Here is a 72089-nt window from a genome sequence, read left to right as displayed (position 1 = left end):
TCACCAAATCCCTAACCTCCAAATCCCATTTTCCACTTTAAATACACCCTAACTAGGTGGGAAAACAAATGGGGAAGCAAGATTATTGATAAAAAAATAAGCACAAGGGACTTACCTCAAGGAATCTCTCAAAAATACTCTCAAAAATTGCCCTAAACCGAGTTTGCTAAGTACAAAATGACAAAAATCACGAAGCCCTTCCGGTTTTAAACACTGCCCAGACATTTCTGCACCTGCGGAGCTTGGGCTCGCACCTGCGCGTGCGCTTGTGCGAAAAAATGAGCACTTCTGCGCAAACCACTTATTCCCCTCTGCCTCCGCACCTGCGATGAAGGGGCCGCACCTGCGGGTGCGCGCCTGCGGAATCCTGTCCACTTATGCGGTCTCACTTCGCACCTGCGAGCTTGTATCTGTGGGCAGCCTTGCGCAAGTGCGATTACACCAGAACCAGCCCACCACTAGAAAATCTTCCATGTCCAAAAATGATTTGATAACCATTCGAAACTCACCCGAGGCCCCTAGGACCTCAACCAAACATACCAACAAGTCATAAAATACCATACAAACTTAGTCAAACCTTTAAATCACATCAAACAACGCTTAAAACATGAATTACACCTCGATTCAAGCCTTATGAACTTGAAAGTTTCAAACTTCCACACCCGATGCCAAAACCTATCAAACCACGTCCGATTGACCTCAAATTTTGCACACAAGTCATATTCGACATTACGGACCTACTCCAACTTCCGGAATCAGAATCCGACCCCGATATCAAGAAGTCCACTACCCGTCAAACTTCCCAAAAATTTAACTTTTGCCATTTCAAGCCTAATTTAGCTACAGACCTCTAATTCACATTCTGGACACGCTCCTAAGTCTAAAATCACCCAACGGAGCTAACGGAACCGACGAAACTCCATTGCGGAGTCGTCTTCACACAGTTCTGACAACGGTCAAAATCCTAAGGCTTAAGCTTCTGTTGTAGGGACTAAGTGGCCCAATTCACTCCGAAACCACAACAACAACCTCCCGGCAATTCACATAAGCAGAAAAAGATACGGGGGAAGTAATTAATAGCGGATCGGGGCTAATACACTCAAAATGACTGGCCGGGTCGTTACATCATCCCCCTCTTAAAATAATCATTCGTCCTCGAACGAGTATAGAGACATACATGAAGTGGTGAAAAGATGAGGATAGAAGTTGCGCATATCATGCTCGGTCTCCCAGGTAGCCTCCTCGACCGGCTGACCCCTCCACTGAACCTTCACGGAAGCAATGTTCTTTGACCTCAGCTTTCGAATCTGCCTATCCAAAATAGCCACTGGCTCCTCAACATAAGATAGATCTTTATCCAACTGGACTGAGCTGAAATCCAACACATGAGACGTATTACCGTGATACTTCCGGAGCATAGAAACATGGAATATTAGATGGACCCCTACGATACTGGAGGTAAGGCAAACTCATAAGAAACCTCCCCAACACATCGCAACACCTCAAATGGGCCGATAAACCTTAGGCTCACCTTGCCCTTCTTTCCGAACCTCATAACGCCATTCATAGGTGAAACCCGGAGCAAGATCCGCTCTCCAACCATGAATGCAACATCGCAAGCCTTCCGGTCCGCATAACTCTTCTGTCTGGACTAGGCTGTGCGAAGTCGATCCTGAATCACCTTCACCTTATCCAGGGCATCCTGAACCAAGTCCGTATCCAATAATCTAGCCTCGTCCGGCTCGAACCAACCCACTGGAGACCGACCCCGCCTACCATACAGAGCCTCATACGGTTCCATCTGAATGCTCGACTGATAACTGTTGTTCTAGGCAAACTCCGCAAGTGGCAAGAACTGATCCCAAGCACCCCCAAAATCTATCACACAAGCGCGGAGCATATCCTCCGATATCTGAATAGTACGCTCTGAATGTCCGTCCATCTGAGGGTGAAATGTTGTGCTTAGCTCAACCCGAGTACCCAACTCCTACTGTACAGCCCTCCAGAATTGTGATGTAAACTGCGTACCCCGGTCAGAGGTGATAGATACTGGTACGCCATGAAGCCTGATAATCTCGCGGATATAAATTCGAGCCAACTGCTCAGAAGAATAGGTAGTCATCACAGGAATGAAATGAGCTGACTTGGTCAGCCTATCCACAATTATCCAAACGGCATCAAACTTCTGCTGAGTCCGTGGGAGTCCAACAACGAAATCCATAGTGATCCGCTCCCATTTCCTCTCTGAAATCTCTAACTTCTGAAGCAACCCACCTGGCCATTGATGTTCATACTTCACCTGCTGGCAATTTAGACAGCGAGCCACATACTCCACTATGTCTTTCTTTATCCTCCTCCACCAGTAATGCTGCCTCAAGTCCTGATACATCTTCGCGGCACCCGGATGAATGGAGTACCGCAAACTGTGAGCCTCCTGAAGAATCAACTCTCGCAAACCATTTACATTGAGCACGCATAACCTGCCCTGCATCCTCAATGAACCATCATCCCTAATAGTGACCTCCTTAGCATCACCGTGCTGGACCGTGTCCTGAAGGACAAGCAGATGTGGGTCATCATACTGACGCTCCCTGATACGATAATAAAGAGAAGACCGAGAGATCACACAAGCCAATACTCGACTTGGCTCAGAAATATCAAATCTAACAAACTATTTGGCTAAGGCCTGAACATCCCATGCCAATGGCCTCTCTACTGCTGGTAGATATGCTAAGCTCCCCAAACTCTCCGCCCGACGACTCAAGCATCAGCCACCATATTGACCTTCCCAGGATGGTACAAAATGGTGATATCATAATCCTTAAGAAACTCCAACCACCTCCGCTGACGCAAGTTAAGATCCTTCTATTTGAACAGATGTTGCAAACTCCGGTGATCGGTGTAAATCTCACAAGGAACACCGTACAAATAGTGCTGCCAAATCTTCAAGGCATGAACAATAGCTGCTTACTCAAGGTCATGGACAAGATAGTTCTTTTCATGCACCTTCTGTTGTCTGGGCGCGTAGGTAATCATCCTACCATCCTGCATCAACACCGCGCCGAGACCAATCTGTGATGCATCACAGTATACTGTATAAAACCCCAACCTGAAGGCAATATCAATACTGGAGATGTAGTCAAAGCTGTCTTGAGCTTTTGAAAGCTCTCCTCACACTCCTCTACCCACTTGAACGGAGCACCCTTCTGGGTCAGCCTGGTCATAGGTGCTGCAATGGATGAGAATCCCTCTACAAAACGGCTGTAATACCCCGCTAAACCAAGAAAACTCCGGATCTCCATAGCTGATGATGGTCTAGGCCAACTCTGCACTTCTTCCACTTTCTTCGGATCTGCCTGAATCCCATAACTCGATACTACATGACCCAAGAATGCCACTGAGTCTAGCCAAAACTCACACTTTGAGAATTTTGCATATAACCTCTTTTCTCTCAGGGTCTGAAGCACAGTCATCAAATTCTGCTCATGATCCTCCCGAGTCCGGGAGTACACCAGAATGTCATCAATAAACAAACGAGTCAAGATAAGGATGGAACACACTGTGCATCAAGTGAATAAAAGTTGTTGGAGTATTTGTCAGCCCAAAAGACATCACAAGGAACTCGTAGTGACCATACCGAGTCCTGAAGGACGTTTTCGGGATATCTGGCTCCCGAATCTTTGACTGATGATAGCCTGAACGTAAGTCAATCTTGGAAAACACTCTGGCACCCTTTAACTGATAAAATAAATCATTAATACGAGGCAATGGATACCTGTTCTTCATTGTAACTTTGTTTAGCTGGCGATAATCAATGCACATACGCATAGAGCCATCATTCTTCTTCACAAACAAGACAGGAGCACCCCAAGGTGACACACTGGGCCGAATGAATCCCTTATCAAGAAACTCTTGTAACTGCTCCTTAAACTGTTTCAACTTAGAAGGAGCCATACGATACGGAGGAATATAGATGGGTTGAGTGCCCGGAAATAAATCAATATCTCTATCGGGCGGCATGCCCGAAAGATCAGCTAGAAATATGTCAGGGAAATCCCTCACCACTGGGACTAACTCAACTGTAGGGGTATCAATACTGACATATCTCACATAAGCTAGATATGCATCACAGCCTTTCTCAACCATTCATTGAGATTTAAGAAATGAAATAACTCTGTTGGGAGTATACTCTAAGGTACCTCTCCACTCTAATCGCGGTAATCCTGGCATAGCCAGCATCACGATTTTAGCGTGACAATAAATAATAGCATAATGGGGGGACTACCAGTCCATGCCCAAGATAATATCAAAGTCTACCATGCTGAGTAATAATAAATCAGCTCTGGTCTCAAAACCACTAAGAGCAATCAAACACGACCGATACACGTTATCCACAATAAGAGAATCTTTCACATGAGTAGACACATAAATAGGGGGAACTCAAAGAATCCCGAGATATGCCCAAATACGGGGCAAAATAAGAGGACACATAGGAATAAGTGGAGCCTTGACCAAATAAGACCGATGCATCTCTATGACAGACCAGAACAATACCTGTAATGACAGAGTCGGAAGCAACTGCCTCTGTACGAGTAGGAAGAGCATAATATATGGCATGACCTCCCCCTCTATGGCAACCTCGACCTCCCCGACCTCCACCTCGAGCTGGCTGAGCAGGTGGGGCAGTAGCTGGTGCTGGAATCATAGCCTGAGGACCCGGTAGAGCACGCAGTGGCTGAGAAGTTTGTGGAGGTGCACCCCTCCTAAGTCTAAGGCAATCCCTCACCATATAGTGAGTGTCACCACACTCAAAACAAGCTCTCAGAGAGCGTGGCTAATGTTACTGGCCCGGGCCAGGTCTGCTGGACTGACCTCTAAAAGTACCCCATGCAGGAGGTGCACTAGATACTGGCGGTGCATAATAAGGCTCCTAGGGCCTAGAAGGGATTGGAATACCACTGGCGGCTGGAAGAGATAAATGAATGGGGTGACTCCCATAGCCCCTACCATGGCGAACTGCAGCTGGGGCACGAGTACCACTATAAGTGCCAGACTTTAGAGACCCCTTGGCCTCGCTCTCCTCTCTCTCCCGAGCAAGCATACGCTTCAATCTCCTAGCAATACTCACAACCTGCTGGTAAGAAATATCCATCTCCAACTCTCGGGCCATGCTAAGCCTGATACTAGGGTGGAGTCCATCAATAAACCGAAGAACCCTCTCTCGAACTGTGGCAACCAAGGCCGGTGCATGTCGGGCCAAATCACTGAAGAGAACTGCATACTCTGATATAGTCATAGCACCCTGGCGCAACTGCTCAAACTCTGCTCGCCATGCATCCCTAAGGATCTGAGAGACATACTCTCTCAAGAACATGTCCGAGAACTGAGTCCATGTAAGTGAAGTTGCCTCAGCTGGACTACCCAACTCATAAGCACGCCACCACTGATAGGCTGCTCCTCTAAGCTGGAATGTAGTAAAAGAAACCCCACTCAACTCTGCTACACCCATAGTATGAAGAATATGGTGACAATCCTCTAGAAAACCCTAGGCATCCTCTGACGCCCATCCACTGAAGGTAGGAGGGTGGTACTTCTTGTACCTCTCAAGTCTGAGTTGTTCCGCCTCAGAAACTACTGCCCTAACCTCAGGCTAAGCTGGAGCTACTGGCTACATCAATATAATCTCTGGAACCTGGTTGACTTGAACCTGCTACTCTGGAGTACCGGCAATGGGAGTCTGTGCTCCTCCCCAGCCTGAGATATGGCAGGAGCAAGTGGAATCAATCCAGCCTGAGCTAAGGTGCTGAACATGCTCAGAAACTGGGCTAGACTCTTCTAGAAGGCTGGTGCAGCAACAGGTACCTCAAGTGTCTGCCCTCTAGCTGGAGTTATTGGGGGCTCCACTGTAGCAACTCGTGCGAGTGCTCGGGCTGCACCGCGTGGATGTCCCTGGCCTCTATCCCGGCACCGGCCTCTCGCGACTCTAGTTGGGGGCGCGGGGTGCCTGGTCATTAGATCTGCTTGTACGTATCCTCACCATATGTGAGAGAATAGAATACAAAAGTTTAGAATTTTGAAGTCAACAATTTCGCATGACAAGGAATCAAAGAAGTGTAATTTTTCCTAACAGTTTCATAGTCTCCCGAAGATAAATAAAGACGTCTCTGTACCGATCTGCGAGACTCTACTAAACCTGCTTGTGACTCACGACACCTATAAACCTAGAGCTCTGATACCAACTTGTCACGACCCAAACTCCCTCTGTATAACGTCGTGATGGCACCTAGTCTCTACGACTAGGTAAGCCTAACAAATTGTGGAAAATACAAAACGAAAATAAAAACTTGGCAACTAACAGCAGTGGATAACTGAGTTACTAGTAACAATGCCGCTCGGCATGTACAATAACCAATACTCTATAAATACACAGTCTTCCCAAAACCCAGAACATCATAAGTCACAAGCTACAGAAGGAAACTAGAATCTCTATACACTAGAGTCTAACAAAAGAAGTACGAAAGGTAAATGACATAGGAGATAATAGAGGGGGACTCCGAGGTCTGCAGACGCGGCATATGTACCTTGAAGTCTCCGTACAACAGCAAGCACTCTCAGCTAATAGCGGGGCAGATAAGAAGTACCTGGATCTACACACAAAAACATGTACAAAAGAGTAACATGAGTACACCACAAAGGTACCCAGTAAGTGCCAAGCCTAACCTCAGTCGAGTAGTGACGAGGTCAGGTCAGGACCACTAGTAAATAATAAATAAGGCAAGAGAATATACAATATAATAAGAGACAAGAATTTAACAAAAGGAAACACAGCAAGGCAACAGTACAACACATAGGCGTAAACCGTAGGGGATCTCCTAAGATACCGTCTCGTAGTCCCAAAATGAATATACAGGGATCACTCCCGAAGTACCGCCTCATAGTCTCAAAAGTACATATACAGGGAGAACTCCCGAGGAACCGCCTCGTAGTCTCAAAAGTAAATATACAGGGAGAACTCCCGGGGTACCGCCTCATAGTCTCAAAAGTAAATATGCAGGGAGAACTCCCGAGGAACCGCCTCGTAGTCTCAAAAGTAAACACACAGCCCAACCGATAATTACAACAGTTAACAGCAAGATTTCTATAGTTATACTTATAAAGAACAAGGAAAAGCAAGAAATCAACTAGGCATGATTCACAGAGTTCAAATGAGCAGTTAAAGCACGTAGACATGCGATATTAGACTAAACAAGATAACTACACATATTGGAATAGATGAACTAAGAACGAAAACAGACTAATACTCATTTAAACGGTATAACTAATATTTAAGGAAAAACAGGTGGCTACTTAGTAAAATAAATCGTGTTTTACAACAAATAGCCCGTGTACGTACTCGTCACCTCACGTACATGGCGCTCACATATCACAACCGTACCAAATCCTAAGGGGATTTCCCCTACACAAGGTTAGGCAAGCCACTTACCTCGAACCAAGCTCAATCAATAGGTAACAATGCCTTTTCCATGAATATCCGTCTACAAATGGCCCAAATCTAGCCAAAATAATTACATATCATAAATACAACTATAATAGACTAATCTAATTAATGAAATCAAGACTTTAAAAAAAATCCCGAAATCCGTCCTAAAAAGTCGACTCGGGCCCACGTCTCAGAATCTGGTAAAAGTCACAAAATACGAACACCCACTCGATCACGAGTTCACCCATACCAAAATTACCAAAATCCGACACCAAATCGCTACTCAATTCCTCAAATCAACTCACCAAATCCCTAACCTCCAACTCTCATTTTTCACCTTAAATACACCCTAACTAGGTGGGAAAATAAATGGGGAAGCAAGATTATTGATCAAAAATAAGCACAAGGGAATTACCTCAAGAAATCTCTCGAAAATGCTCTCAAAAATCGCTCTAAACCGAGTTTGCAAAGTCCAAAATGACAAAAATCACGAAGCCCTTCCGGTTTAAACACTGCCCAGGTATTTCCGCACCTGCGGAGCCTAGGCTCGTACCTGCGCGTGCGCTTGTGCGGAAAAATGAGCGCTTCTGCGTAAACCACTTATTCCCCTCTGCCTCCGCACCTGCGATGAAGGGGCCGCACCTGCGGGTGCGCACCTGCGGAATCCTGTCCGCTTCTGCACTCTCACATCGCACCTGCGGGCAGTCTTGCGCAGGTGCGATTACACCAGAACCAGCCCAGCACCAGAAAATCTTCCAAGTCCAAAAATGATCCGATAACCATCCAAAACTCACCCGAGGACCCCGGGACCTCAATCAAACATACCAACAAGTCCTAAAACACCATACGAACTTAGTCGAGCCTTTAAATCACATCAAACAATGCTAAAACACGAATTACACCTCGATTCAAGCCTAATGAACTTCAAAGTTCCAAACTTCCACAACTGATGCCCAAACCTATCAAACCACGTCCGATTGACCTCAAATTTTTTACACAAGTCATATTCGACATTATGGACCTACTCAAACTTCCGGAATTGGAATCCGACCCCGATATAAAAAAGTCCACAACTGGTCAAACTTCCCAAAAATTCAACTTTCGTCATTTCAAGCCTAATTTAGCTACAGACCTCCAATTCACATTCCAAACACGCTCCTAAGTCCAACATTACCCAACGGAGCTAACGGAATCGACGAAACCCCATTCCGGAGTCGTCTTCACACAATTTCGACTACAGTCAAAATCCTAAGTCTTAATCCTCCATTTTAGGGACTAAGTGTCCTAATTCACTCCGAAACCACAACAACAACCTCTCGGCAAGTCACATAAGAAGAAAAAGATACGGGGGAAGCAGTTAATAGGGGATCAGGGATAATACACTCAAAGCAAATGGCCGGATCATTACAGTTACTTGACACACACTTCTTCCTTTAAATATCCATTGAGGAAGGCACTCTTGACATCCATCTTGTGAAGGGTGAATTCCATGTAAGCAGTAAAGGCTATGAGGAGTCTTATTGCTTCCAACCTTGCAACTGGAGCAAAGTATTCATCATAGTCTATGACCTTTTCTTGGCTATATCCTTGAACCATCAATCTTGCCTTGTTCTTTGTAACTGTTCCATCTTCATCAAGTTTGTTTCTGAAGACCCATTTTGTGCCAATTACTGATATGTCCTTGGGTCTTGGTACCAGATGCCAAACTTGACTCCTTTCAAATTGGTTGAGTTCATCTTGCATTGCATTTACCCAGTCTGCATCCTGCAAAGCCTCAGCAACAATTTTAGGTTCAATAAGAGATAAGAAGGCATCAAAAGCACAAAGAATTTTTTAATGAAAATCTAGTTTTGATTCAAGAGGTTGGATCAGTGATTATGTTCTCAATGAGATGAGAACTTTGATACTTGTAAGATTTTACAACCAACTGATTTCCCCATGATGTTCCTTCAATGCTTTGTTGCTGTGGAACAGGTTTATGGACAGGTTCCCTTGAGGTTTGAAAGTCATTTCCTCTTTGTTATATTCCCCCTGTCATGTTGCCCTGGGTGGATGAACATGTTCCATCACTTGTTCCTTCCTCTAGTGCAGCTTCAGTCTGGGCTATGGTTTCATTTGAGTTTCTTACCAGCCTAATTGCTTCATCATCATGTTCCTGCCTCTCAGAAAGAATGTTAGTTTCATCAAAAACCACATGAACACTTTCTTCTACACACATAGTTCTTTTGTTATAGACCTTATGAGCTTTGCTATGTGAAGAATATCCCAAGAATACTCCATCATCACTTCTGGGATCAAACTTACCTAGGCAGTCTTTACCATTGTTGTGCACAAAGCACTTGTATCCAAATGCCCTAAGATGGGATATGTTTGGTTTTCTCCCTTTAAGTAACTCATAGGGAGTCTTCTCTACAAGAGGTCTAGTCATGCACCTATTTATGATGCAGCATGCAGTATTTATAGCTTCTGCCCAGAAGCTATGGGGCAGTTTACTAGAAAGAAGCATACTCCTAGCCATATCTTCAAGTGTCCTATTCTTTCTTTCAACTATTCCATTTTGTTGTGGAGTCCTAGGCGCAGAAAAACTATGATCTATGCCATGCTCATCACAAAATTTAACAAATTTAGCATTTTTAAATTCAGTGTCATGATCAGACCTAATTGAGTCAAGTTGGTTACCTAGTTGTTTCTGAGTTTTTCTAACAAAAGAAGTAAACATATCAAATGCTTCATCTTTAGATATTAAAAACAATGTCCAAGTAAACCTAGAGTAATCATCAACAAGCACCATCACATATCTTTTACCACATCTGCTTAATGTTCTCATTGGACCACAGAGATCCATATGTACCAATTCCATCGTCCTGGTGGTGCTTACCACTTTCTTGCATTTAAAAGAGGATCTTACCTGCTTCCCACTTGCACAAGCCTCACAAACTTTGTCTTCCTTGAACTTGATGTTAGGCAACCCTATCACCAGGTCCTTGGAGACTAATGTGTTGAGTTGACTCAGACTTGCATGTCCAAGTCTCTTGTGCCAAAGGAGGGGATCATTGTCCAACACACTTAAGAAAATGAGTTTATTTTCTGAAAGTGTGGACAAATCTACAATATATATATTGTTCACTCTTTTTCCCTGCAAAACAATCTTGTCAGTGGTAAGATTAATCATAAAATATTTGGTAGAGGTGAATGCTACCAAGTTACCTCTATCACACAGTTGTGATATACTAATTAGACTGTATTTTAGGCCATCTATCAAGTAGACATTCTCAATAGAGTGAGAATCAGTCTTACCTACCTTTCCAACCCCAATGATCTCACATTTCTTCCCATTTCCAAAGGAGACATTACCTCCTTTGAGGTCCTCGAGTGAAAGGAACTTGTTTTTGCTTCCTGTCATGTGCTTTGAGCTGCCACTATCCATGTACCATATTTGGCTGCTCCCCTTCACTTGGACCTGCAAAAGAAAATCAAGGGTTAGTCTTAGGAACCCAAACTAGTTTGGGTCCCTTTCTATAGGCAAAAGGATAAATCACATTCTTTTTAGCCCAACTTGGCAACCTATTTTTCCCTTGAACAAAATTTTTGTTCTTTTGACTTGCCTTCTCTTTTGCAGTACATTTACTTTTATAGTGACCAGTGTTACCACAGTGTGTGCAAATCTTGTTCTCAGGGAGTGTGAGGTACTTGCTTTTGGGATCCCACTTAGGTGCAGAGTTCCCAAAGCCAAGTCATCTTCTATTGCTACTATGATGTTCTTGTAGCCATGAAAGTGCATCAGAGGACCAGTTCCATTTACATGTTCTATCAAGCTCATGTTTAGCCTTTGTTAAGTCCTCTTTCAAAACTCTTACATTTTCTTCCTTTTTGTATAGCTTATCTTTAACCTTCCTTAAGTCATCCTCTAGGTTGAGTTGTATATCACTTGCTATCTCTTTTCCTGTCCCTAACTTTAACTTTATATTTTCAGATCTAAGTTCTAAGACATTTGATTCAAATGCATGAACCTGGTTCTTTAATGCAGTATTTTCACTTATAGTCTCACAAACCCTAAGTTCCAGGTTCTTACACTTTGCTTTCAAAATCACACATTCCTTAGACAAATGTTCATTTTCATTGTTTACATCCTCAGATTCATCAATGAAATCTAGAAGTAATTCAGATAGCCTTTCTTTAGACAAAAATTTAATCTTGTCTTTGAGATGAATTGAACTTACCTCGGATTCCTCATCAGATTCTCTAATGGCCATAAGTGCTTGTTCATCTCCATCTTCATCATCTGAGCTTTCATCTGAGCTTTCTTCCCAAGCAGCAACCATAGCCTTTATTGATCCTTTGTTCTTCTTGGGTTGAACCTGTTCCTTCTTTCTATTTCTTCATTCAGCTCTTTCCTTCTTCCATTCAATTTCCCATTGAGGGCAGTTCTTGATGTGGTGATCAGTCTTACCACACTTATAGCATCCCTCATTGGTTTGCCTTTCAGGAACCTTTGATTTGTTGTAGCTTCCATTTCTTGAAGGACCCCTTACTCTCTTTAGGTACTTCTTGAAGTCCTTTGTGATCATAGCCATTTCATCATCTTCTAGATCAGAACCTTCAGTAATTCTGAGTGCCAGGCTCCTTTCCTTCTTGGGTACATCCATCTTCATGGTTTTCCTTCTAAGTTCATAAGCAGTGAGATTTCCAATTAGCTCATCCAATTTAAGAGTGGCAATGTTCTTTGATTCCTGAATGGCAGTGATTTTGCTCTCCTAAGTAACTGGCAGAACTCTTGTCAAAATTTTCTCAACTCTTCCTTCTTCAAGAATAATCCTTCCAAGAGACTTAAGTTCATTTGTCAGTGTGGTGAACCTTGTATACATCTCTTGGATGGTTTCCCTTTCCTTCATGGTGAAATTCTCATATTGAGAATATAGTAGCGTTCCTCTGGACCTCTTCACTTGAGGTGTTCCTTCATGGGCCACTTGCAAAGTGTCCCAAATTTTCTTAGCGGTGGTACAACTTTGAATTCTGTTGTACTCGTCTGGACCAAGTCCACACACAAGCCATTTTTTGGCCTTAACATTCTTTTCCCATTTCCTCAAGTCCTCAGCAGTGCAGTCAACTCTTATTTTTGGCACATCTACTCCTTCAGCATTTTTCTTCATGGTAGCTAGGGGACCATCAGTGACAATGTCCTATAGCTCATAGTCCTCTCCTATGATGTGGTCTCTCATTCTGTTTTTCCACCAGGAGTAGTACTGGCCGTTGAAGAGTGGTGGCCTAGCATTGGATTGTCCTTCCCAGTTTCCAGGTGGTGCACTCATCTTGATCTTCTCCTAAAGTATTAGCCTCTTCAAGGATAACCAGCTCTGATACCAATTGATATTTTATACTTCAATACCACACAAGAGTCGGGAGGGGGGGGGGGGAGATTTGTGTGGTGCTTGATTTTCGCGTGCACTGGATTATCGAAGGACATAGTTTTTCTATGCGTTTCTTACACTACAGTTGCGGAATAAATAATGCAAAAAGTAAAGAACACAAGGATTTTTACGTGAAATACACCCAACTCAAAAGGTGAAAAAACCATGACCTACTGCCCAGTAGGATTTTTTCTAAACACTTCACTATAACTCTGAGCCAACAACAAAGTTTACAAACTCTTGCAAACCCTAAGGATTACCTCTAACCCTTGTAGCAACCAGCTACAAGCTATTGCGACTGCTTCAAGTTAACTCTAACTTGAACAATACAACTAAAGTTTACAATATCTTGCAAACCTAAGGATTAACTCTAACCTTTATAGCAACACACCACATGTTGTTGCGACTACTTCAAGTTAACTCTAACTTGAATGATACAACTCGGGTACCTAGTAGAATTTGCTTCTTAGAAAGCTAAAAGGTACAACTCAAAATGCCTACTACACTTTGAACTAGAAATAAAGAAAGACACATAAAACTCTTTATGGAGATGGTTCCTCAATTTGGTTCGTGTAGCTTTAGGATCGCACTCTTAAATCTCACAGGAATTGCTCACAAAATGCCTTGCTATTTTGCTCTCAAATCGTGATTAACTTGAGTATGCGTACATCACCTATATATATATATATATATATATAGAGAGAGAGAGAGAGAGAGAGAGAGAGAGAGAGAAAGAGAGAGAGTTAGTAAATAAATATTAACTAGAAGTTTAATGCTTTACTCTTCCTTGGTGGAAGAGTTCTAGTTATCTTCAACTTCTAACTCTTTCCTTATCTTGGATAGAGTTCTCTTCAAGTAAGGAGTCCTGCTCCTTATCAAATATGCAACCTTTTCGTTCAGGGATTAGCAGAAATAACCACTTATACTTATCCCTTTCACGTGCATGTTTGTTGCTTGATTCTGCATGTCACATGTGTACATTGTCCATGGACCTGATTCATGCATGTGTTCCTTTGTCAATCATCAAAACCAAAACCGCTTAGGCCAACAGAAACAGACTACATAGAATTAGAATAATAAATATTTTGTAAAATAACATCAATTATGTAGATGCTAGAAAACCTGGGAATTAATCTTTGTTACGGAGAGGCAAACAGTGTTGCCAATGTATTAGTAAAGCATAGAGGCAGCATTGAAGTATTCGAAAGCTTAAAGAATTAAGAGCTCCCATCTTTTGATTTACCAGCTTTTGTCCATTACTATAAGAAACCTTTATTTCCCTAGAATTGTTAAGTTCTATAACGTCTAGTTTTTATTAATAACTAGTAAATCTATCCGCGCTTCGCGCGGTATAAAAATCATAAGTAAATTTATAATAATTTTGTTGTTGTAAATTAGTTTAGGTAGGAGGAGACCAAAAATTTCATGTATGTCTATACATACAAAACTAATTTCTATAAATAAATTAAGTAACAAATGTAAACATTTTCTTTAGAAATATGAGTTCAAATTAATGTTAGGTAATCAAGTTAAAAATTTAATAACTTAAGAAATCACAAGACCAAATTTAGCCTCGATTATGTAATTAGAAGACAACAAACTAAAATGATATAAAATGATAGCAGTGACTTACTTATCTATTATAAATTGTAATGATTTTTAACTTGTGGACATGCTTAATTTTAAAACGGGTTTGTCGAATATAATTAATTACAGGCGGTAGTCCAAATATCAAAATATATGCATTGTTTATGTATATATTAAGTACACTCTATGTATATTTATACTTAATATACAAAATATATATATTTGTCTGCTATTATTTTTTGGAGAGAGGAATATGAATAATTCCTCAGTTAAAATTCTAAATAAAAAAAGGAATACCACAATAAAGAATTTCACTATCAAATATACAAAGAAAAATATGAAAATACTTTCAATTCGTTGATTATGTAAAAAGAAATTGTCACCATTTAAGGAAAATACATAAACCAACTCTAAAGAATAAGAGCGGGCCACCCCTTTATTTCCCCGTCCGACAGGAAGGCTAAGGTTTCATTTTTAAAATAAATCTGTTATGGGTGTAAAGGGAGATATTCACTTTGTTGTTACATGAAAATATTCTTTCTTGAGAATAGAAATGAAATAAATCTAATCAAAGGAAGAGTACGCTATTATGTGTCCTAACAACTACCGAATTCTTACATTATATCTATTTTATTCTTGATTAACATTGTTATTTTTCTGAAATTTTGTGATAAAATGTTAAGCAACCAATTAAAAGGAAAAGAAAAGATTATACCATGACATCTAAGAAGCTAACGTAGTAAAAATCAAAGGAAAAAAGGTTCGCATAACACATTTTTTTGGTGCCACTCGCGTTCTCCCTTCACCTTGAGTTTGTAGTATCCCTTCTTTTTTCTGTCTCCTTCAATTTTAATGCAAGTTCTTTTGACCCTTTACTTATAAGAAGCAAATGATGGTAGAGATTTTTGGGTTGTCTTATAGGAGTTTACAATAAACAGTTATTTATTCATACAAATTAATGAATTATGATGACGTTTTGATCCCTCTAATAGGAGTACAAGAAACGTTTATTTCTTTAAGGGAGTATCCTTTTGGCTTTTTAACATGAATTGAATGAAAAGAGTGAAGGGAGAAAAATGAAATTACACCGCAAAACAGATGGATCGTCAGAAAGATAAAAGGGAAACCAATAACCAAATGGATAATTTGAGTTTAATGGGCAAATAAATACTCAAAATGGAGGTAAAAAGACCTCATAAGCCATAACTTCGTCCCATGTGACTGTTAATACGGCGTCGAGCAAAACGTTGTGACTGTTGGTCAAATAGGGAATTTATTACTTTAAACAAGTAGATTTCACCTCACAAACTTCTTTTTCTTTTTCTTTTTTCGTTTACCCTTCACCTGATTAAGATTTTTCTTTTTACTATCTCATCTACATTAGTGGCAGAGCAGCATAGACTTAAAGGTGGTCAATTGAATATTTATTGTTGGAAATTTATATCGTGTATAAATTTAAAAAAAAAATTATATACATATATAAAATTTTAAAACTCTTGAACGCTCTTAAAGAAATTCTTAAGACGTTATTTTGTTCATTTCCTGCCTACATTCCTCTAGCAACTTAATTTCAAAGACTAAAAATCCAACAACATAAATCTCTTTCTTTTTTATTAATTTTCCTATTTTTATCAACCAATCGGGGCGGATTCACATAATCGGGTATGGGTTCCTCGAAATCCAGTAATATTTGTCTCGATCCGGTATTTATCTTAAGCAATTTATTAAGTTATTAGGACTTAGATAGGATCTTAGTTTTAAGATGTGGTCTTGGTTTAGTGGTATGAAGAGCTCATGTGGAACTTAGGTTTCTCACTTCCTTGATTGATGCGAGTTCGAATCCGTTTAAGCACTTTTGACCTTTTCCGTTTGTTTTTATCACAACTTTACAAAACTCGGTCCTACTAGCTTTTTTTAAATAAAAAAAAAACAACATAATAAATGACTAAAGTCAAACTAAAGGTAATGTTTATATTTATATATTGTGTTTAAGTGATTCATTAGTTTTTAAATATATGCGGAGACACTGGAAGGGTGTTAGATCTTCGACAGAACTAAGTCTTCTCGCGGTTGAAGATCTAGGGCATCGATCCGAGATTGAATTAAATATCGCTCCTCATTCCTTAGCTCGATTATTATGGTATATTGACTTGAGGTTAGGAACCTATTGTTGGGCTATCTGGATATTTCGCCTCAGGCCCAAAACATAAAAACATAAGTGGCCCATAGCATTTATTTTGTATTAGTTGACATTTGTAATAGTTAGTCTGTTTTGTTTAGTTTAGCCAATTTTACTTCTGTACATATTGTAAAGACTGGTTAAATGCTTTGTATATAAGTGAAGGAGGCCCAAAGTGTAAAGGCTGGTCAGTGTTATTCACTCAGAACACTTTCTCTCCTCTCTCATGTTCTCTCGAACATTCCTCATGAAACCCTACCCAAATTTCGCAAATTCCAATTGATTTAGCATGTTAATATGGTATCAGAGCATGGATCCAGATTGATCTCGTGATTCTGAATCGTCCGATATTTTCCTCGATAGGTTTTGTGAAGGTTCTGTCTCTTAAGCTTGTTCGATGGGTTTCAAAAATCTCAATTTTTTGGTGGATTCTTCTGCTTTGCTGTGTATTCTCTCTATTTCTTCAAGAGTTTGGTTCAATTTTTCTGTTTCCGCTGCTGTTGATTCAATTTTGGAGCTAAGATTTTGGAGTATTTTTTGAAGTTAAGGTTTCGCGATTGGGGCTGATTTGTTTTTGAATTTTGATGAGATTGGTTACATCATTCCTTTCTCTCAAGCCTAAGTTTCTGTTTTGTTTGTTAATTGCTTAATCTGCTATTGAAATTGTGGTGTCTCTTGCTTTTATCATGGTAGCACTGGTACTGACTCTATCGATTCGCCTAGTCCTTTGTTACTGCATCCTTCTAATATACCTGGTATCTCTCTAGTTCACATGCTATTTTCTGGCTCTAGTTTTGGTAGGTGGAAGAGGAGTGTTATTGTATCCGTGTCTGCTAAGAATAAGATTGCGTTTGTTGATGGTTGACGAGCGCAAAACACAATATAAAATTATCGCTCGCTAGTCAAAGATAGTATAGTTTAATTATCGTCTCCACATAGATTGGATCTAAATAATGTTCGAAGAGTCTTCAGTTAATTACTATCCAGGAAAATTAACACTCGATTTGATGACTATTGCTATGATTACTACTAAAAATTAAGCAAGTGACAGTTGATCACAAAAGACAGCAGATGAGCAAGAAGAAATATCAATGAGAGAAATAAGGGTATTTGATTAGATATGTGCAAGATAATTGACTCGGGATCCAATTCTTGAGTTAATTCACTCTATAATACTGTTGATTCTCACGAATTCAACAGATAATCAGATTACACTTGAAGTTAATGTTCCTCTTTCGATTAAACGTTAATTTTAGTAATTAATCCAATTGAAGCACGGTAAATAATTGCAACAATAAAATGATGATTATGATCTAAAAGGTAACTTCTCACGGCTATTTCCCTATTTTCTAGTTCGATTAACAATTCAAGAGGCTCTTTCGATTACCTTTATGAATCACAAATTTAAACTAGAGCATAAGATGTAAAGCAATTCAATATAATGCTCCTCTTTCGATTAAGCAAAATAAGAACTAACTCCACAATACGAATTAAAACTCCATCAATTCATTCTAAACAATAATCAAGAATCAAATCCCTAATCAAGTTATCAAAACATCATATCTGTCATCACCCTAATGAAAATTACTCCATAACAATGGAGTAATATATCTCAAATAAGTTTAAGAACAAAGAAAATATCAAAGCTTCTGATTTTGATACAAACTCCCGTATGCACCGATTGTAGGTTGTATATTTGATGAATTCTTGAGTCTTCTTTCCTTTGTTGGTTTTCCAATCTTTCGTAGGTCAGAAGTCCCCTCAAAATCGTATTTTTTGGTTTATTTATACCATGTAGAAACAAGCCCGAGCGAACTACCCTTTCCTAGCCGAACTTGGAGATTACTCTGCCAAATTTGCACAGCCGCGACGTGCGCTGCGGCGCGCCATGCAGCGCGCTAGTGAGGATTTTCAGAGAGCTCGCATTTTTCTAGTCAAGCCATATTTGCACTGCCGCACGACGCCTCGCGGCGCCCCATGTTGCGCGGTAGTGGATTTTCCTCAGAGTGAATTCATGCGTTCACTTTTTGATACCCTAACTTGGTCCTCGACCCCCAAACATGAACTCGACCTAATTTCTTGGGCTTCTACTCAAACTTCAAAGCTCCAACTTGTTCGATTTCGCTCCAAATTACCTAAATAGCTCAGAATCATTTCCTACAAGGTATAAAACACGTAATAAGTATAATTCACTATCATTTAAGCTCAAACACACGTAAAATATAATAATTAGAGTGCAATACTACAGCTAAAATACGGGTTTCTAGCCTACCATCAACACCCCACACTTAGACTATTGCTCGTCCTTGAGCAATCAAACTGCACTTTACCTAGAGACGACCTTTTCATTAAATAACATCCCTAACACATCATGCCAAGAATGTTTAAAATAAACTAAGCACCCTATCATAACATCCTGACCTCAGGACTCGACTCAAAAGCACCACGTATTTTTCACAACTTGTTCACTTACTCTAACACAGAGGTCAAAGATTTTACCCTACCTTCACAAGTCATGTGCCCTCACACAAACAATAGAGAGTAGTTCCATATACAACAAAGTTCAAAAGCAGTTAGGACTCAAGATAGAAAGAATTCGCTAACTTTCAAAAATAAAATTCATGCGCCACAAAAGACATACCATATGCTTGCCCGTAGTGTAATACTCTACTAATTTAGCTCATTCAGTCAAGGATCAAGTATGACTTTAATTGGTTGTAATATAGGTTTCGGGTCGGGTAGGATATATTTGGATATAGTAACTATACCTCCCTAAGCACTTTAATACATATACATTAATAATACCACCCCACCCTTGTGTGGAACCAAACCCCAACCTTCACACATAATCGTATCAAGCTCCCAATTTTTTTAAGCACACACACGATGAGAACTAACACTAACAAGGAATCATTCTCTTTATACTATATACAAATACCAATATTTTTTTCTTTTTCTAGATTCTGATATTCTCTTCTTCTTTTTTTCTTTCGATTCCCTACAAGTGATTTTCAAAACATTTTTTCTCAACAGCGTACCTTCCCCTTTTCTATAGTTCCACTCAAAAATCCAACCATACCTTCACCTAGCTTTCACAAGCTCATAACAACTCAAGTGCTCAACAGAGGTCTATGGTTCAAACAGATAGTCAATTCAAATAAAGGGGTTAGGCTTGTAGTGTGGTTGCCAAAGAAATAGAATTACAAGCTCAAAGGGGCTAACTAAGATAAACATTAATTAGGTGGGCAAAAGCATATATTTAGCTCAACAAAGAAATGCCTATATCACTTTCTAGACTGAACAAGACTGCTATTTCGCTTTGCAAATATACAGGGCAAGTTCTAGACATCAACTGACATACACATAATATCAATGAAAACCTCACTCACACATTGGCACATAACTCACTCAGAATCAGATCTTTCCCGACTCTCTAGTCAAAGCAGTTAAGCAGAGTTACAATCAAGCAATTTAAGGCACTTATCTAATAGTCAAGAACTGAGCCTAGGCGTCATAACTAAGGCACTCACCACTCTCAAGGCATATGCAGTCAAGGGTAATTGCTTCAAATTAGCACTACGACTCAAGATTCTTTACTCCTATAAAAAAATAACTAACTATATCTGGTTCAAGTAAAACCTCTTGGAAAAGAACCGCGGCACAAAGAAAAACTAAGGGAGAATTACTACACTACCTAAGAAAGTAAAATAAAATACACTAAAATAAAACAAAGGACATGTTTTTGGATTTTCAAACTACTTTAATTTTTTTTTCTTTTTTTCTTGTTCGACTTCAAATCCCTTAAGAAGCCAGTTGACGAAATCCATCGCCGGGAAGAGTCAAAACTAAACAGTTAATTACTAACTATTACATTCTGATAGAATTCAGAGTTATGATTACAGACCATATATCTAAGAAAGAAAGAAAGAAATCAAACAAAACCAACTGGCAAATAGAAAACAAGTACAAATACAATCATCTAGGAGTACCCCATACTTGAGAAATGGTATTGTCCCCAATGCGAAATAGTAAAATAAGAGTGAAAAGGAAACTCCCTGAGGCCCATGGCCTACTCCTAATCGATACTCTCAAAAGTGCGCAAGTACTCTTCATCATCAGAGGGAACAAAGTTGGCATCCTCATCTGGTGGCATCTGTACTCCAGCGGTTAAGCCCAATCACTGTTGCGTGAACGCGGAGAGTGGATGGTCCTCCTGCAGCTCTGCCAAGTCAACCTCCCCCCGAGCAGTGCGGAGGCGTATATCAGCAAAACACAGTTGCAGTGTCTCCTCAACACGAACAAATCTCTATCTACATGAACAACAGCAATAGGAAAGTCTGTTACAACTGTGACATCAAAAGGCTTAAGAGGTCGCAAAATCGGAATCTGCCGATCATAATGGAACTCCTCCTCCACATGGGAGGTCCTCAGAAGCCACGTGATCATACTCGGGAAATATAGGTGGCGGGCACCAAGTGGTCGTACTCGAGAGATGTGCTCAAGCATAATCTTACCCATATCAAACTTCGTCCGAGTCGAAATAGCATAAATGAGACACACCTTCAACCGGGAGACATCAGTGTCGTTCTGGGTGGGCATGATCTTTGCATTAATCAAACGGAGAACGACTCTGGCGGGATGCTGGAAATGGAACTTCGTCATGTCCTTGTGGAACTCATTAGCATCTCGCGTCTATGTGAAAAAAGATCCTGCGCTACACAGCTGGCGTCTAATATCAGGATAAGGGGGCTGATGCGGCAACCTCAAAAACAACTTATGCGAATGCTCCGTGAATCCCATAATCTTATTTATTACCCGAGAAGAAAATGGGATCATCCTGCCTCGCACCTCCACTTCATACAATGCATCTAAATTGGCCTCAGGTTGCTAGTTAGCATAGAACTCCTTAACCATGTTCATACTCACCGACTCACCGGGACGGAACAAGCTTTCAAAACCCATGTATCTGATGTTGTTGTAAATCCCCGAGTATTTCCTGGCTAGCTTACCATCATCAATTGTGAATTCTGGGTCGGGACCCACCACCAGAACAAAGGTCCGGTACCACATCCTCGCATAAGCTGGCACAGCCCGAATGCCATACTTGCAGCCTGGCACTATATCTGCATCAGGATCAATACGCTCCTCTTCCTCCCTCACTAGGGCGGGGGAGGTGCCCGCCTACCTCTTCGATAGCTACTAGAGGCAACCTCTGAGGTACCTATGTTAGAACATTTGCTAGGACAGCGAGATATTGTACCTGCACAAGACGAACAACATTAGCCGCAACACTTCAAACATAAACAGGACCAAACGGGGTAACCACCCTACACTTATGTTATTGGCATGTTCACAAGTACAATATATGTCGGGGATTCAAACTACCCCATTGAAAGCATATCGCGAGTAATTAACAACCCCCCTGACCACCAACATAACCTTACAACATCATAATCACAGAGTACACTAGTGTAAAAGACAAAATTAAGAAGCTAAACTAGTAATTAAGAAAAGAAGCATAAGAAATTAGTCTAATCTATTACTACAAAATTTACGATATAATACAACAATATGCAGGTACTTAGCATGAATCGGTCACCCCATTTAGCACCTAGCAACACATTAGCACGGGGCGGTCAATCAATTAGCGCTCGAGGCTAACAAATTAAAGTTTCACAACATACGAACATGACCTCCCACCCCACAATTATCATCTCGCATCACATCCCACAAAGCACTTCCCTTCAAAATTAGCAACACTACACAATTTTTTGTCACTAAGGAATTTCAACAAACACCTTGTGGGTATATCTTTTACTTTCTTATTTTAAATCAAAGTGGGTTAGAATCACCATACAAACTCCCGTAATTACCCATAATCATAATAGCAATGAAAATCCATAATTTCATACAAGAATATTCGACCAAAATAAAAAAAAAATAGCTAAAAAATAAGCACAAAATAAAATACCTAGGGTTAGAGAACTTAAACTCAAATTACTAAATTCTACAATTAAATACTACAAGTAAGAGAAGGGGAACTTACCTTGAAATTGGAGTGGTAAAGGTGAGGAGTTGGAGTGGAAGGAAATTGAAGAAGAAGAGTGGCATTTTGGGTGAGAGAGAGAATAGTTGGGAGTAGTAAGGTGAAAGAATGGGAACAGAAGGAAGGGGGTCGGGGGTGTTAGAGTTCAGGTGTTTTTAAAAAAAATTATAATAATTATTTTTCCATAAATTAGTACTATCGTTTTGTTGGGTGTGGCGCCCCATGCGGCGTGGTAGTGGCATTTTTCAGAGAGTAGATTCTGTCAGACTTTGCTCGTTTAGCCTAGCGCAGTGCCCCATGCAGCACGGCAAGCCAATTTTCTCAGTCCCAATTTGTTTTCCCACTATTTTAGCCTACGGGTCGTACTTCGACTCTATTTTGCACTAAATTTGTGTTCGATTCATGCTCTTATCTGTTAAAACAATTACCAAAACTCCTAAACTCTAATAATCCTAAATTACCATTATCTAACTAGTCTACAAAAGCAATAAAGAGGGTTAGAAGTAGTTCTGAGTTATAGTCGTCAGCTTGACTCTGTCACTTAGGCTCACTTGATCACGATGCTGGAGGATTGCTTGTCAAATCCTCTAGCAAGGTATTGTTTCAAACTGTGCCCATTCACCTTAAAACTTTCATTCCCTTCTTCATCCTGTATTTCAATGGTGCCATACGGTGAGACGTGTTTCACCACATACGGACCTGTCCATCTTGATTGGAATTTTACGGGGAACAACCTAAGTCTACTATTATATAGTAAGACTCTGTCCCCTTCATGAAACTCTTTTGGCTTAATCAGACTATCATGCCACCTTTTTGTCTTTTCCTTAAAGATTCATGTATTTTCATATGCGTCCAGTCTAAACTCCTCCAATTCGTTCATCTGCGACAACCTATGTTTACCTGCAAGACTAAGATCAAGATTAAGCATCTTAATTGCACAATAAGCTTAATGTTCTATCTCAACAGGAAGATGACACAATTTTCCATATACTAATTTGAATTGTGAAATCCCTATGGTTGTTTTGAACGCAGTTTTATATGCCCATAATGCTTCATCCAACTTTGCAGGCCAATCCTTATGAGAAGCACTAACCGTCTTTTCAAGAATTCATTTAAGTTCATGATTAGCCACTTCAACTTTCCCACTAGTTTGGGCATGGTACGGGGTTCCTGTTTTGTGTGTGACCCCATACTTAGATAACAATGCAACGAACTATTTGTTCACGAAGTGCTACCCATTGTCACTGATAATCACTCGAGGTGTGCCAAAGCGGGTAAAGATGTTCTTCCGTAGGAACTCACACACCACCCGAGCATCATTGGTCCTAGTAGGAATTGCTTTGACCCATTTAGATATGTAGTCAATGGCAACTATGATATACTCATATGAATAAGATGATAGGAACGGACATGAAGTTAATGTCTCAAACGTCAAAAATTTCACATACTAAAATGGAGCTAAGTGGCATCTCATCCCTCTTGCTAATGTTACCTTCCCTTTGACACTTGTCACATGTAGCTACATTCGCCCGTGTGTCCTTGTACAAAGTAGGCCAATAGAAACTGGCTTCCATGACCTTTGCTGCAGTGCGGTTTCCACCATAGTGTCCTCTAGCTGCTTTATCATGGCAATGAGAAAGAATGCTTGACATCTCTCCTTCAGGCACACACCTTCGAATCACACCATCTGCACACTGGTTAAACAAGAAATGGTCATTCCAAAAATAACGTTTTCCTTACCTTGAAGCTTCCTTCTTTGATCACGAGAGAAGTCACGCGGTAGCCATTCACTAGCCAAAACGTTGGCTACATCAGCATACCAAGGCGGTCTTTCGGAGACCGCAGCAATGGAGAAAATCTACTCATCTGGGAATTCTTCTTTTACATCAACTGTTTTAACCGGAGGTCTCTCGAGTCGAGACAGATGATCCACGACTTGATTTCCTTTGCCCTTCCTATCCTTGATCTCCAAGTCAAACTCTTGGAGCAACAACACCCACTGCATCAAATGCTGCTTGGACCCCTTCTTACTCAACATGTATTTCAAGGCTAAGTGATCAGTGTGTACAATCACTTTACTCCCCACAAGGTATGATCTAAACTTATCAAAAGCAAAGACCACAGCAAAGAACTCTTTCTTAGTAGTGGCATAGTTCAGTTGAGCATCATTCAGCGTCCTGCTTACATAGTAGATGGGCCTAAACATTTTCTCTTTTCTTTGCCCTAGAACTGCTCCCACAACTACATCACTAGCATCACACATTATATCAAATGGCTGACTCCAATCAGGTGTCACCATAATAGGAGCACTCACAAGCTTTTCTTTTATCAATTCGAATGCTCTTAAGCACTCTATGTTGAAAACAAACTTGACATCTTTTGCTAGCAATGCAGTCAACAGCTTGGTAATGCTGGAAAAGTTTTTGATGAACCTCATATAGAACCCAGCATGTCTCAAGAAACTTTTTATGCTCTTCACAGAAGTTGGTGGAGGGAGCCTAGCAATTACGTCAACCTTAGCTCTATCAACTTCAATTCCATGGGCTGTTACTTTGTGGCCCAGGACAATTCCCTCCTTCACCATGAAGTGACACTTCTCCCAGTTAAGAACTAAGTGAGTGGCTTCACAACGTTCAAGCACGAGCTTCAAATTCATCAAGCAATCCTCAAAGTCATCACCAAAGTGGGTGAAATCATCCATGAACACCTCTAGACACTTCCCGTTTAAATCGGAGAATATAGACACCATGCACCTCTGAAAAGTGGCAGGTGCATTACACAACCCAAACGACATCCTTCTGTAAGCAAAAATACCTGACGGGCAAGTGAATGTGGTCTTCTCAACATCTTCTAGGGAAATTGGTATCTGATTGTAGCCTGAGTACCCATCCAGAAAGTAGTAGCATCCATGTCCAGCCACTTTCTCGAGCATTTGATCAATACAAGGGAGTGGGAAGCGGTCTTTCCTTGTTGCATCATTCAGCATTCTATAATCAATGCACATTTTCCACCCAGTGACTGTTCTTGTGGGGATCAACTCATTGTCTTTATTTTTCACCACTGTCATGCCTCCCTTCTTAGGTACAACTTGCACTAGACTAATCCACTGGCTATCAGAGATAGGAAAAATCACTCCCGCATCTAGCAATTTGATGATCTCCTTGTGCACTACCTCCTCCAAAATTTTGTTTAACTTGCGTTGGGGTTGTACCACTGGCTTGCTATTTTCTTTCAACAAAATTTTGTACATGCAAATGGCTGGAGTGATTCCTTGAATATTAACTATGCCCCAATCAATTGCCTTCTTATGTTTTTTCAACAGCTCCACCAGCTTTTTCTCATGTGTACCTGTCAAGTCAGCAGAAATAATCGCAAGAAAATTGTTAGTTTCAAGAAAAGCATATTTCAAGTGAGTGGGTAGGACTTTCAATTCCACATTAGGCTTAGAAGCATCCTCTTTTAGTTCCTCCTCATCAACCACTTGATCTTCAGTTTCAAGAGCTTCAACCTCTTTCTTTACTTCAGGATCTTCATCATCCATTGTGCTAGACTGAGCAATACACCTCTCTAGAGTATCCCCCACAAGCTAATCTGACTTATATTTTTCAGCCAATTCCCCAATGATATCTAGCTTGAAACACGAGTAGGCGGATGCCTCATCACTGGGGTATTTTATCATCCTCTTATCTGAAATACCACTTTTTTATTTCCCACTCTGAGCATAAGCTGCCCTTTATAGATATCAAGGATAATTCTACTTGTATATAAAAATGGACTCCCCAGAATTAGAGGCACCTCCTTTTTTATCTTCATATCCACCACAATAAAGTCTACAGGGAACACAAACTTGTCCGCCCGCACTAGAATATCTTCAATGATTCCCTCAGGTAGAATGGTGGTCTAATCAGCCAGTTGTAGGGATACTGGTATTGATTTGATCACTCCATGCTCACATTTCAGTTTCCTAAATACAGATAGGAGCATTAGATTTATAGACGCCCCAGAATCACAGAGGGCCTTGTCGAATTTTTCACTCCCCAACGAGCATGGTATGGTGAAGCTTCCTGGGTCCCCACACTTTTGGGAAATTTTGTTTTGCAATATGGCACTGCAGTGGGCATTTAGCTTGACCACTATTATTTCCTCTAATTTTCTCTTGCTAGACAGAATTTACTTCAAGAATTTTACATAAGCAGGCATCTGAGTGAGTACCTCTGTCAAGGGAATGTTCACATAATGTTTCTTGAGCATCTCCAAGAATCGCCCAAAATATTTGTCAAGTTTCCCCCGCTTCATCTTTTGAGGGAATGGTAGATCTGGCATGTGTCTACTTTCTTCAATCTCCTTTTGTACCCCACTACTCTGGCCTTTTTGTTATTCACTCTTTTTCTCAGCTGGTGTCTCAGTCTGCCTGTTAACCATCTCAGGTCTAGCCTTCACCACTGGGTCAGTCAATGCTTTGCCACTTCTCAGAGATACAACTTTGATTGTTTCGTTTGGGTTCTTTTCAGTGTCAGAGGGAAGAGTCCCAGGCACCCTCTCAGACAATAAATTTGTAATTTTTCCCATTTGTATTTCTAAATTCCGGATAGCCATGCCCTGAGTATCCAATTTTTCATCTGTTTTGTTGATGAATGCCTTCATGAGATCTTCCATATTTGACTGATTTGGCTGTGGTGGCTGGTATTGCTGCCTCTGCTGGTTCTGAAAACCTGGTGGTCCTTGACCCTAGGGTCTGAGATTATTTTGCTGCCATGAGTTCAAACTCCCATTAGGTGAACTTCACAAAGAATCTGGATGTCTTTGACCCATAGCATTATAGCTGTTCACGCCTTGGTAATTTCCTCTATTAAAGTTCCCCACTGCGTTGACTTCCTCAACTGATGCTTGACACTCATGTGTAGGATGTCCCAATCCACAAAAGTCGCATGCTGCTTGCGGCTCACTCTGTACCTTGGCCAATGTCAACTTCTTATCTCCTTGGCCATGTTGTCTAGATGGGCTTGCATGGATGTGTTAGAGTCCACCTGGTGAACCCAACTGATTTTCTCCTGTCATTACTTTCAGTCGACCATTGATTCGCATCCTCAGATAATTGATCAAGAATTAAGACAACCTCCTCCGGCATTTTCTTCATTAGTGGTCCTCCACATGCAGTATTCAGAGTTTGTCGCGAAGATGGTATCATCCCATTCCATAAATCCTGGATTTGCATCCACAAATCAATTCCATTATGCTGACACTTTCTGACTATCTCCTTAAATCTCTCCCATACTTCGAAAACCATTTCTGTCTCCTTCTGGCAAAAATTGTGAATTTTCCTTCTGAACTTCCCTGTTTTTACTGTTGAGAAGTACTTGTCAAGAAAATTCTTGGTCATATCTTCCCATGTCTTGATCGAACTTGTGGGTAAACTACGAAGCCATTGCTTCACATCATCTTTCAATGAAAAGGAGAATGCCCTTAAGTAGACTACATCCTTTGATTCTCCATTGTATTGGAAGGTGTTCATGATTTCTTCAAAATTCATCAAGTGAGTATTAGGATCTTCGCTCACCTTCCCTCTAAAAATTCAGTTGTTTTGGATAGTTTGAAGCAAGCCTTGCTTCAATTCGAAATTGTTTGCTGCTATGGGTGGAGGTCTGACACTTGACAGTCCTTGATTATAGACTGGCCTAGCATAGTCACCCATTGATCTTCCAGGCCTGGGTGCTGCATTCTCAAATTGGTCTTCAACCGAAGGTCGATTTAGATTGAATCTTCGACCCCCTTCATCGTTGACGGTCTCATCCGCAATTCTCCGTGCAACTTCTAGTTATGCTGCCTCTCTTGCAACTAAGTCTACTCCATCATTCTCTTCGTTTGCCATGGTATCTTGAGTCGAAGTTTGACCCAAGAATTTTTCTGTTACGTCTCTTTCAGTTGTCGTAGGTGTTTCTCCAACTCTGGTTCGTAGGGTATCACTTCCTTTGAAGGCGATCGAGTCATACACCAGATAAATCAAACATGTATCCTGCACCCAAGTGAGAATCTTGAATAACTAAAGTAAAGTTGGTTTCTGAATTAGTACTAAAAACTACTTTAAACACTATTGATTTTCAATCCCCGGCAACGACGCCAAAATTTGACGAGCACAAAACACAACACAAAATGATTGCTCGCTAGTCAAAGATAGTATAATTTAATTATCCTTCCACAGGGATTGGATCTAAACAGTGTTCGAAGAATCTTCAGTTGATTACTATCCAGGAAAATTAATACTTGATTTGATGACTATTTCTATGATTACTACTAAAAATTAAGCAAGTGACAGCTGATCATAAAAGACACTAGATGAGCAACGAAGAAATATCAATGAGAGAAATAAGGGTATTTGACTAGATATGTGCAAGATAATTGACTCAGGATCCAATTCTTGAGTTAATTCACTCTATAATACTGTTGATTCTCACGAATTCAACAGATAATCAGATTACACTTGAAGTTAATGTCCCTCTTTCGATTAAACGTTAATTTTAGTAATTAATCCAATTGAAGCACGACAAACAATTGCAACAATAAAATGATGATTAAGATCTAAATGGTAACTTCTCACGAATATTTTCCTATTTTCTAGTTCGATTAACAATTCAAGAGGCTCTTTCGATTACCTTTGTGAATCATGAATTTAAACTAGAGCATAAGATGTAAAGCAATTCAATATAATGCTCCTCTTTCGATTAAGCAAAATAAGAACTAATTCCACAATACGAATTAAAACTCCATCAATTCGTTCTAAACAATTATCAAGAATTAAATCCTTAATCAAGTTATCAAAACATCATATCTGTCATCACCCTAATGAAAATTACTCCATAACAATGGAGTAATACATCTCAAATAAGTTTAAGAATAAATAAAACATCAAAGCTTCTGATTTCGATACAAACTCCTGCATCGCACCGATTGCAGGTTGTATATTTGATGAGTTCTTGAGTCTTCTTGACTTTGTTGGTTTTCCAATCTTTCGTAGGTCAAAAGTCCCCTAAAAATCATATTTTTGGTGTATTTATACCATGTAGAAACAAGCTCGAGTGAAACTACCGTTTCCTAGCTAAACTTGAAGATTACTCTGCCAAATTTGCACAGTAGCGACGCGTGCCGCTGAGGATTTCTAGAGAGCTCGCATTTTTCTTCTCATGCCATATTTGCACTGTCACGCCTCGCGGTGCCCCATGCGGCGCGGTAGTGGCTTTTACTCAGAGTGAATTCATGCGTTCACTTTTTGATACCCAGACTTGGTCCTCGACCCTCGAAAATGATTCCGGCCTAATTTTTTGGGCTTCTACTCAGACTTCAAAATTCCAACTTATTCGATTTCAGTCCAAATTACCTAAATAGCTCAGAATCATTTTCTACAAGGCATAAAATATGTAATAAGTATAATTCACTATCATTTAAGGTCAAACACAAGTAAAATGCAATAATTAGAGTGCAATACTATGGCTAAAATACGGGTTTCTAGCCTACCATCAATGGTTCATGTCCTAAACCTGATGATAATTCACCTAATCTAAAATAATGGAATAGATGTAATAACATGGTCATATCCTAGTTAACGAGCTCGCTCTCGCCAGAAATAGCAGAGAGTGTTCAATATTCAGAAACAACTGAGAGCATTTGGGAGCAATTGAATAAACAATATGGAATAATAAATGGTACAAATAATTTTGAAATCAAGAAAGAGCTTGCCTCTACTGTGCAGGGAGCTCTTGACATTGCTTCCTATTTCAACAAGCTAAAAAAGTTGTGGGATGAACTGAGGGTAATGTGCAGCAAAAAGGTAAATGAATGTGTATGTCCTGTGAAAGCTGAACATTTGAGGGATGAAGAAGAGGATAGAGTTCATTAGTTCCTTATGGGTCTTAATAAGATATATGTTGGAGTCAGGAGTAATATTTTGATGATGCAACCATTGCGATCTCTTGACAGTACATATAACATACTACTCCAAGATGAAAAATAAAGACAAGCAAATCCTAATTCCCAGTTTAACTCTGAGTCAACCTCTTTCCAAGTGTCTGCCATCAATAATAAGGCCATCAATCCTCCTCCTCAGAGGCAGTATAATCAAAGTGTGAGTTTTGACCAGAACAAAGGTGGTATGATTAATCTATTTTGCAAATATTACAAGAAGCCTTGACACTTAATTGATAAGTGTTACAAGCTTCATGGCTTTCCACCAAATTTCAAGTTCACCAAAGGGAAGGGAGTTGCAGCACATGTAACTGTAGAAAATGAGTTCTCAAATAGCTTTACTTCTTATCCCTCTGGTCCTACTCCTGGTTCTAGCACTGTTGTGGTTATAAATCATGACCATCAAGGGTCTGCAGTACCTGGATTAACACAGCAACAATACACACAGTTGATGAATCTTCTTCAACAGTCTCACTTGTCTGACTCTATTCCTCAACCCAATCTCATGGCATCTGCTAACTTTGCTGGTATTTTGCTGCCTGATTCTGTAGAATATGGTTCAAGTTCTTGTATGCTGACACAATCCACTAAATCCACTAGTTGCACAAACCTAATTTGGATAATTGATTCCGGTGCAACTGATCACATAACTTCAAACAAAGATGTTCTTTTTAACATTATTTCCCTGACTGTTCCTTACCTTGTGTCCCTTCCAAATGGATATAAGGTCAAGGTAACAAGTACAGGATTGTATTCCTTAAATAAATCGATCACTCTCCACAATGTGCTTTATGTCCCATCTTTTCATCACAATCTCATTTCTGTTTGCAGACTAGTACAACAGTTGCATTGTATAATCATGTTTACTGGTACTGGTTTTTTCATTCAGGCCCATTTTCTGAAGAGGCCTCTAGCGCTTGGTAGAGTAAGCAATGGACTCTACAAGTCTCAATCGACAATATTATCTCTTCCCAGAACTCTGTGACTGAGAACTTCACTTCCTGCAACTCACTTTCACCTTATACTTTTGTTACTAGTACTTCATTTATAGATAGTTCCATTCCTACTTGTAATAAAGCTGCATTGTATGAAATAAATATTGTTTGGCATCAAAGATTAGCTCACACTCTTTTTATAAGGATGAAAAATATTCCTGCTATTTCTTCTGCCATTTCCTCTAAACAATGTTTTCCTTGCAATGTGTGTCCTATGGCTAGACAAACAAGGTTGTCATTTCCTGATAGTAGTATCCAAAGTGCTAAACCTTTTCAACTTATTCATGTTACCACCTGGGGACCCTATCACACACCAACCTACTCTGGTTCTAGATAATTCTTAACAATTTTTTATGATTTCAGTAGATCTACATGGACTCATTTGATGGGTTCTAAAAGTAATGCCTTTTCTTGGCTAAAAGATTTTGTTTTGATGGTTAAAACTCAATTTAATGTGACTGTCAAAACCATTAGAAGTGATAATGCCTTGGAGTTGGGCTCTAGTCATTCAGCCATATCTTCTTTTTTTTTTCTGACCATGACATTATTCATCAAACCACCTGTCCACACACACCACAACGAAATGATATAGTGGAGAGAAAGCACAGAACCTTACTTGAAGCATCTAAAGCATTGCTTTTTCAATCCAAAGTACCACTAAGATTCTTGGGGGATTGTCTTTTGACAACCACTTATCTCATAAATAGGCTACCTTCTAAATTGCTGAACAATAAATCTCCTTTTGAAATATTGTATGGGAAGGAACCTACTTATTCTCATTTGAGGACTTTTGGCTGCCTTTGCTATGCCACTGTGCCCATTCCACAAAGGGACAAACTCCTACCTAGGGCTATAGTGTATTTTTCTTGGTTATCCCTATGCCAAGAAAGGCTACAAGTTGTATAATCCGGAATCAAACAAATGCTTCATCTCTAGAGATGTTATTTTTCACGAGCATCAATTTCCTTTTGCTGAACCTTCTAGTTCATATGTTGCTCCTATTTCTGAGTCCCCTCTCTCAACTACTTCCCTCTCTGAGGAACCTAATCCTTATCCTTTTACACCTGATCCATCTTTCCCTACTTCTGCCCTTCATCATTTTCCCCCTACTTTCCCTGATCCTTTACCATCTGCTGATTCTTCAGCTTCTCATTCTCATATGTCTTCTACTTCTTCTAATCCTTCTTCTACTTATTCTGATCCTCTGCCCGTAAGGAGGTCTGATAGGCCTCATAATCCTCCTTCTTATTTGCAAGATTATCAATGTCAACTTCCTGCATTTTTTTCTTATTCTTCTATTCAGCACTTAGAGTTTGAACCACATACTTATGCTCAGGCAGCTCCTATTCCAGCTTGGCAGGATGCCATGAAGAAGGAGTTTGAGGCTTTACAGGTAAACAACACTTGGGACATTATTGAATTACCTCCAGGGAAGAAACCTATTAGGTGTAAATGAGTTATAAAGTTAAAAATAGGGCTGATGGTAGTGTTGAGTGATACAAAGCACGGTTTGTTATTAGGGGCGACACACAGGTTGAAAGGGAGGATTTCAATAAAACTTTTTCCCCTGTGGTGAAGTTATCTACTGTTAAATGTCTTATGGCTATTGTTGTTAAGAAGGGTTGGTCTTTATTTCAACTCGATGTAAATAATGCTTTTCTTCATGGTGATTTAGATGAGGAGATGTATATGAGATTGCCTCCAGGTCTCTCCATTTCTTCTTCTTCTTCTACTTCTCTTATTGCCTCTCTAGTGTGCAAGCTAAAGAAATCCCTCTATGGTTTGAGATAGGCATCCAGGCAATGGTATGTAAAGTAGTCCCAAACTTTGTGTTTAAGAGGATACACTCAATCTTTAAATGATTATTCCCTGTTTGTTAAGGGATCTCCTGGTAACATAGTTGTTGTTGCAGTTTATGTGGATGACATAATCTTAACAGGTGACAATCTTGCTGAAATTTTAGCTTTGAAACAATTTTTAGATAATGAGTTTAAAATCAAAGATCTGGGGCTTTTGCATTATTTTCTAGGGATTGAGGTATCCACTTCTCCCAATGGGATTTTATTAAACCAAAAGAAATTTATAACTGATTTGCTTAGGGAATATAATGCTTGGATGTGTCCTCTGTTGTTAGTCCTTTGGATTTAAGTATGGAGTTGCGGGCTAACTTTGGGGACTTATTGCCAAATTCTGAGAAGTATTCATAGTTTGATTGGTAAACTTTTGTTTTTGACTCATACTCGACATGATATCTGCTTTAGGGTGCAACATTTAAGTCAATTCTTGCAAGCACCTCGTTTACCTCATATGTCTGCTGCATTGCATATGTTGAGATATTTGAAGGGCACGGTTGATATTGGATTGATTTACTCTAATTCCCCTGATTATACTCTCACAGCTTACTCTGACAGTGATTGGGCAGCTTGCCCCGACACTAGGAAATCAGTTACAGGGTTTTGTGTATTCTTGGGGTGATAGTTTGGTGGGTTGGAAGTCGAATAAACAACCCGTTGTTTCCCTTTCCTCTACTGAAGCTGAGTACCGAGCTCTTAGCAAACTTGTGGCTGAACTCACATGGTTATCAAGACTGTTGACTGGTGTTTATGTTCATGTTCCACAACCTATTTCTGTTTTTTGTGATAACCAAGAAGCAATACACATTGCTAAGAATTCTCTATTCCACGAGCGTACCAAACACATTGAGGTGGATTACCACTTCATCCGAAAAAAGCTTGCTGAAGGTTTGATTAAGTTGTTCCATGTCCCCACCTCCAGGCAGCTCGTGGACATCTTTACCAAGCCTTTGATCGGAGTTCTTCACCATTCTTTTTTGTCCAAGTTGAAGGTGTTGTCCCCCTCCAACTAGGGGGGGGAGGGGGGGTTGGGCTATCTGAATATTTCGCCTCAGGCCCAAAACATAAAAGCATAAGTGGCCCATAGTATTTATTTTGTATTAGTTGGCATTTGTAATAGTTAGACTGTTTTGTTTAGTTTAGCCAATTTTACTTCTGTACATATTGTAAAGACTGGTTATATGCTTTGTATATAAGTGAAGGAGGCCCAAAACTGTAAGGGATGATCAATGCTATTCACTCAGAATACTTTCTCTCCTCTCTCATGTTCTCTCGAACTTTCATCATGAAACCCTACCCAAATTTCGCAAATTCTAATTGATTTAGCATGTTAACACTTATAGACTTCAAATCCTCTCTCATGTTCTCTCGAACTTTCCTCATGAAACCCTATCCAAATTTCGCAAATTCCAATTGATTTAGCATGTTAACACCTATAGACTTCAAATCCTAAAATCGCGTTTGCAATCGCTATGTTCCTTGCTTCAAGATTAATATCTTTACGCGGACATCTCATCATACCGGCCATTAGAAGCTCAAATATTTTAACACAAAATCTTTCCGAAGTTTTGAATTTCTTATCAGAACTTGAATTTTGACCTCATTCGAAATCCATCGAATGATTTTATTTAAGTTTTCATATTGTTAATATGGAACTATGGAGTTCTCAATTGGATGCTAGTGGTTAAGAAAGCACTTAGATTGGAACTTTTAGTGGTGTAATCGAATTGAAATTGGGACCTCTTGGTTAGGACAACTGTCGCGCTCCATATCTAATCTACTTTCTAATATTGCCGATCGATGTCTAGTCAATTTAGAACGTTCTTTCCCTTTTCCCCCTTTTCCCTTTGCGAAATTCTTACTTCTTATAAGCAAATAATCGGATTGAATATCTCAATCTTTTTAATCTTACCTTTTTGCAATTTCTCATAAAGAGTATGATTAAGAACAATTCAAACAGAGAATTAGTACTTTTTACATTTCACAACAAAGGAAACATGTTACAGGAGCACTTGAAAAACTCAATCACCCAGGAGCATAACCACAAATAAAATAAATAAAATAAAAAGAAGACATTATCTTATTTTTCCTTCGTGTAAGGGGTGGGGCAGGGATAAGGAAGGATGAATATTTTGTCATTCCATGGACTATGCATAATACATTAAGTCTCTTGAAATTATGCCATAAAAGAAAGTCACCAACTGAAGCTAATGGACTCAAAATGAAGGTTGGAAGCTAAACCAGAGGAACAAATGTTTGCAACTTCATGTCTCATCTTCTTTGGCCCACACACTAGTACTCCAACACTTGATTCTTTCCTCTCAAAAAGAATCTCTGCATCAAATTTACAACTTTTTTAAAGGAGAGTTCTTCAAATTGTAGCAGGTAAGAGTCTCCAGTAGTTCTATTAATTAGTAAAAAGTTAGGTAATTTGATCGATTCTATAGCTAAATCATCTTGGGATTTAAGTTATATACAAAAAGCCATAGAATTGTTTTTACACCATTAGTTAAATTTAACGGATTAAAATATGTTATTACTCTATTTTTCAAATTAATATATAAACTTGATATATGACGACTGATATATTTTTTGATAAACTTACTTTTGAGGTCTGGCCTTTCACCAAAATGGAGATTAGTTGACTGAAGAAGTGACTGTTGGGGCAAACTCTCCATTTCCCTATCTGCATTATAGAACCAAGAATTAGGTGAAGCCATTGGAGTTGCTCCTTCCATGTTCTGAATTTGGTTGGCTTCCACTCCAGTGTGTTTCTTGTTCCAAAGAAATGCTGCAGTACTTGTGATGACTATGGAAATGCAAATAAGAAGCATATTCAGCACAGCCTTTATCGGATAAGAGTAGATGTCATTGGTATTTTTATCAATTGGATAGATGTAATATCTATTCAAAGCCCCCAAAGAAATCAAGAAAATGATGAAGGAAGATGATATGATAGCACCGAGCCAAAGCCAATTGTTCTGGCCAAGAATAGGAGTGATGGGCTGATCAGATGGGTTGGGTTTGAACCATATGGTCCTCAAGTTCTTCTTGTCTTCTGCTAATATGGGTTGCTTTTCTCTTGTTACATAAGCCTCAATTTGTAGGCCTAACTTGGAAGTTTCTGAAGGGGCACCAGAAATGGGAAGGAGAAGGTCTAACATGGTAAGGTCCTCTGAATTCTTGAACACACTTATGAGTAGGATTTCTGGTGTCTTGCATTTCTGTGACTCACTTGTGTGGATTAGCTCCCTTATTATGGAGATGAAAGGGGTGATTCCACTCCCGCCGCTCACCATAATCAATAAATCATGCCTGTAGCAAGCAAATGCAAAAAAGTTTTAAAATGTATATATAAAATAATAAGATCCTAAACCTCTGCTACACAATATAATATTTTCAATCATGTTAAGTTTGTTGCATCATCTCATGTGACAATTTACCAATTTCATTACCAAATTGACCGTTAAGTGTTAAGTGGCTAGCCCTCCCTGCATCTATTGATGGCATGTATGAGGACATAGTAGTCAATTGCACAGTGAAACTTACCATGTTCCTGAACTCTAATGAACCTAATTATGTACCATACTTTAGATGACAAAATGAAACTATCTGTGTTATCCTTTTCATAAATACCTTAGGAAATGTGTGGAAGGAGGTCCATAAGGTCCTTCAACAGAGACATTAAGACGATCTACAGAAATAGGGGAAGAAAGCATCTGGTAAAGCTTCTTGGACCAACTTCCTTCACCCTTAATGACAACACTGAGCTTCTCTGCCTCTAAACTACTGCTTGAAGTGATGGTAAATGGATGCCATTGCATTCTTGAAATGCTAGGTACATTCACAAACATGATGCTAGTTGGTGTAAAACTTAAACCTGTGGATTGAAAAAAGGATAAGAATGTCAATTTGGCTATGTGAATTATCTTATAACATTCTACCTCAATCACTGTCAATGTAAATGATGTTAGTTCCTTCAGTTACCTTTACTCTTGGAGAAGTTTAGCTCAACAGTTTCACATGGTAGAACTCGAGCTGAGACCAAACGAACATTTGATCGCGACTGTAAGAATCTCAAGTATCGATCAACAATGAAGAGGTAGAAACCGGGAAGCATAATTCCAGCATAAGAGACGCCAACATGGAAAACAAAGAAGACGACGAAGAGAATGTAGAGGTGGTGAGTGTAGAAAAAGAGCTCAAACATCTTTCTCCTAATGCGAGGGAATGTTGCTATCCACAAAACCAATCCAGAAAGCAGTGACAACTCTCCAGCCAAATTTGAGATATCGGTTTTTCCCCATTTAAGCATCTGTTTCATTTCAATCAAGAAAAAAATCTAGTTAGCTAGAAATTCACCAAGAATATTTGGATTTAGTTGTGTTTTAGTACCTCTCAGGATAAATCCTACAATAGGTTTAGTAGTAAACTATTTAATTAATGTGATTCTACTGTAATTAGTTTGTGCACCCCTTTGAGTTGTCTTTACCAGTTGATATATTAGGAAGAACAGAAAGAATAAAAAGGTCAATTCTTTTATTCCCTTTGTAAAGTATAAAAACTTGATTGACGGAATATCTTCTTAAAAAATGCTTGGACCAACACTCCAAGAGTTGACTACATGGAGATCCAAGAAATTTGCTCCTTTTTTATATCTTATTTAATTTTTATTTGTAAGCGTGTCATCTAGATATGGAAAGTACTATTCTGCTTTTCTTGCTAACATAGACTTGACGTATTGCAGAGAAATATGTGATATAAAGTTGATATAACCCCAATAAAACAAAATAAAAAAAACTAAAAACAAATTTAATACAAACAAACAAAGCACAATATCACTTTCTGTTTTTCTTGATCTTTTCTATGTTCACTTCACTCCATCAAATATGACCTCTACCTTTACGTCATAATTATATCATCCTAACCTAGTTGAGTGTATGTACATCTTCCCTATATATAAATAGGAGTAATTTTTAACGGAATGAATAAGGTTACTTTTAAATTATTATAAGCTATATAATTAAATTACCTCAGACAATTGATGAGTGGCAGCCCAATAGATAATGTAGCAAATGCCATGAGCAGAGAAAAGGGTCATTACAATATGGCCAAGCCATATATGGTATTTAACACTTGCTTCAGAAGTCAGACCAAAGACTTGCAGCACTGAGGAACCTCTTGTAACTGGTACAAACAGAAACGTAAGCGCTATATTTCCAACAAGTCCTAACCTCAGGCCTGAGTTTTCCAACTTGGCTTCCCATCTGTCATTACCAATTCAAAATAATAAGAAAAAGTGTCATATAAATGGTAACAAATTAAGTCAATGACGAATCCAAAATTCAGAAGTTAAGGGTCCAATGAGTTCTCAAATATATAACTCTTTCTATAATTTTGTACTCCCTATGTGGCACTGTTACTATTTTGAGAGCCAACGAGATTTTCCTTTAACCATGATTTTTATTATGGTTTTAATTTTTTTGAATTGTTATATATATATATATATATATATATATATATATACACTCTCCGTTTTAATTTGTGTGAACATATTTCCTTTTTAGTCCGTGCAAAAAAGAATGACCTTTTTCCTTATTTGGAAACAATTTACATTTATGCAATGATTTATAGCCACACAAAATATATATGCCTCATTTTACACCACAAATTAAAAAGTATTCTCTGTTTTCTTAAACTCTGTACCCAGTCAAATGGGTTCACATAGATTAAAACGGAGAGAGTATATTATTAAAAGAAAATTGATAATTCTACAAACCTTAAACTAAGGAGTGTGACTCGTACTTTGAACCAAACAGCACAAAATGAACCATAGTGAGTACTTGTTCTTCGCGCGCATATATATATATATATATATATATATATATATAAAAGGTTGGAATTCGATCTCGAAACATTAAGTTTTGCCAAACTTATGGTTAGGAGTGTCTATAGGTCAGGTTACCAATGGATTTTTGTTTATGAAAAATCAAAGTAAATGTAGAACAAGTGTTATCGCGATCTCGAATATTAGATGATAACTTACACTTTCTCTCCACTTTTGGCTACAGACTTTGGTGTAATAGTGGGAAAGATAATACGCAAGTAAGACGCAAAAGTCCAGACTAAAAGTGCGATGAACATGACAAAAAAGCAAAGCTCGATCCTTGAAACAATCCCTAGCCCCTTCATGATTATCGGCCTCCTCCATATTGTCAACTTTTGTTTTCCCTCAACTCTGTTTATAATCAGAAAAAAAAACATTATTACATAAATAGATTTGCATATTTAAATTTTTTTTTGTGGGGGCGGGGGGGGGGGGGGGGGGGGTTCATACCTGTTGATGTTTTTATCATTGGATTTCTTCCATAAATGAAGGTATACACATCCCAAGACAGCAATAAATATGAAAGGAAATGTGTTCAACAGCAGTGTCCTCCCTGTAAAAAATTGCACTTGAACTGATAAGTTCTTCAAATAATTGAATTATAAAATCTTTTGAGAAGATTTCATTTTTATCTTCATCCAAGGGATTAAAGAAGCAAGCTCTTTGAGCTAAATATTGCAAAAAGATTTCGATTTCTATGCTGTAATTATTTCGGTAATCTGAAAACTAAACTAAATAATACTATGTTGTAACTTGTAATCACAATATTACAAGTTACACTGACATCGAAATATTTTTCCACTATTAGTAGTATATATTAAAAGAAGAAGAAAAGCAAGATACCTTGAGCTCCAAAGTAAGTGGATGTAGCAGTCTGAGCTTTGATCTTGGGTGTCCATATTTGTCTATACATATTGGTTGGTGTTACGATCAAAAGGAGAAAATACCCAATTGTAACAGTTAACAGTAGAGCCATTATAATTGCTTGGAAGCCATTGCTGTTGCTTGATGAAGGAGAGGATGATCTCTGAGCCATTCTTGAATCCATTTTAATTACTTTTGTTTCTCCCTCTATCTCTATCTCTATCTCTATCTCTCTTTCTTGATGATAATGAGTTAAAAACTTTTGGATGGAGAATGTTAAAAGGAATGAAGTCTTTATATAGTATAAGGAGAGAATTGATATACTATATTTTTTTGCCAAGTGTAGAAATGTGAGCTCATCCTAATATATTCTTGAAGTAGCATGATTCATGTCCCTACATCTTTGTATTACGTTTACGGCTGGGAAATTCCTTTATTTTGTTCATTCTTCGACAACTTGTGTGCGCGTATATATATATTGACGTGTAATAATCCATGTTGAAGATAAATATGGTCCTATAGTATTAGAGGTCAACCAGATGGGAATTGAGGGAGAATGTCACGTGGATAACTCCCATTTAACACCATTGCATGGGTCACTGGTTGGAAGCTTAAACAGTGAACATGGCAAGTAGGAGTACCGTACATGGTTCGGGTTGGTTCGAATTTTTTAATTATCCAATTAAATTAATAGTGTCGGATATTTAAATTTATAAACCAAACAAAATCAATAAAGTCGAGTTTTTCAATCTTGGATTTTCGGGTTTTTTTTCCGGTAACGACTTCATAGCATAAAATATGTAACTTGTGCTCCAAATATTTCTTAAGTCCTAGTAAAATACAACTATATAATGTATTTTTCAAGAAATTAATACAATAATATGAGATAAGTCATAGCATTATACTAAAATATTCAATAACAAAGATAAAATAATAAAATTACATAAAACAAATATCGCTAATTAATAAGCCATAATGAAAATTAACATAATCTATAAATACTGTATAGGTCATGCTAAAATAAGTATAGCTAATAAGTACTAATATTAATTATACAACTAAACACTAAAGAAAAAGATAAATTAAGTTATGCATTTTCATTATAAACTAATGTAAAACCAAAATAATTATCCAAAACTATCGTCATTCCTAGTATTGAATTGAATTTCTTTTGTTAGTATTAGTATTGATTTGAACTTTGTTTGAGTTACTACATTTATGTGTTTTAAAATTTATTTACCATTCAAGAATGTTAAGTCTAAACTTGAAATAATACGTTAAAAGATAAAATTGTGAAAGTTTAAGAAATATTTATAAATTACATTACAATAAATATTTATATGTATAAAATATTTTAAAAATTATATAAATGTACTATCAGGTTGGTTTGTTTCGGTTTGACTTTTTTTAGTTAAAACCAAATCAAACCAATTATGGTCGGGTTTTATTTTTCAAAACAAACCAAACCACATCGAGTTTTTTTTTTCCGGTTTGACTCTAATTATCGGTTTGGTGTGGTTTATCGGTTTTCATTATACACGCCTTATGGCAAGTTAGCATTTTTTAATAAGAGAAAGAGTTTCTAATTAAATATTTGCACAATTAGAGGTAACGATTAATTAATATGATTAAAATTACACTCTAATTACAATGTGTATTAGTGTATAACTTAGATCCCATGGGGAATAACGGTTGGGCTAGCTCTTTTTCCTTTTTTTCCTTCTTATTAAAGAGTTGCAAATGCTTATTAGCTCTATAACTCAAAATAACACATTATATTAGCTTGAAAAAAGTGTACTAGTAAAAAATTCTAGAGATCTTAAAGACACACTCTAAAATTAAAAAGGAAAAAAAGGAAGCAATATATATATATATATATATATATATATATATATATAATGGGTGTACATGGGTCGGGTTGGTTCGGATTTTTCAATTACCAAACCAAACCAATTGTGTCGGGTTATTAAATCTAAAGACCAAACCAAATTAATAAAAGTCGGATTTTTTAATCTCAGATTTTCTCGGATTTTTCGGATTTTCGGATTTTTTTTCATAAAGTCTTCATAGCACAAAACATAGAATTTGTGTTCCAAATATTTCTTTAATCCTAGTAAGACAGAACTATATGAGGTATTTTTTAATAAAATAACATAAATATGGGATGAGTCATGGCATTGTACTAAAATATTCAACAATAAATATAATAAAATTGCATAAAATATATTATTAATAAATCATAATGAAAACAAACATAATTTAAAATTACTAAGTTGCTAAAATAAGTACGACTAATAAGTACTACTATTATTTACTTAACTAAACACAGAAAAATAAGTTATGCATTTTATCTAAACCATGAAAAAACTAAAAATAGATATCCAACACTATTTTCATTCATAGTACAATTGAATTGCATGTCTTTTATTAGCATTAGTATTGATTTGATTTCGGTTTAGGACTTATTTGAGTAACTAACATTTATGAACTATAAAACTTATTGGAGCATCCAAAAATTATAAGTTCAAGCTTGAGATAATACGCTAAAAGATAAAACTATGAAATATCTTAAGACATATTTATAAACTACACTACAATAAATATTTTTATGTATTAAATATATTTAAAACTTCCATATATATATTGTCGGGTTAGTTTGGTTTCGGTTTGACTTTTTTTAGTTAAAACCAAACCAAACCAATTATGGTCGGGTTTTTTTCCCAACATCAAATTAAGTCAAACCAAACCATAGTCAGGTTTTCTTTTTCGGTTTGACTCGGATTATCGGGTTGGTGCGGTTTGTCAGTTTCGTTTGTACACCGCTAATATATATAAAATAAAATAAAAAGAACGATGCTAAAGTGCTCATATTTTGTTCCCTTCTACGGAATTGGTTATGAAAACCTTAAAAAAAAGTGCAGATACCCAATTTTAAAGCAGTTTGTTGTCGCCTTTACAACAGATTCTGGTATATAGCCAAATCATGAGCGGTTGGGTTTTGAAAGTAAAAGGGCGAACGATTTCGTACTGATCACTAATTCTGTGGTTAATAAGATTTGATGTGTGAGAACACTTCGAATTAATTCAGAAAATGTATTATTTTATTTTGTTATAGTTTATAAAACTTTTAAACGTTGTAAACACGTCGATAGCGTCCAAAATTCCCATAAAGCAAAAGTCTCTCCTTGTAAATTACTACTACGTTTTCCGTCTATATAACAGAAAGAGAAAAAGGTAAAGGCTGCCGGTTGGGGTGGTTTCTTCAGTTTTTAAAAGCATAAGAATACAAAAAGAAAAGATTAAAAAGTGCAATTATTTTGTTGCTTCTTTAACAATTTCTAAGCTGCTTAATGACATAAACAGAAAGGGTTGACAAAACAGATAAATAGGATTTTGACTTTGCAAAAGCAAATTAAAGTGTGGGCATCTTGTGTTTCCTTGAGACTGAGAAGTGTAGTTAGCGTGGTGGATGTGTGTTAACACGTGCCCATTAATCTAGTGATTGGATTCAACTTGAGTATAATTTGAATAATTAATCTCTTTATTTATTTTCAATTTGTCATGCTATGTCTTTACAATATATTATTCAATACTCTTTTTGAGTATCAGCTTAGTACTTTGATCATCTATAGTGGAATAATAATATCCACCGATACATATTAAAATAAGAACCTTAGATCTGTTGGTACCTGAGATCCGTTAAGGCCGTAAGAGAAAGGATTTGGACCTATTCCAACTTGATTGGTTCAGTAATTTCCATGAGAAATATTTTTTTTTTTTTAAAAACTTTTTGCATAACTCAGAAATAATATATCTGAAACTGTATGTTTTTTTCTTTTAATTTGCTCTTCTTTTCTCTTGTTAGGATGATGCGGTTATGGTATCTATACGGGTGGGAGGTAGCAGATATGATAAAATAGTCGTGCAAGCTAGTTCGATACTACAGTTATAAAAAAAAGTAAAGATACTAGATTCAAACGTGGAAATGACATCAGGTAGCCACTTTAACAGGCTGCTATTTAGGAATTAGCCCGTGCGTCCAGAATTTCAGTTTTTCCGGTGCGTCCAGAATTTCAGTTTTTCAGTTCAACTTTTCGGGACAAAAATGTCCTAAATTGTCCTGAAATAAATATTTTAATTTAAAATTTCAGGACAAAATAAGTACTAGCTAATCTCTAAATAACATCCCTGAGAATGGCAATCTGTACACTTGCTCCGATTCAAACTAGACAAGCAGACTCCATGATTTACAACTTAAAGAAGGCAAAAGGAGAGTTCTTGAGAATAAAATGGGAAACCAAACCATGATTTGTCTGAGTTCATGAAGTTTTGACTAAAGAAGATTCCTGACGTCACTGTTTTTGGCTCACAAATAGCCCACCTTATTGAGCACTTTGTAGGGTGATGAATGAAGACGACAAAAATGGGGCTGCTGGGAATTAGATAAATAGCACTATGGAACTAAGCCCTGCACCAAACAAATGGCAAAAAGGCTGATTATACTTAAGAGTTCATACCTATGCACCAACCTCCTTTTGCAACAGCTGAAAAGAATAACACGGAATTCAGCCATCAATTGAGGACCACAGAAGGTATGCCTTCATTGGCATACGCTTCTGTTGACAAGATGTTCTCTGAATCGTGTCAATCTATTAGAAGTTTGCAATATCTGCAATCATCATAGATCAAGATCAGCAATAGTTCTCGATGTCTTCATCGACCACTACACCGCCCAACTCCACCCCAACTTGCACTAGTGGAAGGGGTCATTGGGGCAAACATAAACAAGCTAGGAAGCAAGCTATAAGAAACAAAATGGTGTTTCATAACATTGATTAAATCGAGGAAAGCAATATAGAAAAGGCAAATAGAAAACTGCTTGCGAACTTAATAAGACATTTGCAGCCCACAAAGTCAGAGAACTTCATAAAGACTAACCAAACTAACAAACAAGAAACTCTAGTTTCCATATGCTTTAGGCTCCAGATGGCTTACAGCAACAATTAGAGTACCGTTGTAGAAATTTTTCCTTTATGTTGCAAAATAATAAATAGACCAACGCTAAATCTGCCATTCATTTCCCCCTTCCAGCTTCCAGCAACAGTTATCTTGTTCTCCCCATGTGTTCAGCTGAAGGTTTCTGTGATGTTTTGTATTCAAGTAACCTCGATAACCAATTAATTATGCTAATACCTCCAAAAGTATAAACATTCTGGTGGGTAGCTACATCATATTTATACTTCTACTAATAGATGGTTTTCTAGGAAAGCACCATCAAATCAGCATTCACTAAACAAACTGAATCTAATCTAAAGCTCCATCGGATATAAAAAGTATAACCACCTAAAAGAAGTTCCTCACTGCCATGCAAGTTTTGACTAAATCCAAGAAACAATAAGGCAAACAAGAATTCCCAGCTACCAGCATGAGTAACATGAAACTCCAATTGATAAACGCAAAGCTACCTTCAATGAAACAAACACTTAATGTTTCTTTTTTTTTTTTTTTTTAGTTTTTTTTTTTTGTGTGTGTGTGTGTGTACAGCTTCCAAATCAGGAAAGAAATATGATTTACGGCAAGCAGACCTTAGTGCTTTTCGACCATCTTGAATTTGCTCATGCTAAAAACTTTTGTTAACAACAGAGAAACATGATAGGTTTCAGGAAAAATCAGCATTGCATAGTGCAAAGTACTTCGAATATATGTACAGAAAAAGGAGAACCGGAGAAAAGAGGACAGTAGGGACTTCTCCAATCCTTGACCCTGAACCTGAAAGGAGGAAGAACTTGTTGGTCTCAAAAAAGGCAAGTTCTAGGAACAGAATCTGCAGCTCAAGATAGTAGTACCGAATATGCTCTAATGTTCCCTTTTTAAGCTAGATATCGAGTTTAATGAGTAGGAAAGGTTACTTCAACCAACCAAGAGACATATTCAGAAATGCCTTTTCCTATTGAACAAGCCTAGTGTGAGCATGAACACCTAAACGACCAGTGCTATGCAGATGACGGCCTTTAGAAAATTCACCAAAGTAAATGTCTATATCTACACTAAAGTAACTTCTGAAAGTCTACCCAAGTAACTATACAAATTGTTACATAAGGAGGCAGTAATATCAAACTGTGAATATACATATGTAGTCAGTAGTCACTACCTGCAGTTGACGTGCTGACCTCACTAACAATGTTCAGAGTGTTGATATGGCTTCCCTTTAAGTTCTATCGTCAGTCAATTCATTTTTGGGGAATCCTAGAAATAGACCCAAAAACTTTCGCCAATTCTTCGATGTTCTGTAATATTTTGTTTACATTTGCACATATATAATTCTTTGATGTTCTTCGATGTTCTGATATATAATTCTCAGACCATTTTCCGGTGATGATGGAGTTGCATTAGGGGTCGGCACTCAGCCCTTTTTTGTTTGCTCTGGTGATAGATGTACTGACGCACCACATCCAAGGGGAGGTGCCGTGGCGCATGCTATTTTGCAGATGATATTGTATTGATTGACGAGACGCGAGATGGTGTGAACGCGCAATTAGAGGTATGGAGGCAGACCCTGAAATTTAAAGGTTTCAAGTTGAGCAGGACCAAGATAGAATACTTAGATTGTAAGTTCAGTGGCGAGACGCAAGGAGGGGAAGGGGAGATGAGGCTGGACTCGCAGGTCATCCCTAGGAGAGGGAGTTTTAAGTACTTGGGTCTATTATTCAGGGGGATGGGAGATTGATGAAGATGTCACACATCGTATGGGGCGGGATGGATGAAATGGAGACTCGCTTCCAGTGTTTTGTGTGACAAGAAGGTGCCACCGAAACTTAAGGGTAAATTCTACAGAGTGGTAGTCAGACCAACGATGTTGTATGGGGCTGAGTGTTGGCCAGTCAAGATCGCTCATATCCAGAAGATGAAGGTAGCAGAGATGAGGATGTTGAGATGGATGTGCAGGCACACCAGGTTAGATAGGATCAGAAATGAGGTTATTCGCGACAAGGTGGGTGTGGCCCCTATTGAGGACAAGATGTGGGAAGCGCGACTTAGGTGATTTGGACATGTGAAGAGGAGGAGCACAGACGCCCTGGTGAGGAGGTGTGAGAGGTTGACATTGGAGGGCCTACGGAGAGGTAGAGGTAGGCCAAAGAAGAGGTGGGGAGAGGTGATTGGGCAAGACATGGCGCAGTTTCAGCTGACCGAGGACACGACCCTTGATAGGAAGGTATGAAGGTCGAGGATTAGGGTAGTAGAGTAGGTAGTCTAGAGTGTTCATAACAGTAGTATTGGCACGCTGTCTCGCTTTCTGTTGGTAGTAGATTTTTATGACCTACCGTTATTTCTTTAGGTGTTGATCACCTTACTATCTTGTTTTTATTCTACTTTTATATGGCTTCTTGGTACTATCCCTTCTTGTCTATATTTTCATTAATATGGTACTTATGCTTTCCTAAGCCGAGGGTCTATTGGAAATAGCCTACTCTATCCTCACAAGGTAGGGTAAGGTCTGCGTACACACTACCCTCCCCATACCTCACGGTGTGGGATATTACTGGGTATGTTGTTGTTTATTTGCACATATAGTTGGCTATGGAAGCAAAGGATCCATATAGGTGATATCAATTAGTTCGGATTAAGGGTTAACCATTGTTGTTACACGTTTATTAAGTCGATAACGATAAGTGCGAAATTTAGAGAACCGCCGAATTTCAATAAAGAAAATTTATTACCCGCATTTGAGTGCAATGTGCTCAAATAGAGGGTGATTGCCTACATGTCTAAACAACTGAAGGTGCATGAGAAGAACTATCCTTTCCACGACCTCAAGTTAGCAGCTATTGTTCATGCCTTGAAGATCTGGCGGCACTATTTGTATGGTGTCCCTTGTGAGGTCTACACCGACCACTGGAGTCTACAACATCTGTTCAAACAGAAGGATCTTAACTTGTGGCAGCGGAAGTGGTTAGAGTTTCTTAAGGACTATGATATCACCATTCTATATCATCCCGGGAAGGCCAATATGGTGGTCGATGCCTTGAGTCGCAAGGCGGAGAGTTTGGGCAGGTTAGCATATCTACCGGTAGCAGAGAAGCCATTAGTCTTGGATGTTCAGGCCTTGGCCTACCAGCTTGTTAGATTGGATGTTTCTGAGCAGAGCCGAGTTTTAGCTTGTATGGTTTCACGGTCTTCTCTTTATGATTGTATCAGAGAGAATCAGTATGACGACCCACATCTGCTTGTCCTCAAGGACACGGTTCAGTACGGCGATGCCAAGAAGGTCATTATTGGAGATGATGGTGTATTACAGATGCAGGGCATGCTATGTGTGGCCAATGTAGATGGCTTACGTGAGTTGATTCTCCAGGAGGCTCACATTTCGCGGTACTCCATTAATCCAGGTGCCGCGAAGATGTATCAGGACTTGAGGCAGCACTATTGGTGGAGGCAGATGAAGAAGGACATAGTGGAATATGTAGCTTGGTGCCTAAACTGTCAGCAGGTGAAGTATGAGCATCAACGGCCAGGTGGATTGCTTCAGAGGTTAGAGATCCCAGAGTGGAAATGGGAGCGGATCACTATGGATTTTGTTGTTGGGCTCCCGCGGACTCAGAAGAAGTTCGATGCAGTTTGGGTGATTGTGGATAGATTGACCAAGTCAGCTCATTTCATTCCAGTGGTGACTACTTACTCTTCAGAGCAGCTGGCTCAGGTTTATATTCATGATATTGTCATGTTTCATGGCGTGCCGGTATCTATCATCTCTAACTGGGGTACGCAGTTTACATCGCGGTTCTGGAGGGCCATACAGCGTGAGTTGGGCACGCGGGTGGAGTTGAGTACAATATTTCACCCTCAAACGAACGGACAATCCGAGCGCACTATTCAGATATTGGAGAATATGCTTCATGCGTGTGTGATGGAGTTTAGGGTTCTTGGGATCAGTTCTTGCTGCTCGCGGAGTTTGCCTACAACAACAGTTAACAATCGAGCATTCAGATGGCCCCGTTTGAGGCTTTGTATGGTAGGCGGTGCCGGTCTCCGGTGGGTTGGTTTGAGCCGGGTGAGGCTAGGCTACTGGGTACAGACTTGGTCCAGGATGCCTTGGAAAAGGTTAAATTGATTCGGGATCACCTTCGTACAGCCCAATCCAGACAGAAAAGTTATGCGGATCGGAAGGTTCGCGACGTTGCATTCATGGTTAGGGAGCGGGTCTTGCTCCGGGTTTCACTCATGAAGTGTATTATGAGGCTCGGAAAGAAGGGCAAGTTGAGCCCTAGGTATATCGGACCTTTTGAGATTCTTGAGAGGGTTGGAGAGGTGGCCTACAAACTTGCACTACCACCTAGTCTAGCTGCAGTTCATCTAGTGTTCCATGTTTCTACGATTCGGAAGTATCACGGCGATCCGTACATGTGGTAGACTTCAGCTCAGTTTAGTGGAGTCGGTAGCCATTTTGGACAGGCAGGTTCGAAAGTTGAGGTGGAAGAAAATTGCTTCAGTGAAGGTTCAGTGGAGGGGTCAGCCAGTCGAGGAGGCGACTTGGGAGACCGAGCATGATATGCATAGCCGTTATCCTCATCTTTTCACCACTTCAGGTATGTCTCTATACTCGTTTGAGGACGAACGTTTGTTTTAAGAAGGGGAGGATGTAACGACCCGACCGGTCGTATGTATGTGCCGAAAAATGGAGGAATGACGGTCGTATAAAATGAGAATAACGAGTTGATCTCGACTCGTACAGTCACGGGGTGGCGGATTTGCATGGACTATCAGAAACTGAACACAGCCACTCGAATGGACCATTTCCCATTGCCTTTCATTAACCAAATATTGGACAGGTTAGTTGGGCGGTCCCACTTCTGTTTCTTGGATGGATACTCAGGGTATAACCAGATCTCAATAGCCTCGGAAGACAGAGAGAAAACATCTTTTACTTGTCCATATAGCATATTTGCCTTTCGAAGAATGCCCTTTGGACTTTGCAATGCACCGGCTACATTCCGGCGGTGCATGATAGCCATTTTCACTGACATGGTGGAGGATATTATGGAGGTGTTTATGGATGATTTCTCCGTGGTGGGGGATTCATTTGAAGATTGTCTTCACAACTTAAGAAGAGTGCTCAAAATATGTGTAGAGACAAATCTAGTGCTGAATTGGGAAAAGTGCCATTTTATGGCACAAGAAAGAATAGTGTTGGGGCATCGAGTGTCCAGCAAGGGCATTGAAGTCGACCATGCCAAGGTTGATGTGATTGAGAAGCTGCTACCGCCCACTTCGGTAAAGGCAGTGAGAAGTTTCCTTGGGCACGCCGGGTTCTATAGGCGATTCATTAAAGATTTTTTCCAAAATTGATAACCCCTTATGTAAGCTGCTTGAAAAGGATCAGCCCTTTGTGTTTTCTAATGATTGCAGGTTGGTTTTTGAGGAGCTGAAGAAGAGATTGGTGACTGCACCCATCTTAGTGGCACCCAACTGGGAGCAACCATTCGAGCTCATGTGCGACGCCAGTGATTATGCTATAGGAGCAGTCTTGGGGCAATGCAAAGACAAAATGATGCACCCGATTTACTATGCAAGCAGGACGCTCAGCGGTGCACAACTCAATTACACTGTAACGGAAAAGGAAATGCTGGCTGTAGTATTTGCCTTCGACAAATTCAGGTCGTACTTAATTGGTTCAAAAGTTATTGTTTATACTGACCATGCAGCAATTAGGTACTTGATTGCAAAGAAGGAGTCAAAGCCACGCTTGATTCGCTGGGTTCTTTTGCTACAAGAATTCGATCTGGAAATCTGTGACAGAGAGGGGACAGACAATCAAGTGGTAGACCACCTCTCAAGATTGGAAAGAGCAGAAAAGAGAATGGAGGTTGAAGACATAACAGAGACATTCCCGGATGAACAGTTACTTGTTGTGACAATGGAGGAGACGCTATGGTATGCGGATATTGCTAACTATTTAGCAAGCGGTATTGTACCTTATGAACTCTCCTCAATTCAAAAGAAAAAGTTCTTCCACGATTGTTGAGCCTATTATTGGGACGAACCTCTATTGTTTAAAATATGTGTAGATAACATGATCCGGAGGTGCATCCCCGAGAAAGATCAACCTTATGTTTTGCAGGCTTGCCATGCTTCACCATATGGTGGACACTTTGGAGGAATCCGAACAGCAGCAAAAGTGTTGGAATCAGGATTGTATTGGCCTACCCTGTTCAAGGATGCCCATGCTTGGGTCAAAACTTGCGATGAATGCCAAAGGACAGGCAACATATCTCGCCATCGCGAGATGCCGATGACCACAATTCAAGAGATGGAGGTTTTTGACATGTGGGGGATCAGCTTTATGGGGCCGTTCGTCAGCTCGTATAGTAACAAATATATATTGGTAGCGGTTGACTATGTCTCCAAGTGGGTCGAAGCGGTGGCTCTCCCAACCAATGATGCAAAAGGGGTAACAAGTTTCCTAAAGAAAAACATCTTCACTCGTTTTGGCACCCCGAGAGCTATAATCAGTGATGGTGGAACCCATTTTTGCAATAGAGCGTTCGCACGTCTGTTGGAAAAGTATGGAGTTCGCCACAAAGTAGACCATCGTACCACCCACAGACGAGCGAGCAAGTTGAAGTGTCCAATAGAGAAATTAAAAGTGTCTTGACAAAGACAGTGAATGCAACAAGGACTGATTAGGCGAAGAAGCTGGATGATGCATTATGGGCCTACCGCACAGCATTCAAAACTCCAATTGGTATGTCACCATACAAGTTGGTGTTTGGAAAAGCATGCCACCTTCCGGTAGAGCTCGAACATAAAGCACTTTGGGCACTACGGCAGTTGAATCTGGATATAGAGACCGCAGGCACCAGCAGAGTCACTGAGTTACATGAGCTCGAGGAATTCAGGTTATATTATACAAAGAAAAGATGAAAATGATCCATGAAAAGCACATCTTAGATCGGAGCTTCTAAGCCATGAGATCTAGTGTTGTTATATAACTCGAGATTGACATTGTTTTCAGGTAAGTTGAAGTCCCGATGGTCAGGACCCTTCAGACTGGTGCATGTGTTCTCAAGTGGAGCTGTAGAGATTGAATCCGAAGATGGGACAAACAAGTTCACGGTAAATGGGCAAAGGTTGAAACATTACCTTGGAATGGTCGAAGAGAAAGGGGATAGAGTGGTGATAACTTTGGAAGAGCCCCAGTACGCGAACGAGGAGTGATAATGAAAGCCTGCGTCGTGCCACGACGTTAAATTAGGCGCTTCCTGGGAGGCAACCCATGGTTTGTCATAAATCGTCGTGCTGCGACGCTAACTTAGGCGTTTTTTGGGAGGCAACCCATTATTTTCTTACTCTCGTTGTTGTAATTGATTTTGAATGACTTTGACCGATCTAATAGTGTACAGGGCAAAAATTATGCGCATCGGAAGGATTCGGGGGTCGAAATTAACCCGAGAATAGATAAAAATACGGCAAAGACAAAACTTGGCTGAAGACGGAGATCCGCGGCCGCGAATTGGATCGCGAATAAGGCTGCAGATTTTGGCATGTGTTATGCCCCCCGTCCGCAGATTGGACCGCAGATTGGGGCGCGGATTTTTGGTCCCCCTCTGCCCAGAATCCGCGGCCGCGAATTGGACCGCGGATTTGGGCGCGGATATGGGGCGTGTCCAGGTAAGTTTTTTTTTAATTTTTAGTCAACTTTTTTTATGTTCCCTAACTTAAACGCCCATCACCCCCACTTCCCCTCCCACTTCCCCACTTATCTTCTTTCCTTCCTAACTTCAAGTCCCCAAACCTTTCTCCTTCCCCCCACAACTAAAATGCCCCCCTCCCTTCCCCCATATTTTTCTTTAAACACAAGACTCTTCTCCTTCCTTCTCTTCTCCACTCAACCAATCTCCAACCTCCGTTCTTCTCAAGATCTCCAAGTAAGTACATGATTTTATTCCTCTTTCTTAGTATTTTTTTTTTCTTTTCAGTGATTTTTTTTTCTTTCAATCTGTTCCCTTGCTATTGTATGTATAGGGTAGTAAAATCATAGGTGCTTTTGTATGGGATTTGGATTGTGGTTTATATGTGGTATATGGAGGCTATTTGAATTGGTTGATTTGGGGGAAGCCATTGTTGGGTTTGTGAGGAATGGTAGTCTAATTGGGTCTTTGGGTGACTTGGGGGAACATATGCACACTACATATTTGTTGATTTGCCTTAATGAGTGTTGAATATAAATTGTGACCAATTGTGCGAGCGAAGTCTGAGTAACCGCTATTGGGTCACATATTCTGCTCTCCACTGATAGTAGTATTTATTGTGTAGGTAACATGCAACCTTCAAGGAAGAGACGCGCTACTGGGGACTCATCAAGTGGTCATGGAGGCTCATCTCGGGGACGGGCACCGGCCAGTGCAGCTCAGTTTGATCGTACCAGGTTTGTCTCTAGAGCTGCCCAAGACCGTTTCAGTTTGAAGGCCACTAAAAAAAACCTGTACCGGAAAGGGGTATTGATAGTGCGTCCCTCCAGGATGAGTGCCCTAATATATATCGGGAGTTGATTAGGCGCAACAGATTGGACAGCCTTTTCGAAGAGCCGGAGGAGGGTAACTTGATGCTTGTCCGGGAGTTCTATGCCAACTGCCCTGAACATGAGGATAGAATATGCACTGTGCGACACACGAGGGTGGATGCCTCGATAGAAGCCATCAGGAGAGTGTATCGATTGCCTGAATTCAATGGGGAGGAGGATTTCTATGATACTTACAGAAGAAAACCCATCACATGGAACAGGTTTTTCAGAACTATCTGTGCACCAGACAAAGAGGTAGTGTGGGTTGTGCCGGGATCGAAGCTACACTCTGCCTCACTCACTTTTGAAGGAAAGTGTTGGTTTTACATCATCAACAGTCGCTTGCTGCCGTCCCACAACACCATGGAGGTAAATGGTCCGAGAGCTGCCTTGATATGGTGCTTCGTGAATGGCCACGACTTTGATGTGGCCAGGGTTATTCAGTCTGAGATGTTCGTCCGTTCAAAACAGAAGAGGTATGGGTTCTTTTTCCCTTCTCTGATCACTAGATTGTGCCGGGCAGCAAGGGTGCCTGAGAACCCAAATGCGGATGGCATGGTAAAGAAAGAAGCAAAGTTCCGGGCAGACAAAGTGACCATCGGGAAAGACCCGGTGGCACCAGGGGCAACTCATAGTGACGATTCTAATGAGTCGGAAGAGGGCGATGAAGGGCATGAGGAGGTTGAACCTGCCTCACCCCCACAGGAACAAGTTGCAGCGGCTGAAGGACCATCCCAGGTCAGACGGAGTACACGGATGACATCCTTAGAACAAGACATGGTAGGACTGCGCACTTCCGTCACGGAGTTGGGGGCTAGAGTTGATACTTTGGCCACCCAAAATGCGATATCAGAAAAGAAAATTATGGGCTGGCTGCGTGCGCTGGGGAGAGCATGTCATCTCAACCCTGGCACTGTCTCCGATCAAGACTGATCCACCAGGGAAGTTCCTTTACCTCGCATTACTTTACTTTGTATGACATGGGGATATGCCATCTTTTTAAGTGTGGGGTTGGGGATACTTTGTTGTATGTTTTATGTAGATAGTTTCGTAGTTTATTTGTATAAATCAATTTCGACTTGGCCCGACGATGGATATTATTCGACGGGTTTCTTGAGGGACTAAAGTCGGAAAAAAAAAAACAAAAAAAGATTTTCTTTTATAGTAGTGTATCAATTCCCCCTTAGTTTTTTTCAAACCACGGTTCTTTTCCAAGGGTTTTGTTTGAATCGGGTATAGTTAGCTTTTTATTTTTAGTTAGGAATTTATGGGCTATGGGCAGAATTAGAATAGGATCCCTTAATTTCGTAATGCCTTGAATATAGCGGTTACTTTAGTGTGACGCTTAGGCTCATTTGTTGACTCCTATAAGAAGGCCTTAAAATGTATGTTCTTAATTTGGCTTAAGTACCCTGATCTGAGTGTTTGATGATCTAATCTGGAATGAGTGATGTTCCATGTGTGTGCGAGGCTTGTTATATTCTGTGCACGACATTTAACGCCTAGAACTTGCCTTGTGTGTCTGCAAAGCGAAATGATAGTCTTGTTTAGTCTAGGAAGTGATATAGGCATTTCTTTGTTGAACCATATATATATACATACTCCACCCACCTATTTGCTATGTACCATAGTTAACCTCGTTGAGCCTGTAATCCTGTTTCCTTGGCAACCACATTACAAGCCCTATCCTTTGATTGAATTGACCATCTTTTTGAACCATTTACCTCTCGTAAGCACTTGAAATACTATGAATTTACAAAGGATAAAGTGTGGGGTAGTTGGTGGAGCTTTTGAGTGGAACACGGAAAATAAGGAGAAAGGTATATCTTGTTGGAAAAGCCACTTATGAAAAAAAATGAAAAAAAAGAACATTGTTAATAGTGTATCATGTTGATTGGTAATAATTCTTTGGTGGCTTTTAAGGTGATTGTGCTCAAAGAAGAAGTGTGGGGTGGTATATGTGGTGTTAAAGATGAAAATATTGGTTTAACTTAGGTGTGGACTTGATTGTAAAATAAATGTATTAAAGTACTTAGGGAGGTGTGGACTTGATTGTAAAATAAATGTATTAAAGTGCTTAGGGAGGTGTAGTCATTATTATATCCAAATATATCCTACCCAACCTGCAGTCTACATTACATCCAAATAAAGTCCTACTTGATCCTAGACTGAGTGAGCTCAATTAGTAGAGTCGTACACTATGGGCAAGCCTATGGTGCGCTTTTGGTGGCACAAGAATGTCATTTCTGAGGGTGAGTGAATTATGTTCCTTTTAAAGTTCCTCAGTATGTGTGAATTTTACTGATTGTGAAATGAGTCTCTTTTGTTATGAGCAGGTACTTGATTCATGAAGGAGAGATAAGTTTGGACCTATGAATTAGAGTAAATAAGCCGGTTAGGAACATTGCATGACTAGAGGGAGTCAACTCTTGAGGTGTAGATGTTGCACTAATGTCCTCAATTTATGTGAAATATTCTTGGTGTGCCGAGTAGGGAAGTCGCTCAGTGAAGTTAGGCCTCTTAGAGTGTGGTTTGATTGCTCGGGGACGAGCAATGGTTTAAGTATGGGGTGTTGATAGTAGGCTATATTTATGCAATTTAAACACTAGTTACACTCTAATTTAGCCGTACTTTATTGATATTTGAATGCTAAAAGATAACAAAATACCCTAATTAAGAATTTGATGCTTTGCAGGAGCTACTCCGAGCTAGGAGGGAGCTAACGAGTGTTTTGGAGTCAACATGGAGTATGAAAGGCCAATCGAAGGTTAGCCCGGTCGAAAAGGAGCGAGAAAAGCAAGCGAGACGACCCCTCCACGTGCGCGGCCGCGAAGGGCCGCGAATTGATCCGCGAACTCAAGGCAGTGAGGCAGTGAAAATCCGCGGCCGCTGACGGGCGGACGAAAGCCAAACATACAGGGTTAATTATGTAATTTCCTAGGCGACTAACCTAAACCTATATGAAGCCTAAACTCGCCCAGAAGTCAGAGATAGCTGGTTTTAGAAGATTTTAGAGGCAAGAACAAGGGAGAGAAGACGGATAATTTCCTAAGAGTTTTTATCATTCTTCTTCATACTTCTATTTGTTGATTATGAATTATTTTAGTGATTTGTTTTCCATTAGTATGAGTAGCTAAATCTATTATCTAAGGTTGATGGAACCAATTGCTGGGTGAAGTCTTGACTCTATTTTGTTATAATTGAGTCGTGTTTGTTCTGTGATTGTTCAACTACGTATTGTATTGTGGTTAATTTGAAGGGCCCTTGATTAATCGTATCTAGTTACCTTGTGTTGCTTGAGAAAGAATACTTGGTTAGATTGTTATTGAACAACACCACTTTTGGGTAAGTTAAGAGATTAATTACTTGAATTTAAAAGTGGGGTTAGAAATAACAAAGCTTTGGTGGGATAATTCTGAGTTGCATAAATTGTTAACTAGAGTAGTTCGAGAGAATGCTTCTAGTAAATTATCGTAATTGATCGAGAGGTAATTACAGTATCCCGGAACTCATAATCCTCAAAGAGTATTACGGCGAGATTATAGCTAAAGAGTTAAGAACTAATCCGGCAATTGGAGAAATCAATAGCCCTAGATCCTTTTACCCTTGAATTCAATTTTAGTCTTGATTATTGCTAATTTTATTGTCATTTTTCCTTAGCTAAATAAATTCCACTGATTATTCATAAAACTCTTGCATTCGGAAGTTGTCTGAGCTTATCATTAGCATTATTTAAAGTTGTAGTAAATAGGTTAGTTCCCTGTGGGATTCGACTCCAGACTTGAACAGGGTTATATTTGCAGCGACCGCTTAGTCCTTTTTACATGGCATAGTTGGGCGTGATCAATGCATCTTATGCTATAGAAACGATTGAGAAACTCTTGCTCTAACTGCTCCCAACTATCGATGGAACTAGATTCGAGATTTGTGTACCAATCGAATGCATTACCTTTGAGAGATCGAATAAACTGTTAGACAAGATAATCGCCATACGTTCTAGCATTATTGCAAGTTTCAACAAAGTGTGCTACATGTTGTCGCGGATTTCCCTTGCCGTCAAATTGTTACAACATAGGAGGTTGATAACCAACATGCATCTTCAAGTTATCAATTCTTCGTGTATACGGCTTTGCATATGTGAGAGATAATTTGGACGACTCAGGCTTATCTTTGATAGACTCCATGATGAAGTCCTTTCATTTCTCAATGGGAATCAGACCTTCAGCCAAGACTAGAATCTCCTTGGTTGTTGTTGCTTGCTTTTCGAATGAGTTTTCTTTCTCTTGTGATCTTTGAAGATTTAAAGGTATTTGTGCAGATTCTCCCTCTACTATGCTATCCAATATATTTGTTAACTTAGAAAGTTTAGCATCTTGATCTTACACGCGCTTTGATAAGCTTTCAATTTCTTTCGTCAAATTTGCAAGTTGTTCTTCTACAGTAGAAGCTTCAATAACCACTGCTTGCATGATCGCCGTAACGGATGAAGAATAATATGGATCATTGTTGGGATAGAGCTTATGTCACGACCCGAAATCCACCTAGTCGTGATGTCACCTAACCCAACCCGTCAAGTAAGCCAATTAACCACTAACCAATTCTAATAACAATTAATAAAGCAATTAAGTAAAGAAATATCTGAATCTGATACATTCCCTAAGGACTGGTAGTACAAATCATGAGTTTCTAAGAATAGAGTTTGCAAAATTGAAATGAAGTAAATACATCATATGTTTGAAAAGTATATAAACAGAGTTTTATAGATCTAAAGCTACCATGAACAAAAGGCAGCTACAACCGGAACGCAGGTACATCTTCAATTTCGGCTCTCGTCGATCGCAGCAACATCAACAGTCAATATCTGCACGCAAGGTGCAGAAGTGTAGTATGAGTACAACCGACCCCATATACTCAATAAGTAACAAACCTAACCTTAGGTTGAAAGTAGTGACGAGCTAGAACAAAGGTTGGGTCCAATACCTGTGCTAATAAATGGTGTATATTGTCAGCAATCTTTTTGCTGATGTTTAACAATCTCTAAAGAGCAGAAAAATAGAGGAGTCATATCATGAGCCAACTAGTTAGGGATTAAGACTTAGTTAATTGTATTGATTAAGACTTAGTTAACTGTACCAAGACTTAGTTAATTGTATTTTAGTTAATGATTATCCATGCATTTGCACGTCGCACTTGACAATCTTAGAATTGCAATACCAGATTTCCCATTCCCCTTTTCAAGAAGTGCCTTCTAAAGTTAAAGAAGGGGAGTCTTGGAGCAATGGTAAAGTTGTGTCCGTGTGACCTATAGGTCACGGGTTCGAGCCGTGGAAGCAGCCAATAATATTTGCATTAGGTTAGGCCGTCTACATCACACCCCTAGGGGTGCAGCCCTTCCCTATACCCTGCGTGAAGGCGGGATGCTTTTTGCACCGGGCTACCCTTTGTATTCTAAAGTTAAAACAGCAAAGCGAACATAAAGCTCACACTTAAAGTAAAGATGAAGGATATGATTAGCAGAGATGTATCTGATAATACCTAGATGGTGTGACACAAGCGACAGTCAACAACAACAACAACGACCCAGTAAAATCACACAAGTGGGCCGACACAAGCGACAGTCATGGGAGTTAAATAACCTGGACCAAATTCAGACAGCAGACATGATGCTAAAGCCAAAAGGCCTATATGCTCAAAACCTTCAGCTGCGCACTAGTGGCACTTAATGAGAAACATACCAGCACATTGTAAGTTGAAAGTTGTTTGTCAACATTTAGTTTACCAAAAAAAAAAAGACGAACAGAGTGGAGAGAAAGAAAAAGAACATAAGAGAACGCATTCCAAATGGATGACGATAGCTTTGCCATGAAAATCAGAATCCTGAATCTTACATGCTAATAGCTCCTTTTATTTGGTGAAAGGAGCTATTAGTTAAACGCTGAAATTGCAATGCATAAACAGCATAGATGAAAGCAAAGTCAAAGCGAGGTATATGTATAGGAAAAAATGAAGGGAGAAAAGGAGACAATTTCATGATAAGAGGTGGAAGGGACAGAAACTGCAGAGGCAAATAGAAATAACAACAACAACAACCCAGTATAATCCCACTAGTGGGGTCTGGGGAGGGTAGTATGTACGCAGACCTTACCCCTACCCTGAGGCAGTGTTGTGAAGAGCGTGAAGCGAGAAAAAGCGACAATCCCCATTTCGCTTAAAGCGAGAAGCGAAGCGCTCGCTTTTTTGAAGTGAAGCGGAATTTTAGAAAATAAAATAAAATAAATACTGCATAGACAGCACATGTAATTGTAATCAAATGTTCAATACTTCAATGTGAAAACTAAATAGTAGCATCAATTAAAGCACAAAATGAGCATCTTATTCTTCTACAAGATTGTCAAATTATTGTATTCCATTATCATTATTATATTGCTCGTCAACTTCTTCGCCATTAAAAGAACAACTACATAGCACATAACAAAGACAATAAGAACTAACAATAAAGGATATAAAAATTAGAGGTAAAATAAAAAAAACTGGGCAGAGAAAAAAAAAACTGGACAGTAAACTGGGCAATTTTTTCTTTCACTGTTTAAAAATTGGCATCGATTCTGAGAAAGAACCGAAGGTAAAAAAAAAATTTCGCTGCTTTTTGGACGTTTAAACAGTGAAAGAAAAAGAAAAAGAAGAAGGAGAAGAAGGAGAAGAAAAATCAGAACATACCTGTTGTTTGAACTTGAAGTTGATGCTTTCAGTCGATGAAGAAGAAGTCGACTAGTGTCTTTAAAACCCTAGTCTCATTGCATTTGTTAGTTTAATGAAAGACCAGACCTCGTTTTTAATAAAATAGGGCTGGGTCTGTTTTAAAACACAGAAGCGGTCGCTTCTTCGCATCGCATCGCTTTCCCGCTTCTCGCTTTTTAGTGGGAAGCGGTCGCTTTTCTACACCTGAGTCGCTTCAACAGGGTAAAGCGTGCAGCTTCTCGCTTCGCTTCGCTTCTCGCTTAAAGCGAGGAAGCGGGCGCTTTTTTAAATACTGCCCCGGGGTAGAGAGGTTGTTTCCGATAGACCCTCGGCTCCCTCCCTCCAAGAACTCTCCACCTTGCTCTTGGGGTGACTCGAACTCACAATCTCTTGGTTGGAAGTGAAGGGTGCTTACCATCAGAGCAACTCACACCAAAGACGAAATAAGACGAATGTAAATGGTCTTCTATAGACTAATTTGTGTATCAGAAAGGCTGCCTCCAACACCAAAGACATGAGCAACAATTTTAAGGGCTGCAAGGATCTGAATTATTGAACCAGCCTTATTAGTACTTTGGTTGGTGCTCAATAGAAAACACTTGACATTTTCACTGGTAGACCAACCACATCCTTGCAGGATTAGGAGCTACATTTTAGATGCTTCAAGGTATCATCTAGTACCCTTCACCAGCTTTATATTAGAATGATGAAATTACTGATCTATCAAAAATATCATCTATCATCCTCTCAGGCTCAAGCTAACATCTTAAGGTATTTCTGAGACTTACTATAACCAACCTTGCAAGTAATGATTAGATAGTATTGGAGTTGCATTCATCATAAAACATCGACAAATGAGTGCTTGCCCTGAAGTCGCAATCTAATAATCTTAGTTTTCAATCACTAACGTCTACCAGTTCTATGTTTATAGTAAAAACTGTATGACATCAGCATGCAATAGTGAAACAGGAGTCATAATTAAAGTGAGAATGTCCAATTTTCAACAACTCGAGCTTTCAAAGCATACAATACCAATAAATTGAATATGAGTTTGCCAACAAGTTTACAAAGATAAAAGCCTCAGAATCTTCACTTTCTGAATGCTAAGTCGTAAAACATAAGATATAGAAGCACACAAAATATCAAATAGTGGAAAATCAAAAACAAATCCTGTTAGAACAGTAATTTTGCTTTTAATTACATAAATATAAATACTTACAGTACAAGACAACTGAACTCCGTGCTAACGGCAACCCTAAAGGTTTCAAAGTAGTGAAAATTATGATATCTTCTTAATCTTATTTCAGAATCATCACAGCTTATAAGATGACAGATGGTTGCTGTAATTCATATTAACTTCAGGAATCTCGGTGGGTAACCTCCACCAGGTCCCAGAGTCAGTAGCCCCAGCTCTTCTCCGATGCATAATCACAAATGCTATCAGAAGCAAGAAGACAGCAGCTAGCATAGGATATAAGCTACCATTTCCCTTCTTCCAACTCTTCAAGACAGAATGAGCACAAATCTCACCATCAAAACTACCCACAGAATTATTAATCTTCATGATCTCAACCCCATTCAGAATGGCATCTACAGCACGTGCCAGACTCATATTCGATGGCCCAACGCTCAATGTCAAAACACCAGAACAATCTCCATCAACAACAACATCAGCATAGAAAGGGGAAGCCAGCATCCCATTCGTAACTGACGTAAGATCCAAGTTTTTGTAGGCCAAATTGTCGTTCACATACACATTAAAAAATAGCATCCCACGCGCAATACTAGCTATATCACAGAAGAGCATCCTAACCAAGTACTCGTACCCTCCAATCACCAGAAATGTCCATGTCATATTCAACTCAGAGACTGAATCACCCGAACTCCTAATAACTCGAGCAGAATTATAAACATTATCAGCACCAACCTCTCTACTTGCCCCACCATCTTGATAGTTTATACGGCCACCAAAAGGAACCTTTGAAGACCCATCCTTAGACTTAAGATTCTCATCATCAGTAACCCAAGTTCTCCACAATGAATCATTAAAAGGGGTAACTTTCCAACCACCAACATTAACCCTATACACAGTTTCAAACCCATTCTTCAATATTTTTATCAAAACTGACATACTGAGCCACGTCAGCAATCAAATCTTTAGGAGCAGAAATAACCTCAATTGCAACAAACCCGAAATTCCTCACTATATAATAAGAACGAAACACTGATTACAACCTTGAGATATCAATTGCAACACTCAAACTACTATAACAGAAACTAAGTAACTAAGAATAGAGATAAGAATGGGGATGAGAAGCAGAACTCGGAGAAAGGGGATGAGGTACGGATTCAGAAGAGGAGATGAGAAGCACAGTCTTGAGCCGAAGCTTCAACATAATTCGTATATCCCTTTTGCAGCACCTAATTCTCCCTTTTAATAGCTCGACTGTTCTCCCTTTCCCTGGGTCCTATACAAAGTTTTCTAATATTTCAAACAAGCCCTTTACCTTAGTCTTTTGGCCAATCTCGTTCATAACAATACTCCCTTCCTCAATAAGAACCTTGTCCTCAAGGTTCGGGTTAAGAACAATGTTAGTAACACAGTAACACTTGTTCCGCCAATTGTGTCTATACGAAGGTAGTTTCTGTGATAAGAAAAGATGTGATCTATCATCACTGTGTCAAGGTGACATGAGATGGTGGTCAACACAGCATTGACAACCTTTGGGAAAATGTCAGCACTAACCATAAGGCAACAAGCTAGCATCTTGCCATGGAGAGGGTCATACTTGACTTGAGTTTCCTCGACAATTCTATGCAAACCAGTAGCAAGAGCAATGGTGGACTCAATAAGCAGAATGATCTTGGGGTCCTTTAATAGAACTCGTTGTCCACAAAGGATCATAGCGCCTTCCATCATCATCAATAACATATTTGAAATCAAGAAATTATTGGGTTGTACAGCAGCCTGGCAGACATTTGACATATAACTACTCCCAAGAATAGGTGCATATATGAACCTTATTTTCCAGCAATCCAGACTCAATGAAGATGATTCAGTTGACGCATTCTTGCTAACCATTACACAACATAGTGTAGTAGGGGAAATAAGGTTGAAAAGGTCCAAAATCAATCCCAATTGCCTTTGACTACTGTCATTGTCAAGGATAACATCACCTCTAATTACATAATTAATAATTTCAGAAGTCATGTAATGAGCATCATTAATGCATACCAGCTTGATCTCCCCTACACAATATATATTCTTGGCTACTGTGAGAAACCTCGTTCCACCAAGTGAAAGTACACTAAAATGGGCGTCACAGCAAAACTGTAATAGCAACTCATTGAACGTGAATTCTGTTGGACCAAGTTCAAGCATGTCCCCAAGTATAGCAACTTTTGTACTTTGGCAGATGATGTTTCTTAACAACGTAGTGTCACCCTTGGCCAAAAGCAATTCTCCAGAGGAATTAGCTGCATGAAGGAATAAGGCTATCTTAAGGGAACAAGGAAGAAAACTTTTATTTGTGTCATCATAAGAATAGCTGCCAGGTAAAGCAATGTCCATATGTGCTTGAGGCCTCACAGAAGTCCAATCAGCAATATAAAAATGAGTAAACTTAGGTAAAGTAGTAACTGACAGTGCCAAATCAGATTGCAAATTGTAGGAATGCGCAAACCATGGTTGTCCCGGATCCCACACTCTAGTCTTAGAGTTAGAATATGGAATGAAGCACAACCTGCTAGTACATTCCAGTAATAGGAAGACTGCCACATACTTTGTAGAATCTGTTAGAGCCAAAAACTCAAAACTTATTCCAGGATCCCATACACTAAGAGCCGGCGCAGTTGCTATAAAGAAATTAGCACCATGAACACATGAAAATTGACTCAAAATACGTTTATCATTGAATCCCCCAGCATAACTTCCGTTCACACCTTCAAGTGCTTTAACAGAATGCCTTGCACTAGTCAAAATGACACCCTCTTTCTCGATAAAAAAATTATCAAGATATTGATCTTCAAAAATTATAGGGTCCATAAAACATTCAGCAAGATACGTGTCTTCAAAGGTCGCCAATTCAAGTATCCATTTAGGAGGTCTGCTATCATCAGAGGAGGCATTTACATACCTCGTTGGCATAGCTCGTTCCAGATGATCATGCGGCACTACATAAATTTGTGTACCTCCCGAAGCTTGGCATCCAGAGAATACCACTCTACTTTTCAAGCTCTTATGTGTTGCGACATTCCGAAATCCAACAGACAGTAAGGACACAAATGGTTGATTTAATGAGCAAGGAGAAAACTCTACAATCTCGGCACATTCACCGTCTAAATCTGTTGTGGTGATAAGTGGAAGAAATCCCTCAATTTGTGTTAAATCTTCAGATTCAACAGATAAACGCGCACACATGAATCAGCATTAAAATCTTGCCCTGTGTCGAACCAATTTTCCACACAACTATAAAATGGAATAGTCCCTATAGGTGATCCAGACACATAGTCGAGAGATGCACAAGCCCTCGGTTGACAGCAATAACAAGTACCAAGTATATGACAATCGTCCAAATTGAACTAACAAGCACAACAAGTATTCGACCAATAGGAAACTTATCACCCGGGATCAAGCTAGAGAAAGGATCCAAAATCATAGTTGCCATGTGACGGAGCTGTGCAGAGGTATCTCGTTGAGGACTTGTAGCAAACACCTGATCCGCAGAGTTGCTTGAATTTTCCTCCACCTTAGTGTAGTCTCGGTGGTCTGCCTCTGATTTTCCATCGTCTGAATCAGAGTTTGTCTTCATTGCATCTAAAAGTTCCTCAGATTCTATAGACAATATCCCAAATTGTTCCATCTCTTTAGGCACGAAATAGTCTCCGTCAACAAGAGGAACTAACTGAGCTTCATCCTTTGAAAACTGAGAATGCATCTCACTTTGCGGATTTTCATCAAACATCTCGTCTACGACAGTCACATTCTTGCCTCCATCAACGAGACGAGCTTTGGGTTCATGAGTTTCGGGGATTTGAGTTGAGGCAGACTCAGAGGTCACTGGTGGAACCAATGTAGCAGGTAGTCAACACAAGCTTGTGAAGTAACTGCCACTCTTGACGAATCACTGAAGACCCGTTTCTAAAAATGTAGAAGAAACTTCTCCTTGAAATGGTTCCAATCATAAAATTGGTTGTTGCGAAATAACCAATCGAACCACGCTAGGGCATCGCCTTCTAGATAGAAGGAAGGAAGAGGCAGCCAGTCCTTGTTGGAGAAGCCAAGGTATGTGAAGTACAACTCGGCCAGAAAAATCCAGCTATCCGGGATGCCGTCGCCACTGAATCTAGGTAGAAACATCGTCGTTGTTGGAGTCCTATGGATGTAAGCACCAATGTAACAAACCCGAAATTCCTCACTATATAATAAGAACGAAACACTGATTACAACCTTGAGATATCAATTGCAACACTCAAACTACTATAATTAAAACTAAGTAACTAAGAATAGAGATAAGAAGGGGATGAGAAGCAGATCTCAGAGAAAGGGATGAGGTACGGATTCAGAAGAGGAGATGAGAAGCACAGTCTTGAGCCGAAGCTTCAACATAATTCGTATATCCCTTTTGCAGCACCTAATTCTCCCTTTTAATATCTCGACTGTTCTCCCTTTCCCTGGGTCCCATACAAAGTTTTCTAATATTTCAAACAAGCCCTTTACCTTAGTCTTTTGGCCAATCTCGTTCATAACATCAATCCCATTTACAAATGCGAATTTTGAATTATCAATGGGCACAAAGCTGATAACAAGCACATCTGAGTCTACCCCAATCACATAATCCTTTACTATCTCAAAATCCTGACCTATTTCTATACTTAAACTGTTAAATAACACAAACCCATTTGCCAAGACATGAAATTTAGCATTATTAAAATCGAGAGCCGGAAATGGAGACGTACCAAGTGAGTACCAGGGTTCTTGATAAGGAACTTGTACTTAGAGGGGCGCGTGAAAACACGAGCGGTGTGGTAAATTGGGGAAGACTTAGGACTTGGGTTTGTGTCAGTGAATGAAATCGTTCCAGTGGAGGCAAGAAACGACATCGTTGAGTCGCCGGAGAAGTGGCGGTGGTCGGAGTCAACGGTTTTAGGTTCATGGGACCCACAGTTTATGAGGTAGTGATCGATGGGGGAAAAAGATGCTGCGATAAGGTTGAAGCAGAGGAGTGTGAAGGAGAAGTACAGGGCTAAGGTGGAAAAGAGAGTCGCCGTTGTAATTGAACAAAGATCAAAGTGAAGCTATGAAGAGAAGGTTAAAGATGGTGTTTGATGATCATATGGGGGGCGGGGGGGTGGATGTATAAACGTGTGGGACCAATGAGATGTTAGCTGGTGAGTTTTGTCTGTAAACGTGTGGGTCCATCAAATGAGGGCACCGTCAAACCATAAAACCTTATATCACTCCCGGAAAACCTTCCATAAAATCGACCAAAATTGGTCGTATGGCCAATAACCGTTCAAAACGCGATCATTCGAACGGTATTTTAAAGGTCGGAATGATATACCGATCAATATAACAATTTAATTGACATACCAATCAAAATTGATCGGAATATTATTTTAATAATTTAATTTTATCGACCAAACTTGGTCGGTGTATTAAATTTATTAATTTTACCTACTGACCAATTTTGGTCGGTATAGAAAAATATATTTTTTTATAAATAATTAAAATTTAAAAATACCGATCAACTTTGGTCGGTACTGAAAAATATTTTTTTTTATAAATAATTAAAATTTAAAAATACCGACCAAAATTGGTCGGTAAACTGGACAGGGGCAGGCAGCAAGCCGACCAAATTTGGTCGGTAATGTTAAATTTATAGAAATTCATTGTACATTAACCGACCAACATTGGTCGGTAATGTGCAATTTAAAAAAAAATTATTAGTTACCGACCAAGGTTGGTCGGTTTTCTGGGTTTAATTTTGGCAGAACATGCCTGTTTTGGTAGCTACACCTAGGGGTGTCAATGGTTCAGTTCAGCCGGTTATTTTATAAAATTTGTACCATATCAATTTTTCGATTATTCTATTATGTATAACCAAAATTAGACTTTTCGAAAACGTCCCAATCATGTCGGTTTCACTTCGCTATCGGTACGGTTCGGTTAATTTTCATGTAAAACATATCAAATGTCATGTAAAATTCACCAGTAGATAACATACGTTCTTTTATAGGACTTAGTAAAACTTTCTAGACATTTTTACTGATTAAAGGGTGATGAATTAAAAAAAAATGAAAGATGGCTAGAGTATAGATCCATCAACTATTCGACAGCAACGTAAAAAGAAACCAAGTAAAAGAAAAGAAAATAAAAGATATTAACCAAGTTGAGACTCAAGAATAAAGTTTATATTAAATATTCAAAAAGATAAATCTAAATTATATGAAAAGAAACATATTCAATACATTGTAGTTTGCTACTCATAATCGCTAGAATACTTTGTGTCTTGCTAATAAAGATACTTGAAATAATTTAATTTAAGTATAAGTAGCATAATAGGTTTTAGGAATTAGTATTTTGAGTTTAATTACTTGTTGGCTTATAACAGTTTTCATAATTCCAAGGCTCAATGAAAAATTTAATGCTTTATTAGTTTTAAACTTACTATATAAATATTTCACATGTAAAATTTATTCGGTACGGTTCGGTATTTTTTCGGTTTATTTTTATGAAATAAAAAACTTACCCTAATTATCGGTACAGTTATAGATTTATATAAAAACGTATTGTTTCTTTAAAAGAAATCTAAAAATAGGTTTGGTGCGGTACGGTTCGGTCGGTTTAGTCGGTTTTCAAATATCCATTGACATCCCTAGCTACACCACCTGCTAAATAAAAATATCATACCAATACCCCCAATTCACATCTAATAACCACCAATTCACCATATACAACCCCTAATTCATGACTAATCCAACCAAATATCCAACAATAACCAAACATCTAATTAATACTTTAAAACTAACAAATTAAAGTTTAATTGAACATCACAATCCAAAACTAAGCAAAAACTAATTACAACAAGTTCAAAAATGTTCAATATAATTCAAAACCGGTTCTATTAGTCTAGTTCAAAGTATATCAAAATATTGGTCAAGGGGTATTTTCTACAACATCATCACCGTCTCATGAACTTTCATCTATAAGACGGTATAGAGAATGGTCTTGTGGAGGACGGGAAGAACGATCACGGGGAGGACGGGATGAATGATCACGAGGAGGACAGGAGGAACGATCACTTAGAGGTCGAGCCTCTGGCGATGACTCACGAGACCGGGGCAACGGAAAAGCTCCAGTAGAAATGAGAGTTCTTATCTCAGCTTGCATACCAAGGAATTGAGCATCTCTAAGCCTTTCTCTTTCTTTGGCCGCTTCTAGCTCAGATGTAAGCTTTGTCACTGTCTCCCACATAGCCGAGAGGCTCTCCCTATTAAGTTCCTCGCCCTGTGAGGAAGTCCCTATTCCTTGCATTCTACACCTATAACGATGGAATTTTTTCATAGGAAGCCCGTATACCTTCCCCCATTTTGGACCGCCAACAGCCTCCAACCATATTCTTTCAGTATCCTCGTCCGAAGGTTGGGTTGGCTCGTCCGATTCACTAGCTGGCTGACTACGAATGAATTCCTCCACGTTACTTTGGTAGTGACCCTACATTATTTTAAATTAAATTAGTATTTAAAAATTCTTATAAAAGTAAATTATAACACTTAAAGAAAATTGAAAGCTTACATATGCAGTCTCTGCCCGGTCCTCGACCCACCTATCTCCATCCCCCTCTTTCTTCTTCTTTAAAATATGCATCTCCTTGAATAGCTCATCATGGCTCATTGGACGCCCATACTTCTTTTCATGAAAATAAATTAATTTAGTTAATAAATAGAATTGATATACTTAGAAAAGTAAAATAATTTAAGCAATTACCAATCTTCTTTTTATTGTCCCGATGCTGATAGCACCCCCAATGTGCAAGGAGCCTCCCTTCTCGGATGAGCGAGGTTTCTTTCCTTTTTTGCTCCTCCGTAAGAAATCCTCGGTCTGCCATTGCCTTAACAAATCATCCCATAAATGTTGCAGACACCAGTCAAGCCTCTTGTTCTTCTTTCTACCATCCGAAAAATGATCCGCTAATCTCTTGCGGGCTTTATGATAAAAATTTGCAGTCACTTCCTCGCTATAGCGGTCTTCCCATACACACTTGCTCTGCATTTCAAAAGTTAAATATTAGATGGAAACATCATAAATATAAATTATTAAACTGCTTAAAAGAATATTTATACCTTAAACTGGTTGAAAATTTGCTCCTTCAGCGAGAATGGGAAATCAGTCCAAGTCGCATAAGGGCCATCATAAAGGTTTTTGATCACATTGGTGATTATCTTCATAGTCTGCTTACCCGGCTTGAACCTGCAATTTAACAATAAAAATACATGAATATATTAGTAAAAACATTATAAAACAATAAACGCAAAAATAACAAATAACTCTTACCCATCACCCTCAGGGACTATGATGATCCTGCCATAGCGATCATAATGTATTACCTCTGGATCATCATCCTCAGCATGTGTATCGGAGGCACGTGTAGACAGTGTAGGGGGCTCAGAGCTACTGTCTCGCAGGCAAAGGCCTGAAATGGATGGAGTCGATGATGAAGATGGTTGCGATCCCTATGACTGCGACATAGTTAGATGCGATCCATATGGCTGTGATACTGATGGTTGTGATATGTATGGATGTGATCAATGTGGCTGTGATATGTAGGGATGCGATCCACGTGACTGTGATGCAGATCGCTGCGATCCACGTGATTGTGATGCAGATGGTTGCGATCCACGTGGCTGTGAGGCAGCTGGACTGTATGTCAGACGTATAGTCCTATTGCCTTGTGATGGAAGACCTGGTGTCTGGATGAAGGTGTAGGCCTCGTGATGTTGTGGTAGCTCAGTATAGTCGTGTGGTGGAGGATAAGACATAGGCATCTCTGAAGAGGTTGGAAAAGAGAGAGTATTATTATCTACCCTCCTCTTTCCCTTCCTAGACTTTTCTCGACCCCGAGAACTAGTAGGGTCATTGTTACCTTGTCCCTTGCCTTCCATCTGCATAATATAATACATATTTACATTGAAACATATAAGAAACTGGTTATAAAATGAGAGTGCTTTAAAAACCAACTTTTTAATCCTCGTCGACGTATTGTTCCTCGTCCGAGAATTCCTCGTCCTCACTTGTTTGAATTTCATCAGTTGATTCTTCGTCCTCATTTTCTATAATTGTTACTTCATTTATATCAACTTCTTCCAATATGCATTTAGAATGTTCCAAATCATTTTCTAACTGATCGCCCACTATTTGGTGAACGCTGGAGATATCGTTTTGATATGCATCATCTAACACATTTTCAACTTCCACCCTACCTACAGGCTTAGTTTTGATTACAACCCACCAATCGGACTTATTCTGCTGCAATAGATAAGGATCATAATACACTTGCCTAACGTTATGTGCAATTATGAAAGGATCATAGCGATCATACCCCATCGTATGATTAACCTCAATTATGTTGTATTGGTGGTGTACTCTTGTACATCTTGTTGGATTTGGGTCAAACCACTTGCATCTAAAGAGTATCAATTTCTTATATGACAACCTGTATATTCTAGTTGTAATATTTTTTTGACCACACCATAATAATCAATATCTCCAACTTGGTTACCATCACCGCCTTGAACCCACACCCCTCTGTTGTTGCTATTTTTATTTTTAGAGCAATCCTCTGTATGAAACTTATAACCATTCACTACGTACTTAGACATTGTTGTGACATGAAGCCCAGGTCCCCAAGATATATCTTTCAAAAATTGATTTACACTATTATTTGGATTATTTACCTACATAGTGTTAAAAAATATTCATAAGTTAGCATAAACCGAATATATATATATATATATATATATATATATATATATATATATATATATATATATATATATATATATATATATATATATATATATATAGCGGGAACTTTAGAAGAACATTATCAGGATAAACTTACAAACTGTTTAAACCACGTATCAAAACTCCTATATACAACATCATGGCCAAATTGACCCACAAAGTGACTGTGACACATCAAATATTTTTAGTACTTGCATAAATATGTAATCACAGTAAATTTTACATTTTGATAACTAATAAATCAATACTTACTTAAGAAATGGTACAACTTCGGGATAATTTAGCAACACATGAATTGTAGCTGACTTGTACTCTATATCTGTAATGACCCGGCCGGTCGTTTTGAGAGTAATATCCCCGATCCCCTATTAACTGCTTTCCCTGTATCTTTTCTGCTTATGTGACTTACCGGGAGGTCTTGTTTTTTGTTTCGGAGTGAGTTGGGACACTTAGTCCCTAAAACGGAAATTTAAGTCTTAGGATTTTGACCGTAGTTGGAACTGTGTGAAGAA

General features: G+C 39.2%; 2 protein-coding genes, 1 non-coding gene and 1 pseudogene across 3 annotated transcripts; 1 reads left to right on the top strand and 3 right to left on the bottom strand.

Moving 5' to 3' along the window:
• The first annotated feature begins 27925 nt into the window (after positions 1 to 27925).
• LOC117278413 (small nucleolar RNA R71) lies at positions 27926 to 28032 on the top strand. The gene has a single exon (XR_004508784.1). It is a non-coding gene; the product is annotated as a small nucleolar RNA R71 (small nucleolar RNA).
• Positions 28033 to 35455: 7423 nt separating this feature from the next.
• On the bottom strand, positions 35456 to 40661 carry LOC104102930 (ferric reduction oxidase 2-like). Its single transcript, XM_009610771.4, has 8 exons — positions 40235 to 40661; positions 39842 to 39944; positions 39551 to 39742; positions 38537 to 38771; positions 37492 to 37819; positions 37141 to 37384; positions 36110 to 36819; positions 35456 to 35838 (listed from the first exon to the last, which is right to left on the bottom strand). Exons 1-8 carry the CDS (start codon positions 40437 to 40439, stop codon positions 35699 to 35701), a joined length of 2157 nt encoding a protein of 718 aa, XP_009609066.1. The 5' UTR covers positions 40440 to 40661; the 3' UTR covers positions 35456 to 35698.
• A 20887-nt stretch (positions 40662 to 61548) lies between these two features.
• LOC104102758 (probable receptor-like protein kinase At5g24010) lies at positions 61549 to 66902 on the bottom strand (annotated as a pseudogene).
• LOC138896840 (uncharacterized) lies at positions 62731 to 66648 on the bottom strand. The gene is made up of 2 exons (XM_070182215.1): positions 66510 to 66648; positions 62731 to 65968 (listed from the first exon to the last, which is right to left on the bottom strand). Exon 2 carries the CDS (start codon positions 64969 to 64971, stop codon positions 63082 to 63084), a length of 1890 nt encoding a protein of 629 aa, XP_070038316.1. The 5' UTR covers positions 64972 to 65968; positions 66510 to 66648; the 3' UTR covers positions 62731 to 63081.
• Positions 66903 to 72089: the final 5187 nt, after the last annotated feature.

This window comes from Nicotiana tomentosiformis, chromosome 1 (genome assembly GCF_000390325.3).
Source record: "Nicotiana tomentosiformis chromosome 1, ASM39032v3, whole genome shotgun sequence".
Classification (NCBI taxonomy): domain Eukaryota; kingdom Viridiplantae; phylum Streptophyta; class Magnoliopsida; order Solanales; family Solanaceae; genus Nicotiana; species Nicotiana tomentosiformis.
This window is presented reverse-complemented; position numbering and strand designations above follow the sequence as displayed.

What these genes read in the sequence shown, in the direction of transcription:
- LOC138896840 (XM_070182215.1), bottom strand. Translation starts at nt 64,971, where the DNA reads ATGTGTGCGCGTTTATCTGTTGAATCTGAAGATTTAACACAAATTGAG.
- LOC104102930 (XM_009610771.4), bottom strand. Translation starts at nt 40,439, where the DNA reads ATGGATTCAAGAATGGCTCAGAGATCATCCTCTCCTTCATCAAGCAAC. An exon ending in CCACTCATCAATTGTCTGAG is followed by an intron (nt 37,820 to 38,536) that starts GTAATTTAATTA and finishes GAAATGAAACAG; the next exon opens with ATGCTTAAATGGGGAAAAAC. An exon ending in CCTTCCACACATTTCCTAAG is followed by an intron (nt 36,820 to 37,140) that starts GTATTTATGAAA and finishes TGCTTGCTACAG; the next exon opens with GCATGATTTATTGATTATGG.